The 72089-nt window shown below is 38.4% G+C and overlaps 2 protein-coding genes across 2 annotated transcripts; one reads left to right on the forward strand and one right to left on the reverse strand.

The window, feature by feature from the left end:
• The first annotated feature begins 43175 nt into the window (after positions 1–43175).
• LOC127100309 (uncharacterized) lies at positions 43176–46608 on the forward strand. The gene is made up of 8 exons (XM_051037447.1): positions 43176–43524; positions 43616–43711; positions 44048–44158; positions 44241–44550; positions 44744–44834; positions 45008–45341; positions 45509–45657; positions 45846–46608. Exons 1-8 carry the CDS (start codon positions 43282–43284, stop codon positions 46357–46359), a joined length of 1848 nt encoding a protein of 615 aa, XP_050893404.1. The 5' UTR covers positions 43176–43281; the 3' UTR covers positions 46360–46608.
• Positions 46609–47253: 645 nt separating this feature from the next.
• Positions 47254–50156, reverse strand: LOC127100310 (NADH dehydrogenase [ubiquinone] iron-sulfur protein 6, mitochondrial). The gene is made up of 3 exons (XM_051037448.1): positions 49887–50156; positions 47737–47821; positions 47254–47611 (listed from the first exon to the last, which is right to left on the reverse strand). Exons 1-3 carry the CDS (start codon positions 50007–50009, stop codon positions 47502–47504), a joined length of 318 nt encoding a protein of 105 aa, XP_050893405.1. The 5' UTR covers positions 50010–50156; the 3' UTR covers positions 47254–47501.
• Between the last annotated feature and the right edge of the window lie 21933 nt (positions 50157–72089).

A 72089-nucleotide genomic window follows, 5' to 3' on the forward strand; every position in this document is an offset into this window, starting at 1 on the left:
TATGCTAAGTGGCCTGAGGGCAGGCCAATTTTTTTTGGGGGGGTGCAGGAGGTGGTGTAACCCATGGCGATGAGTTGAAGGAAGATTGAGGAGTTTGTTGAACTTTAGAGTTTGTCTTGACAATTGCATGAATGCTAGTTGAGATTTAAGTGTGTTTTAATCAAATTTTGGTTTACCAACATTTTTGTTAATTGTTCTTATTCTTAAGTCAAGCTTTAAGCAACCGAGAAATGATCGCAAAGAAAGAAGAATAGGACACTTCGAGTGGTGATGATAAGAATTAGTGTCGGCATTTCAAGGTACACTTTATCGCTTTCTAGACTTAGCATGAGTAGTTTGATGGTATGTGCAGATTCCATTGCATAAATTCCTTGAAGTATATGTCAGTTTTGAATCAAAATAGGACTTAACCAATTGTGAGGAGACTTTCCATTGTACACTAAAAAGCGGGAAACCGAGCATTATTTTAACTCATTCTTATCATGCTAAATCATGCATCAAGCTATTTGTGTGTAAATTTTTTGAAAATGATAGAGGCATTGTTTGTGAGAAAAACCACTTGACCAAAAAGTTTGAATCAACTAACCTTGTGAGGAATAATCCTTAGTGTCGCATCCGCGAAAAAACAACTGGCGGGCTGAAACAAAAACAACACACAGAGCCGCCACTGCGCGTTATTTATCCCAAGATAGGGAAAGGAAACGCTCAGAGAAACCTGGAAAAAGCATGGTCTCGCGACCAAAGAGAAAGGGTAAGGGAGTCGGTTACGCAAGGGGAAGGTATTAGCACCCCTCACGTCCGTCGTACTCGACGGGATCCACGCTCTAAGAAAAGAAAAGGTTGCTAAAACACCACACACACACGCACCGAAGACAACACAGATGGGGTTAAGAGGAAGAGAGCTCGATAGGATGTCGCATCCTATGCCTACGTATCTCGTCTGGAACGAGAATCAGAGCTGCCGTAGTTCGACTCACGCACGCCAAACAAACAAACAAACACACAGGCAAACATGGAGCCTGAATGCCAATCACTGGGCTTATATCAGCATCCGAACCAAAACAGACACACACTGGAACCCAGATGCCACTTGATGGACTTATACCGGCTTCCCAGCACACAACAAGAACAAACAAACAACAAATGGCTAAGGAGTCAGGGACTCGAGCCTAACCATCGTCAAACAACACACACAAAAAGAAAAAAAAGTGCCCGGAGAGACCTCGCACGGTCTCCTGCCTACATACCTCGTCTGGAACGAGGATCAGGGCGATGTAGTTCCCCCTCAAGGGAAAGAAAAACTAGCCAGAAACCAAGGGAAGACACACTACCAGGGAGCTGGACTCGAGCCTAGTGTTGTCATGCATCATTACCCTATGTTCAGGTTTCTACCTACTTGCACAACTGCAAGCTAATCCTATCCAGGAAGAAAGCAAGCATACAAGCATACAGATCAAAACAAGCATTTCAAGCAAATATTCACATAGCACACACTATAACCAGTCAAGTGAGGCTTAAACAATGGGTTTGACTGCCGAAGCAAGTCATCTGTACATGGGTAGTATTCGCTCTTAACCTTGCCATTGCGGGGCTAAGGTGAAGCAGATGAGAGGCGAGTGAAGATTAGACTTCACAGCTCTTATCCCTGACCAGGGAGAGCTTCAGACAAAGGAGCGTGGGTCCAGAATGGAGGGACCCTTCTACGCTCAAAGACTCTGACTCGATTGTGCAACAACACAGGATCTTGGGTTTGTGTCCCAATGCATCAACACACAGCCGTGTGAGCAGAGGAACGACTCACAGAATAGCGGGGGATAGATTGCATATCCCTTGGCTTCCACCAATTGCCTCATAGAGGTCTTCACCTGCTTGGCACAAATGTAAACAACCACAAACATCGCCTCTTAAGGAGGACTTCAGACAGTTGCCTGGCCAAATAACAGGCCAGGTCTTCCAGACTACATGGAGAATAGAAGTCCTACCTCAAGCGGTTTAAAAACCAAGCAGCAGCAAGCAAGTTCTTAAAGAACTGTAAGCGACTAAATGTACCTGAAATCAATCAAGTATCATCAGTACTCAGACAGACAAACAGTAAACAGCAAATGTTAATCTATACAGACAACACAAGTTAATGCACACAAGTGCAAGCTATAAGCTCAAGCTCAAGCTTCACAACCTACAAAACAAAGTCAAATTAGTTCTCAACATCAAACAATCTCAATTTAATTGACTTGAAGCCATCTCCTTAAGCATTGTGCATTTCATCCTGAAAAGTCAAACCAAATGTGAGAAACAAGACCACTAGGCCAAGCCTAGGGTCCAAAAGGGATAAAAAATTCTAAACAGCAAGTAATATTCAACCAAAATCACATTAAAACAATTCAAAAGCAAATGCAATTGGTCCCATGCTCATATCATCCACCATTTTCATTTCATGCACAATTTGGTACAAACTAGGTCAAATACAACATCAAAAGTCCAAACAGAATGACTTCAATCAAAAGCATACCAAAACAATTCCAAAAATCCTCAAATAATTCACACCTAAACAGGACACAACCAACAAGTAGCATGTCAATTTTCAGCTCAATTGGACAAAAGGAACTAGGTCAATGAAAATCAAGAAATCCAGACACAATTATTCAAGCCAATTCATAGTATCAACACAAGCATTCACTTCAAAAATTCATAAAACAGTGAGAACAATTAAGAAATGAATGGGACCAAAACTATGATGTCCTACAATGTGTCTACAATCAGCACACCAAATATCACATTCATCCAAAACCATATGAGAATTTCACAAAAGATATACAAACATGTGTCACACAATGTTGCACAATGAATACACAGTGAAGAAAATTATCAATCAAATGGAAAATGCCATAGAAAAATCCATAAAAATTCATGTTATCTTGACATATCAATGATCATCCATGCAAAATTTCAACTCAATCAAACAATCATAGGTCATGCAAATAAATTCATGAAGTTGACCTAGCTAGGTGTGACACAAATTGTCACACCTAGATTCAAAAAATCATATCTCAATCACCAGGTATCCAAAAATCATAAACTTTACATGGAAATCACCATCAACATGTCCAGAATGAGCACAAAAAATTTCAATCATTTCTTTAAATGTATGAGCATTTCATGATGAAAATGGCAACATGTACAAAATTGTGACACATTCTACAAACCCTAAGCTCATTATTTTTCCATTCATGCCAAAAAATCCAAAAAATATCCATTAAATTCTACACAATTTCATGAGTATGGTACAAAAAGTTTCATCAAAATTGGATGAGTTATGAGTGAGTTACTAATTTTTGAAGTTGTGGTACAAAAAATGAAATTGGAATGATCAAAAGAAAATGAAATAAGAAAATAAATTACTGAAATGGCAAAATGGTAAATAGCGCCTCCCTGGTCCAAAACGCAGCGCATCACTTAATGTGATGGCGCGTTCTGATTGGACAATCCAGGCGGGAAACATCTTTTGAAATTGGCAAGGCGCTAGGACGAATCAAACAAGCTTGGAATCGTGTTCTTCAGCAAAACAAGTCCAGAAAATTCAAGAACACCAAGAACATCAAATCTTCACAGAAATTCACAAGCCTATAGTCATTGGAAAGGTCTAAGTGCCAGGATCATGGATACGTAACCTAAATTGCCTAATTCTCACTGTAGCTCACGGATCGAGCCAATTAGGTTTTGACATCAAATCTTTCAAACACGATTTCTCAACCTATAGTTCATCATTTCAAAAACTGGACCTAGCATGATCATCTATGTGGAAAACACTATAGGACGCATATCACAATTCACAAAATGATGAGATTCGAAATCACACCTTAAATTGGAGACAGTGTTGAATCTTGAGCTTTGGCGCGTGTTTCCTCAAAACAGATGCAGCATGAAGATAGGGAAGTTGAACGGAGTACTCAGGTTAGCTCGAAATTGCTTCTATTGGAAGAAATTGCCAATTGCCATTGTTGCACCAAGGATGAACAGTTGAGATTCGTGAGGTTTTTGGTGATGAATTGACGAAACAGTCCAAGAGGAAGATGATTGGAGGAGGAAGCAAAAAGAATTTCGTGAATTGGTGAAGAATTGGAAGAGTTTGGTTGATGAATGTTCTTGATGAATTTGGAGAATTGGAGGGAAAAACTGTTAGAGATTTTGTGAAATTGTGATCCTGATCCAAAGTTAGTTATGATTAGGCTCTTATACTTCCACTTAATCACACTCTTAATCATCCAATTAACCAAAATGAAATGTGATTAGCAAAAATGCATTTTACTAAACAAGGGCAAAATGGACTTTTCACCCTGGGGCCCATGACAACTGTATGACAGCTCACACACTCTCCAAATTCCATTTGTGATGTGTTGCAACTTGTCTCATGGCAATTGGTTTTGTATTTTTCATTTTCACCATGTCATGCCAAATTGTGTAATTTCAAGTGCAAGTTCAAAATGCCTTTGCCAAATATTGGACCTTGGAAGTTTATGACAATTGAAACCATCTCTAATTGGCAAATGTGAGGTGTTGCAAAAATCCCCATTCCAAAATTCTCATTATTTCTCAACTTGGACCATTTTGCCCTTGGATTTTTAACTGTACACTTGAAAATTGACTTTTTGCATTGACCATTTTTGATGAATTCCAATTATGCACCATGAAAGTACATGTCAGATGGAGTTTGCACATAAAAAGATCACTCAATTTGGACACTCCATGTGGAAGTTATGCCACTTTGATTATGGGTCATTTTTGAAATTGAATGGACCATAACTTGCCAACCATACATGGGATTTTCATGTTCTTGGGCTTTTTGGAAAGGTGAGACCAAGATCTACAACTTTCATGTTGAACAAATTTTCATTTGAAGCTTCCTTGGACATGTAATTTTGAGGTCAAAAACTTTCCATTTTTGGAAACTTCCATTACAAGTCACTTTCTATTTTTGGCAATTTTTGTTCTGACTTTATTTTCTTCATTCTTGAGCTTTGACATGTCAAATAACACTTGTTTCAACATGAATGAAGTGTATCCAACTCTCTCCTACCTCCAAATCCACAAAATCAAGCACAATTGACCACAGTTGACTTTTTCAGCTGATAGATGAATTTGGCAATGCACTGATCAATCTGAGCCCCAATCTTCTGATGAAATGGCTCAAGGATGAAACCCTAGCCTCAATAAGCTCCATATAACCATGAAATGATCCTCATATCCATTATAGACCCCATCTCCATGCTATGCCCTGATTGGCCCAATGCAACTGATTAGGGTTGACCAGTGGTCAAAACCCTAATCTCAAGGTATCCTGATCAAACACTTGATGATAACAAGACCATGATGATGATGATGAATCACTTCAATCAAAATGAAGACCAATCTCCTTGAGAATCACAAAACCCTAATTTGGACCTCCACATCCTCAGATGATTAATGACCAGTCCAATGAAACCCTAGCTTGCACATGACCTCTTCATCTTCTTGATCAAGACTTGTGAGGATGACTTGCACAATGTAACCACATGATATGCAATATGCAATGCCTAATGACCTAACAATGTAATGCAATATGTTAAACTAGTCCCAAGAGAGGAGGGCAAATTTTGAGGTGTTACAGCTGCCCCTATTCAATCCACTGTGAACCTGTCAATATGAACAGCCTCGGCTTTCAGATGATCAGGATGAAGAGTGATTGAATACCAAGAACAGACGAACAATTTGCACTCCGATGGGAAAATAATTAATAACGCCTGTCAGAATCAGCGAAGAAACAATCTCTGAAACACAAATCCGTCTGGAACGGAAAAAGTCGGCCTGAATACCGAAACAAAAACGTCGACCTGGATACCAAAATAAATGGTAACGCAGGGATAACCATGGTCCGAATACCACATCCGCTCGGGATTATTATTCTCTCTTCTTTATGCTTTTCTTGAACCCTGAAATTTCCTGATGATCGCTCTTTTTTCATTTTCTTGAACCCCGAAATCTTCTTTTTCGCGAATGATCCCCGATCACTGCATTTGAACCCCGTTCTCCTGTTTGCCAAAATAATGAACCCCATTCTCCAGTTTGCCAAAATAATGAACCCCATCTCCAGAAAACACCTCGTGTCTCCTTTTCTCCATTTGGACCCCGGAAAATCGCGCTGATCGCGTAACGCCCTCTGATTTTATTTCCATCTCTGTCCGACGGAAACATTTCCTCCAATATCGCACTACTGGGGAACATTGCTGATCTGACGTCATGATGCTAAACTCCTCAGAGTAACATCTTCACCATCTGGTGAAACCAAACCTTCAAGCGGTATCCACGGCTTGAATCGCGCTGATCGCGTCACGATGTTGAACTTATCCAAGTAACATCTTCACCATCCGGTGAAACCAAATATCAAGCGGTATCCACGGCTTGAATCGCGCTGAACGCGTCATGATGTTAAACTTATCCAAGTAACATCTTCACCATCCGGTGAAACCAAATATCAAGCGGTATCCACGGCTTGAATCGCGCTGAACGCGTCATGATGTTAAACTTATCCAAGTAACATCTTCACCATCCGGTGAAACCAAATATCAAGCGGTATCCACGGCTTGAATCGCGCTGAACGCGTCATGATGTTAAACTTATCCAAGTAACATCTTCACCATCCGGTGAAACCAAATATCAAGCGGTATCCACGGCTTGAATCGCGCTGATCGCGTCACGATGTTGAACTTATCCAAGTAACATCTTCACCATCCGGTGAAACCAAATATCAAGCGGTATCCACGGCTTGAGTCGCGCTGAACGCGTCACGATGTTGAACTTATCCAAGTAACATCTTCACCATCCGGTGAAACCAAATATCAAGCGGTATCCACGGCTTGAATCGCGCTGATCGCGTCACGATGTTGAACTTATCCAAGTAACATCTTCACCATCCGGTGAAACCAAATATCAAGCGGTATCCACGGCTTGAATCGCGCTGAACGCGTCACATCTCCATCTCTGTCCGACGGAAACATTTCCTCCAGTATCGCACTACTGGAGAACATCAAATCTCAAGCGGTAATCACGGCCCGAGTAACTGATGATTTTCCAACTAGTGAAACCACTCCTCAAACGGTAATCACGGCTCGAGTAGCATCTTCACCCACTGGCAGAACCATATCTCAAACGGTAACCACGGCTTGAGACTAGCCTATGCTTGCAATGATGCATGATTGATTTTTCTGCGTAATGCTCCATAATTATGGAAATGCTACGCGATTATTTATTTTTTCTATGCAATATGCTATGCTTATTTACATGATGAATGCATAAAAAATATCCCCCTCAAGGGACTCTTCTGGGAAGCACGAGACACTCTGCTGAGGAACTCGCCATTGCTCCAACTCCACCCTGCTGGGGAATAGCACTACTGCTGGGAAATAGGCAACCCTTGCTGGGGAAACCTCCTTTGCACCCAATCCGCTCGGGAATTTGCTGGGGATAAGAACCACCAATGCACTCTGTGGGGATACAACAATCTTTGACTTGCTGGGGATATCGATCCCAACTCTACTTCGAGAAACCCTCACAGATACCTGACGACTTCACTGGGAAAATGCTCACAGATACTCTGCCAGGAAACAGCCACCTTCAGGCCTGGCGACTGGGGAAGCATTGATCTGACACCTGCTGGGAAACAGCCACCTCCAGGCCTGGCAACTGGGGAAGCATCGATCTAACACCTGCTGGGGATAACCATCCTGACCCTGCTAGGGAAGCGAATGCCACTCCGCTGGGGATTACCCATGCAATCCATAGATAGAATCAACTCAGTTGGGGATGCAGATATCAGTCCGCTACGGAAACTCGTCCAATCCACTGGTAGGATGAATACTGCTGGAGATATATTTTATTGAAACCCGCTCCACTCGGGGATAACAACCTTCAGGCCTGGCTGCTGAGGGAACATCGTTTTAAACCTGCCGGGGATAACCATCCTGACTCGGCTAGGGAATCCACATACCTTTGATCTGCCAGGGAGTTGGTCCTCTAATTCTGCTTAGGAATATAGCTGGGGAAATGAGAAAAGTTGGTACAGAACACCCGTCGACTCGTCGAACCATGGTATCCACCTCCCAATCTCGTATCGGCTTTCCACTTTTGAGAACTCCCAGACTCGTCTGGACCTTTTCTGCTCCATCATCTTGTATTCCCAACCGCTCCGCGCTCGACGGAAATCGAACTCCTGGGATTATACAGACTTTCAATTTTCCGACTTTGAAGAGTCTTCTTGATTAATTTCCAGGATCGTCGGACGTCCTGCCGTCTCTTCACCGTTTCTCTACCCATTCATTCGTCCCAGATTGGACTCCATAGGGATTTGTTTTACAGACTTTCCAATCTTCCGATTTTGAAGAGTCTTCTTGATTATCATCAAGGATCGTCGTACGTCTCAACGTTTCTTCGTCATCCCTTCACATTCATTCGTCCCTGATTGGACTCCCTGGGGATTTCTTTCGCCAACAACTTCCTCATCACAACCTGCATGTGAGTGAAAAATATCTAACAGTTCCTGCAAAACAGATCGTCAGATAAAATCGTGCCCCAGGCGTGTCAAGATTTCAACACTTGGGTCACCCGACCTTCCGAATAAGATTTCAAGCTTTCAACCTTATAAACATGCATTGGAAGGGACCTGTATGTCTTAAAATGCAAGATTCTTTATCAAAAATATCTGGATGTTTTTGCAATCAAAGCGGTAATGAAAAACAAAAACCAAAATTATTTGACTGAATATGCATTTTATTGATTGGAAAAGTGTGGCTCAAATGAGCAATACAAAGGAAGCAATTCCTGAAAAGAGGTAATTGCGCACAAAAGGAAAAATCTATCCTAATGGCAATGTGAAACCCGTGATCTCATCGAGTTCCAACTCGGTTACACCCCATATGTCCTCAGACTCTCCGTGCTTCTGCCTTCTGAACAAGACGCTTCTGATTGATCCCTACCGGGTATTATCCATGATGCCTTAACCAAAGCAAAAACGATCATGCTGGACGCAGTTGTTCGTTTCAATCCCTCTTTTGCCTGGACCGCCCTTTCGGGTTTTCAGTCCACCGGGATACCCATTTTTGCCCAAGTCGCCTTTTCAGGTTTTCGACTTGCCGGGTGTACAGTTTTTCATTTTATCCCTAATTTTTGCCCGAACCTTTTCTTTCTGTTTTTGGTTCGCCGGGATGCCCCATTTTTGCCTGGACTATTTTATTCTTTTCGTCCAGCGGGTCTCTTTACACGAAGTATTTTTTAACTGCGTCCGCATTCACAGGGGATGGAAAATCCTCGCCATCCATGGTCGTTAACAACAAGGCTCCTCCAGAGAAAACCTTCTTGACCACGAATGGACCTTCATAATTGGGTGTCCATTTGCCCCTTCGATCGTTTTGAGGAGGAAGGATCCTTTTCAGCACCATATCACCTACGTGATACACCCGAGGTCGCACCTTTCTGTCGAAAGCACGCTTCATCCTTTGCTGGTATAACTGCCCATGACAGATGGCTGCTAGCCTCTTTTCCTCAACCAAGCTCAACTCTTCATACCGGGTCCTTACCCATTCAGCCTCTTGCAATTTCACGTCCATCAGGACTCTCAAAGAGGGAATCTGAATCTCAACCGGTAGCACGACTTCATTCCATACACCAACGAGAAAGGCGTTTCCCCAGTAGGCGCACCGAGGTTCGATACCCGGTACACAAGCTTCGTACTTGCCACATTGTCGGCGCATTCAAATGCTATCCGGGAAACGAAGGGAACATGGGATCCCTTTGGCGTGACCAAAGCACTAACTCGTCCACATTAACCCCATCAGACATCAAAACCCGTTCGGATTCAGGGTCAGGCCCCTCCTCTGGGATCGGTTACTCTCAATCTTTCGATTAGAGTACCTCGAGATGTCCTCATCAGGGAATTCAAACTTCCTCGGTTGATAATCCTCAATAGGTTGCGGAGCGATGTAATCAGACAATACACCCCTTGATTGCTTTATGAGAATATCACAAATCAGTCAACATTATTTTGCTCCTCTCGCAACTTGTCCGGTCAATGTTGGCTTATCAACCACATACTCGATCGGATCCATCTTGGACATCCACAAAGTGGCATGAACCAGCATATACTGTCTCAGTCGGCGAGCAGCCTATGCCAAAGTACATCAAGTTTTCTCGAACAGTGAATGTATTGTTTCACAGTCGATAAACTTTTTGCTAAGGTAAATTGCATGCTCTTTTCGACGAGACTCGCCATGCTGACCCAATACACCTCATAGACCCCTCGAAGGCCGTCAGGTACAGAATTGATAATTGCTCCTCCCATAGGAGGTATCAGAATCAGAGGTTCCTGCAACTTATTCTTTTATTTTTCAATGCCCCTGGACAATCATTATTTCACCTGACCGTTTGATTTTTTTCTGAATGGGTTCCAACGTGGCTGTTAGGTGAGATGTGAACCATGACATATAGTTCAATCTATCTAAGAAACCACAAACCTCTCTTTTTTTGTTCTCGGTTCAGGCATTTCTTATTTTGTTTTTTTTTCTTTTCTCTTTTTTTTTTTTTTTTTTTTTTTTGCAGGATCAACCTCGATTCCTCTCTTACAATGAACCCCTACATCTTACCGGACCGCACTCTGATAGTGCGCTTATCTGAATTCAACCTCAGTTTGAATTATCTCCACTGGTCCATTCAGCTTGGCCAGATTTACCAAATGCCCCTTTTCTGTTTGGGACTTTGCTATCATGTCATCAACATAGCATTTGATTCCATGATGAATCATATCATGAAACAAAGTCACCGTGGCTCTCTGATAAGTAGCACCGGCATTCTGCCTTTCTAGAGGACAGTCTTCTTTTTATGGTAGCTTGTGCACAACGACACCGGTATCCGACCCTGGCATATCCTGACATGACCAGGTGAAGGTATCCACATGCTCCTTCAACAGGGCTACCATTCTGTTCTCGGCTCGCCTCTGAAGCGGCCCCAATTCTCACTTCCTTGCTGACCTCGGCGGTGCACAGATTCACAAGCTCAATCACTCCTCATGTGGCTGAATCACCTTCTCCTTTTGTTTCAACAACCTGGCTAATTCCAGCAGATCACAATCTTCTTCGCCTTCTTCTTCGGCATGATAGATCGGTTTGTCGAAGTCATATGAGGTGTAACCAAATCGTTATCAACGAGATCCGGAGAATTATTTTTGAATTCGGAACGAGACAAATCAAAAAAGAGAAAAATGAAAATAAACATTGCCATTTTTATTTGTTTTTAAACTGCAAAAATAAACGAAAAACAGGGAACACCGCTTTTTGACTGAAAAATATCCATTTATTAATGATGCAGAAATGTTGCAAATTATGAACATGAGGTGGCCCTTACAATGAATCATTACGTGTCGGGCAACACGTATGGCTTTCATGCAAATAAACTGAAAACAAGAAATTATTACTCTTCAGGATGAGTGACCGTGCTGATCTTTTTAAGCCTTCCAGTTCCCTGGTACGCAGGCTTTTATCCACGACTCCAGTTTACAGTCACTGTTAGTCTCTTCCCCCACCACACAGACGTGATCTGAATTTCCAGCAATTACACCCCCCATCACCTGACCCTGTACTGGCATGGGATCGGCATTAACATTCCATGATGGCGCAAAACTGAGGGCCTTGGAATCCACCAGGTCTTGGACAACATTCTTGAATGCTCTACAGCCCTCAATGTTATGCCCCGGTGTTCCAGAATGGAATTCACACTGGGCGTTCTCATCATAGTTAGGAGGCCTCTGATCTGATCTCATCGGAACCATCGCCCTTGGCTGAACCAACCCAAAATCCATCAACTTTTTGAACAGAACAGCGTATGTCACGGGTGGCTTGTCAAAATGGCGATCAACCCCCTTTCCTCTCACTTGGTTCCCAGCTCTCTGTGCTCTCTGTTGAGGGAACTGATGCTGCTGTTGTACCGACTGATTACCAATAGGAATCATTACCGCAGCAGTATGCTGGTAGTAATGACCCCTACCGTGTCCTCTCTGGGCATGGACATTCACAGCACTCGCGCTATCCTCCTTCTTATGCTGACCATCACCCAAGGATTTCTTTGGTCCAGACGACGAAGCGTTTCCTTGCATTTTCCCCTTCTTCAACCAGTCTTCAATCCTCCCCACCTTCTCAGCAATGACCTTCTGCCCCAAGGCGAACTCTTGCATGACATTGATCAGCTCTCTCATCTTCTCTTTCAGCTCGAGAATGTCTGTATTTGGGAGATCCATCAGTCTTGGAGTATTGCGTCTGGTGAAGTATCTGTGAGGACGGGTTGAGTGCAAAGGTACAGCTCTGCGAGCACGAGCAATGATTCCTGCAAAACAGCAAACAGGTTAATATGCATGAATGCAACGTCTATCCATATGAGGAAGATTCTGTCCTTTGATTCTGGTTTCATCGAGACAGATAATACTTCGACAATAACATTCTGAATTTCAAGATGTCTCTCAACCAGATTCTCAATCAATAATACTCCCCATATGGCTAGACATAGTTTCGGTGCAGATGAATGCAAAATGATGCAGATGTATGAATGCAATGCATTGCCATCCTCCAAGTCCTCTGATCATCTGTTGCACTGAGCCCTGGTTTCTGAACTGATCACAACCATCTGAGGGAACACGTAACCATAAATCCAACTCAAAGGTTCCGAAATAAACGGAAGACAGATACATCATCATCATCATCATCAGATAACCTCTGAGCAGATACCCTGAAAACCTCTGAATCGGCCCGGGGAATCCTGAAATAAACGGATCCCCACTGATAAATAACTCGGACAGCACTCCGGCGTCTCGGAAATAAACGGCCATAAATCCGACTTATAAATATGACTCTGAGTCACGGAACCAAAAGTCACCATCTGAGTCACCAACAGAACATGCATCTGAAAGAATCACCCTCCCCTCACAGGTAAATTCTAATCAGGTCATCCTAAGGCGGATAATAGTCTCGACAATCGGGCGGAGATACTCAATGGGTTTGCCCTTTCGGGTGTGCCATTGTAGCTCTCCTGAGATCGTCTAAACCAAAGATCCGGGAAATGATCCGTCACCGAAGTCAATAGCCCAAAAGAGATAATCCAACCTAAGCGGAATAACTCCACCCGGCAAGACTCTCTCAAATGAACCTCGTCCGGCTGTGGTGACATGTCTCCGCATCATGTCGTACAACATGTGAAGAGACATGAGACCACGCTAATCCTAGGTGTGTACTCAGGCCTGGGTATTGGGCCTCACTCAGAACACCCACCCCAAAACAGAGGAACCACCTGCACAGAGGATGGCAACATGATAGTATGATGCATGCAAATATTTATGCAAATATATACACAGTCAGAATAATAAATGCAATAAATAAAGCGGCACAAGCAACCTAAACTATCCTAGAACGCTAGGAGAGACTCGCTTAGGGAAGATGGACCAGCACAGGTCAACATCTTACTAAGTCCCCAGCAGAGTCGCCAGCTGTCTCATCCGCGAAAAAACAACCGGCGGACTGAAACAAAAACAACACACAGAGCCGCCACTGCGCGTTATTTATCCCAAGATAGGGAAAGGAAACGCTCAGAGAAACCTGGAAAAAGCATGGTCTCGCGACCAAAGAGAAAGGGTAAGGGAGTCGGTTACGCAAGGGGAAGGTATTAGCACCCCTCACGTCCGTCGTACTCGACGGGATCCACGCTCTAAGAAAAGAAAAGGTTGCTAAAACACCACACACACACGCACCGAAGACAACACAGATGGGGTTAAGAGGAAGAGAGCTCGATAGGACGTCGCATCCTATGCCTACGTATCTCGTCTGGAACGAGAATCAGAGCTGCCGTAGTTCGGCTCACGCACGCCAAACAAACAAACAAACACACAGGCAAACATGGAGCCTGAATGCCAATCACTGGGCTTATATCAGCATCCGAACCAAAACAGACACACACTGGAACCCAGATGCCACTTGATGGACTTATACCGGCTTCCCAGCACACAACAAGAACAAACAAACAACAAATGGCTAAGGAGTCAGGGACTCGAGCCTAACCATCGTCAAACAACACACACAAAAAGAAAAAAAAGTGCCCGGAGAGACCTCGCACGGTCTCCTGCCTACATACCTCGTCTGGAACGAGGATCAGGGCGATGTAGTTCCCCCTCAAGGGAAAGAAAAACTAGCCAGAAACCAAGGGAAGACACACTACCAGGGAGCTGGACTCGAGCCTAGTGTTGTCATGCATCATTACCCTATGTTCAGGTTTCTACCTACTTGCACAACTGCAAGCTAATCCTATCCAGGAAGAAAGCAAGCATACAAGCATACAGATCAAAACAAGCATTTCAAGCAAATATTCACATAGCACACACTATAACCAGTCAAGTGAGGCTTAAACAATGGGTTTGACTGCCGAAGCAAGTCATCTGTACATGGGTAGTATTCGCTCTTAACCTTGCCATTGCGGGGCTAAGGTGAAGCAGATGAGAGGCGAGTGAAGATTAGACTTCACAGCTCTTATCCCTGACCAGGGAGAGCTTCAGACAAAGGAGCGTGGGTCCAGAATGGAGGGACCCTTCTACGCTCAAAGACTCTGACTCGATTGTGCAACAGCACAGGATCTTGGGTTTGTGTCCCAATGCATCAACACACAGCCGTGTGAGCAGAGGAACGACTCACAGAATAGCGGGGGATAGATTGCATATCCCTTGGCTTCCACCAATTGCCTCATAGAGGTCTTCACCTGCTTGGCACAAATGTAAACAACCACAAACATCGCCTCTTAAGGAGGACTTCAGACAGTTGCCTGGCCAAATAACAGGCCAGGTCTTCCAGACTACATGGAGAATAGAAGTCCTACCTCAAGCGGTTTAAAAACCAAGCAGCAGCAAGCAAGTTCTTAAAGAACTGTAAGCGACTAAATGTACCTGAAATCAATCAAGTATCATCAGTACTCAGACAGACAAACAGTAAACAGCAAATGTTAATCTATACAGACAACACAAGTTAATGCACACAAGTGCAAGCTATAAGCTCAAGCTCAAGCTTCACAACCTACAAAACAAAGTCAAATTAGTTCTCAACATCAAACAATCTCAATTTAATTGACTTGAGGCCATCTCCTTAAGCATTGTGCATTTCATCCTGAAAAGTCAAACCAAATGTGAGAAACAAGACCACTAGGCCAAGCCTAGGGTCCAAAAGGGATAAAAAATTCTAAACAGCAAGTAATATTCAACCAAAATCACATTAAAACAATTCAAAAGCAAATGCAATTGGTCCCATGCTCATATCATCCACCATTTTCATTTCATGCACAATTTGGTACAAACTAGGTCAAATACAACATCAAAAGTCCAAACAGAATGACTTCAATCAAAAGCATACCAAAACAATTCCAAAAATCCTCAAATAATTCACACCTAAACAGGACACAACCAACAAGTAGCATGTCAATTTTCAGCTCAATTGGACAAAAGGAACTAGGTCAATGAAAATCAAGAAATCCAGACACAATTATTCAAGCCAATTCATAGTATCAACACAAGCATTCACTTCAAAAATTCATAAAACAGTGAGAACAATTAAGAAATGAATGGGACCAAAACTATGATGTCCTACAATGTGTCTACAATCAGCACACCAAATATCACATTCATCCAAAACCATATGAGAATTTCACAAAAGATATACAAACATGTGTCACACAATGTTGCACAATGAATACACAGTGAAGAAAATTATCAATCAAATGGAAAATGCCATAGAAAAATCCATAAAAATTCACATGTTATCTTGACATATCAATGATCATCCATGCAAAATTTCAACTCAATCAAACAATCATAGGTCATGCAAATAAATTCATGAAGTTGACCTAGCTAGGTGTGACACAAATTGTCACACCTAGATTCAAAAAATCATATCTCAATCACCAGGTATCCAAAAATCATAAACTTTACATGGAAATCACCATCAACATGTCCAGAATGAGCACAAAAAATTTCAATCATTTCTTTAAATGTATGAGCATTTCATGATGAAAATGGCAACATGTACAAAATTGTGACACATTCTACAAACCCTAAGCTCATTATTTTTCCATTCATGCCAAAAAATCCAAAAAATATCCATTAAATTCCACACAATTTCATGAGTATGGTACAAAAAGTTTCATCAAAATTGGATGAGTTATAAGTGAGTTACTAATTTTTGAAGTTGTGGTACAAAAAATGAAATTGGAATGATCAAAAGAAAATGAAATAAGAAAATAAATTACTGAAATGGCAAAATGGTAAATAGCGCCTCCCTGGTCCAAAACGCAGCGCATCACTTAATGTGATGGCGCGTTCTGATTGGACAATTCAGGCGGGAAACATCTTTTGAAATTGGCAAGGCGCTAGGACGAATCAAACAAGCTTGGAATCGTGTTCTTCAGCAAAACAAGTCCAGAAAATTCAAGAACACCAAGAACATCAAATCTTCACAGAAATTCACAAGCCTATAGTCATTGGAAAGGTCTAAGTGCCAGGATCATGGATACGTAACCTAAATTGCCTAATTCTCACTGTAGCTCACGGATCGAGCCAATTAGGTTTTGACATCAAATCTTTCAAACACGATTTCTCAACCTATAGTTCATCATTTCAAAAACTGGACCTAGCATGATCATCTACGTGGAAAACACTATAGAACGCATATCACAATTCACAAAATGATGAGATTTGAAATCACACCTTAAATTGGAGACAGTGTTGAATCTTGAGCTTTGGCGCGTGTTTCCTCAAAACAGATGCAGCATGAAGATAGGGAAGTTGAACGGAGTGCTCAGGTTAGCTCGAAATTGCTTCTATTGGAAGAAATTGCCAATTGCCATTGTTGCACCAAGGATGAACAGTTGAGATTCGTGAGGTTTTTGGTGATGAATTGACGAAACAGTCCAAGAGGAAGATGATTGGAGGAGGAAGCAAAAAGAATTTCGTGAATTGGTGAAGAATTGGAAGAGTTTGGTTGATGAATGTTCTTGATGAATTTGGAGAATTGGAGGGAAAAACTGTTAGAGATTTTGTGAAATTGTGATCCTGATCCAAAGTTAGTTATGATTAGGCTCTTATACTTCCACTTAATCACACTCTTAATCATCCAATTAACCAAAATGAAATGTGATTAGCAAAAATGCATTTTACTAAACAAGGGCAAAATGGACTTTTCACCCTGGGGCCCATGACAGCTATATGACAGCTCACACACTCTCCAAATTCCATTTGTGATGTGTTGCAACTTGTCTCATGGCAATTGGTTTTGTATTTTTCATTTTCACCATGTCATGCCAAATTGTGTAATTTCAAGTGCAAGTTCAAAATGCCTTTGCCAAATATTGGACCTTGGAAGTTTATGACAATTGAAACCATCTCTAATTGGCAAATGTGAGGTGTTGCAAAAATCCCCATTCCAAAATTCTCATTATTTCTCAACTTGGACCATTTTGCCCTTGGATTTTTAACTGTACACTTGAAAATTGACTTTTTGCATTGACCATTTTTGATGAATTCCAATTATGCACCATGAAAGTACATGTCAGATGGAGTTTGCACATAAAAAGATCACTCAATTTGGACACTCCATGTGGAAGTTATGCCACTTTGATTATGGGTCATTTTTGAAATTGAATGGACCATAACTTGCCAACCATACATGGGATTTTCATGTTCTTGGGCTTTTTGGAAAGGTGAGACCAAGATCTACAACTTTCATGTTGAACAAATTTTCATTTGAAGCTTCCTTGGACATGTAATTTTGAGGTCAAAAACTTTCCATTTTTGGAAACTTCCATTACAAGTCACTTTCTATTTTTGGCAATTTTTGTTCTGACTTTATTTTCTTCATTCTTGAGCTTTGACATGTCAAATAACACTTGTTTCAACATGAATGAAGTGTATCCAACTCTCTCCTACCTCCAAATCCACAAAATCAAGCACAATTGACCACGGTTGACTTTTTCAACTGATAGATGAATTTGGCAATGCACTGATCAATCTGAGCCCCAATCTTCTGATGAAATGGCTCAAGGATGAAACCCTAGCCTCAATAAGCTCCATATAACCATGAAATGATCCTCATATCCATTATAGACCCCATCTCCATGCTATGCCCTGATTGGCCCAATGCAATTGATTAGGGTTGACCAGTGGTCAAAACCCTAATCTCAAGGTATCCTGATCAAACACTTGATGATAACAAGACCATGATGATGATGATGAATCACTTCAATCAAAATGAAGACCAATCTCCTTGAGAATCACAAAACCCTAATTTGGACCTCCACATCCTCAGATGATTAATGACCAGTCCAATGAAACCCTAGCTTGCACATGACCTCTTCATCTTCTTGATCAAGACTTGTGAGGATGACTTGCACAATGTAACCACATGATATGCAATATGCAATGCATAATGACCTAACAATGTAATGCAATATGTTAAACTAGTCCCAAGAGAGGAGGGCAAATTTTGAGGTGTTACACTTAGTTAAACCCCTTTGAGCTTAATTTAGGATTCATTTTATTGATCATTGAAAAATCAATTGAAAATTGTGGAATAAATGAATCCTAATTTCTTTCGTGTCAATTGAAACCTTAAATCGAGTTGTTGAAAATTTTGCCTTTTGCTTATGTCTAAGTAGGGAGCATTATTGAATAAATTTGGTTTTGGAATCTAAAGTTGGGGAGAGTAAAGTGAAAAGTTGATTAGAAACTTGGAAAAGTGAATTTTTATGAAAGGGTGAAAATTTGAAAAGAAACAAGAAAAAGAAAATACCCTTGAAACCATAGAGCATAGAAAAAAAGATTAGAAAAAGAAAAGCAAAGAAAATGCTCATGGTTGTGTGGAGTTGAAAAGAAAAAGAAAAAGAAAAAGATAGGGACCAAGGAAAAGGAAATTGTGTAGAGTTGAATGTTTGGGAATGCTCCCTTAGGATAGGCAACTTTGTAAATTCTCTTAATCATATCCTTTCTTGTAACCTAAGCCACATTACAACCTTTGAAAGACCTCTTGATTCTCATTTTTCACATGATTTGGTATTTGTTGTGATAACCGCTTGATTTGAGTTGTTGTTGATTTAATTGCTTGGATGAGTGAAAGTAACCCTTCATGTTATTCATCATTATTATGATGTGTGTGTAAGTTTGATTCAATTTTGACATATATGGTTTTGAATTCCATTGGAATGATTTTTGCACTCAACCATTTTCCTTATTCATGTTTTATCTAGAATTAAGGTAGGTGGATGTTGAAATGTATATTTCGTGTCGGGTTTTTGTTATCGTATCCACAGGGATTGTAAGATATCACCGCCGTTCGATGGTTGTATTAATCGTAGCTCAATGTAACAATAGGGTTTTGGTTTTAATCAAGTTATCTTGTATAAAAAGTAATAAATTGCGGTAAAAGTTATGGTTTGATTAAATGAGAAATATTGTCAAAGTTAGGTTTCAATGATCACTTTGCATGTATTTGCTCGGTCAACAATCTTATAAACTCCTTTAGATGATAAATCATTTCACAAAGTCCTCTCAACATGTTTCTCTCGAACACACATTGTGAGTTTTGCCATTTTGATCCATTGTTTCTCTCGAACACAATCTATCAAAATGACAACTTTTTGGTTCAACCTTATGGTGAACAAAATCATTCATTACTATCTCTAGCTAACAAACAAGTTTGGATGAAAACCTAGGTCAAGAGTCGGTAAACATCTCTCGATCATAAACCAACACAAAGAGTTTTAAATAGAAACAAAGTTTTCATCATATATTTACCATTAAAGAGTTTACATATGAGGATCCTTACATTTACACACAAAGCTAGTAATCACCTACATCTAACCTTGACAAATGGATGACTTAGCTACTCATTTTCATGGTAGCTTGGTCGGCAAGTAAGGAAAGAAGGTTGATCAACATCCAAGTCGGATAATCGAAGTTGGATGGGAATCCACCTTCTTTTTGTGGAAGATGGTTCTAAGATGAAGAGAAATGAAAACTAGGGCATAAAAGATCCCAAGAACAATGCTGCAAAAATATCTAGAAGAAAGTACAAAAGTGGAAAAAGTTGGTAAAAATGAGGTCTGGTGCTCAAAAGTGGCACTTGCTACTTATAGACCTCTGCTGGGCTGTCATGTTCGCTAGGCGAGCAGAATGGCTCGCCTAGCGAGGGTCTAATATGGGCACATAAGGCACCTGCGCCCAGAGAAACAGGGTCTGCTTGAACTGTCATGTTCGCCTAGCGAACATACCTTCGCCTAGCGAAGGACACGCTTCAACCTTCGCCCCAGCGAGGTTGAGAGGTTTTGCTACTGGAATGCTCGCTGGGGACTCGCTAGAGCTTCGCCTAGCGAGTGAGTGCTGGCTGCGCTTTTCACCAAAACAGAATGAACTCGCTACCACCTTCGCCTTCAGCTCGCCTGGCGAATTAATTTGACAATTTACTGGAGCTTTTCGCCTGGAGCTCGCCTAGCGAAGCAGTGCTTCGCCACAGCCTCGCCTAGCGAGCAGGCTGATGAAATGCTTGTATTCTTTGGTTCCTTTGCCAATTTTCTTGTGTCTTCATTTTCAATTAGTTCATGCATTTTTCCTGCACAATAACACACAAATCAAAGGCACCAAGCTTGTTTATCAATGTAATGCACTCCATGTAAAACAAATGTGGTTTTGACAATTTTAGCAAGGAAAAAGAGTGAAAGATGCCCACATATGATAGCTCAAATAAGCACTTTTGGGCATCTAACAACTCTCCCCAACTAGATTCTTGCTTGTCCTCAAGCAAAGTATGCCTCTTGCAGGACAAAAGGATTTGCTTTAAGAAACTGGTTTCTCCGAAGTTGGATAAACGGCTCAAACACAAGCGAAATCAGCAAATACAAGTTTCCAACGGTTCGAATAAAATAATACATAAGAACTAAAACTTAAATAGCAATGCAAAATATTTATCTATCTACAACAATACTATTCTGAATGAATCATCCTATCTCTCCTCTTCGAATAAGGAATGAAGATTTTACGCGTTTGCAACCGCGGGAATAATCTCACTCTCTAACAAACAATGAAGAAAACAAATAGATTCATACAATGTCTAACAATTATAAATGGTACTGTGGAAGCATAAAGATCACTAAGGGCTTTTAGGGTGAAGCTTGGTTAGGTTAACAAACAAGGGTCATTTCTAAGGCCATTGAAACGAAAGTGCCGATGCAAAAGAGACATTCACAGTATTATTCACACTACTCGACTTTGTTTCATTTGTTTCTTATTTGAAACCTTCACAACACATATTCCACAACTCAATTTTTATTTTTCACTATTTTTCTTCCAAGCAAGCATTCATTTTCATTCTTTCTATTTTTGTTCTTTTCTTTCACATCAAATATACAAAACAGATGTTTCTTTTCTATATTTTCTATACATACATTTTTTAATGCTTGCTCGGTTTTTCTTTTCTTTTACAAGAGTTGTGGTACTTACCAATTCTTTTTCGTTCTCCCCAACTTATTTCTTCCACAACCTAAGTGAATGCTCTTAACTTTTTACGGCAAAAGAACAATAATCAAGATTTTCCAGGTTGTAAAAAAAAGATTTTTGAGATCTCGCTTTATTTCAAGCCGAGATTCAACTGTTTAAGCTCAAAGGGGTTAACAAATACTCTCTCTGCTCACAGGTAAGTTGATTTTGGATGTAGTTATGCTCAAAAGAAAACAAGTGCCTTGATTTCTAATTGCTTCCACAATTTCACAATAATAAAAGACAAAGCATGAATCAACAAAACTTATTAGAATCCAGCATTTAAGTGTACAATGGAGGTTTCCTCACAATTTGTGGTTTTAAGTTCTAGATGAAACATTCATTCAATTATGTTGCAAAAAGACAATATTCAATTTACCAAAAAGAGTAAAGTTCCTAATGCATTCTAAAATTCTAGCCGAAGGTAACCATGTACCTTAGCCTCATTCACTTGTTTATTCTTATCATTGCCATCCAAGCTCGGATGCACCTTCATTGGGTACTTCTTGAGGAGCAACCAATCTAGAAGGGTTTGCCACTCAATCAACCAAAAATTTATTAAACACACAAAATTAAAAACATAAATAAATAACATTAACTTGAAAATATAAATTTGTTCATGGGGGACAAAACACCCCAATAGTACAACACCAAAATCAAGATACAAAATTCGAAAAAAAACAAATAGAAATGACATAAAAACTGAAAAAATACAAAAACTTAACCCACTAAGGGCTCAGGACTCCTCCTCGCTACTGCCTCGCCTAGCGAGATGCTAGCGAGCATGACAGCAAGTGCTTTTTTCAAATGCAGCACTTGCAAGTTCATCCAGAACAGTTTTATCACAAGGTAACTCAACACAACACAACACAAAAACAGTAAATACTTACAATGTTGGGGTGCCTCCCAACAAGCGCTTGTTTAACGTCGGCTAAGCTCGACGGTGCGATGCTCACAGAGGAGCATCAAGCGGAATTGTGCAGCTTCCGCGATCCACTTTGTTGTTTGAGCTACCGGGATCCATTTTGTTGTTTGAGCTACCGGGATCCATTTTGTTGTTTGAGCTACCGGGATCCATTTTGTTGAGCAACTTTCTCAAGGGCTTTGTTGTCTTCAAGAGGTTCTTGATGAACCTTCGATAAAATCTAATACCACCCTTTTTCGGAACTATTTACACAACGTTCACCCATTCACCGTCGACGATAGAATAATTCATCCCGGCCTCTACCAGTTTGACAACCTCTTTCTTCTTCAGCACCCGCATCAATTGATTCTCTTCGTTTGTGGACAAATTATTGCTAATGATAACGGGTTTAGCACATTTATCATCAAGGTACACATATTTCAAATGTGGCTCTAGTTTCGGCTCCTCCACTATATTGGTCATATCCACGCCTTCCCTTGTCTCTTTATGATAGACAAGTTCTCCACAAGCTTCTAATTCATTCAACCATGCTTCCATTTTGTTTTCTTTAGTTTTGGTCGAAAGTTGGTAGACTCCGATAAGAGGTCTTTCAGAAGGATTAGAAATATGGACCTGGTTTGCGACCTCCACTAGCTTCTCCTCTGTGGCATCGATTCGGAAAGAATCATGTTTATCATTGAGATGCTTTTTGGCTTCAAACAGATGGAAAACTACCTCTTCATTTTGGACCCTTACCTTCATCAAACCGTTATCTACGTCTATCATCATGCGCGCGGTTTTCATGAATGGTCGGCCCAAGATGAGCGGAGCATCATCATCCTCTTCCATATCAATAATAATAAAATCAACCGGGAAGAAGAATTTATCAACTTTGACTAACATGTCTTGAGCCACTCCATATGGTGCAGTGGTAGATTTATCAGCAAGTTGCAAAGTCATCTTCGCAGGTTTGATATCAACATTTCCCAATCTTTTGATAATGGACAGTGGAATTAAATTGATGCTAGATCCCAAGTCAATCAAGCCATTACCCATGTAGGTGTCTCCGATGGTTATTGGTAAAACAACTCGTCCCGGATCGAATTCCTTTCTTGGGAGAGTTTTCTGAATGATGGCACTACATCGTGCATCAAGCAAGATTGTCTCTGGTTCCGTGTACCTCCGTTTTTTTGTAAGTATGTCCTTCATGAATTTGGAATACTTTGGCATTTGCTCCAAGGCTTCGGCAAACGGAATGTTCACTTTCAATTGTTTAAAAATATCCATGAACCGGGCGTAATGCCGTTCATTCTCCCTTTTGGACGGAGCATGAGGATAAGGAAGGTTTTGGATTGGAGTAGCGCTCACTACCTCCTTTCCTTTAGCAATTCTCGAACTCCTCCATCTAGGTTTTTTCACTGGCTCCAGCACTACTTCATCACTTGTATTTTTCTCAATCTCCACACTTTTTTTTTCAACTTCACCATTCTTTTCGTTATTTTCAACTTCTTCTTCCTTACTCCACTCCCCCACTTCACCATCAATATTTTCCTCAACTATTTCCTCCTCATTTTCTCTCTCAACTCTTTTTTTATTCTCACTCATCAACTCCCTCCCACTTCTCGTTGTGATCGCCTTACAATACTCCTTAGGATTTGTTTGCGTGTTTGCCGAAAAGGAAGGACCGGTTTGTTGTTCCGCGAGTTGCTTGGCAAGTTGCCCAACTTGAGTCTCGAGATTTTTTATGGCCGCGTCATTGCTCTTTTGGTTAGCCATTGACATTTGCATGAATTGCGTCAATGTCTCTTCCAATTTAGAAGTTACGACCGGCGGTTGTTGAGGTTGAGGTTGATAAGGATTTTGGGGAGGGTTTTGACGGCTAGAAGAACCACCTCCATAACCTTGGTTATGATAATAGTTGCTTCTAGGTTGGAACCCTTGGTTCCCTTGGAATTGTTGTTGTTGATTTTGAGGGTGCGGTTGATAAGGTTGTTGTTGTTGTTGTTGTTGTCTCGGTTGATAGTCCCGTTGATTGGCCATGTAGTTTACTTCGTCAAAACCGGGAGGTGGACAAAATCCGGTGTCATGTTCACCTTTACAAAGTTCACAACAAGCTATTTGTTTAGCTTTTGACGGTTCTCTTAACTCTTTGATTTGTTGCGTTAAGAGTTCCACTTGTTGTGAGATGAGCTTGTTTTGGGCAAGGATGGCATCATTCGTCCCTAGCTCAAGCACTCCCGCCTTCTTCAAAGAATTTCCTCGACTTTGACTCTGAAGATCATTCAAAGCCATTCGATTTATAATGTTCGTGGCTTCTTCGGCACTTTTTGACAATAAAGAGCCACCCGAGGTAGCATCCAACAACGTTTTGCAGTTTGGTTGAAGTCCATTTCTGAAGATATGGATTTGAGTCATTTCATCAAATCCATGCCCTTTACATTTCCGAAGCATGGACTTGAATCTTTCCCACGCTTCATTCAAAGATTCACTGGTTCCTTGAGAAAACACCGAGATGGCCGTCTTTGATTCCATGAATCGGTTATGGGAGAAAAATCTTTCGATGAATTTCTCTTCTAACACGTTCCAGTCTATCATTACGGCTGGTGTTTGATCTAGGTACCAATCCTTTGCTTTTCCGAGCAAAGCGTGTGGAAATAATCGTCTGAACAACGGAAGCTCCTGAGCCTGATCCACTCCGGCAGCCAATGCTATCTCATAAAATTTTGTGAGAAAAGCAAATGGGTCTTCATGGTCCATTCCGGTGAATGGACTCCCATATAATAAATTCAGAGTTCCCGTTTTCATCTCAGCTTGCCTTCCTGTGTGGTTGGCAAACTGAGCGGTGTTCCTTGGACTATTGATACATGGAGTAGAAATAGGTGGTGGTGGTTGTGGCTCCATGTTTGGTATGAATGGTGGTGGATTTGTGGTTGAAGAACTTTCTCCTTGCTCTTGGCGTTGTCTAGCCTGTTGCCTCCTACGTCTCGTTTTGCTATTGAGCCTCCTTGCGGTTCTCTCGATCTCAGGATCAAAAAGAAGTTCGTCCACAGGGATTTGCCCTCGCATAAAACGTAAGCTGCACACTAAACCAAACAAATTACAAGCACAAGTCAAAAATTCACAAGCTAAAACTTAAACAACCATTGCGATGCTCGCAATATCAATTTACAATCCCTGGCAACGGCGCCATTTTGTTGAAATGTATATTTCGTGTCGGGTTTTTGTTATCGTATCCACAGGGATTGTAAGATATCACCGCCGTTCGATGGTTGTATTAATCGTAGCTCAATGTAACAATAGGGTTTTGGTTTTAATCAAGTTATCTTGCATAAAAAGTAATAAATTGCGGTAAAAGTTATGGTTTGATTAAATGAGAAATATTGTCAAAGTTAGGTTTCAATGATCACTTTGCTTGTATTTGCTCGGTCAACAATCTTATAAACTCCTTTAGATGATAAATCATTTCACAAAGTCCTCTCAACATGTTTCTCTCGAACACACATTGTGAGTTTTGCCATTTTGATCCATTGTTTCTCTCGAACACAATCTATCAAAATGACAACTTTTTGGTTCAACCTTATGGTGAACAAAATCATTCATTACTATCTCTAGCTAACAAACAAGTTTGGATGAAAACCTAGGTCAAGAGTCGGTAAACATCTCTCGATCATAAACCAACACAAAGAGTTTTAAATAGAAACAAAGTTTTCATCATATATTTACCATTAAAGAGTTTACATATGAGGATCCTTACATTTACACACAAAGCTAGTAATCACCTACATCTAACCTTGACAAATGGATGACTTAGCTACTCATTTTCATGGTAGCTTGGTCGGCAAGTAAGGAAAGAAGGTTGATCAACATCCAAGTCGGATAATCGAAGTTGGATGGGAATCCACCTTCTTTTTGTGGAAGATGGTTCTAAGATGAAGAGAAATGAAAACTAGGGCATAAAAGATCCCAAGAACAATGCTGCAAAAATATCTAGAAGAAAGTACAAAAGTGGAAAAAGTTGGTAAAAATGAGGTCTGGTGCTCAAAAGTGGCACTTGCTACTTATAGACCTCTGCTGGGCTGTCATGTTCGCTAGGCGAGCAGAATGGCTCGCCTAGCGAGGGTCTAATATGGGCACATAAGGCACCTGCGCCCAGAGAAACAGGGTCTGCTTGAACTGTCATGTTCGCCTAGCGAACATACCTTCGCCTAGCGAAGGACACGCTTCAACCTTCGCCCCAGCGAGGTTGAGAGGTTTTGCTACTGGAATGCTCGTTGGGGACTCGCTAGAGCTTCGCCTAGCGAGTGAGTGCTAGCTGCGCTTTTCACCAAAACAGAATGAACTCGCTACCACCTTCGCCTTCAGCTCGCCTGGCGAATTAATTTGACAATTTACTGGAGCTTTTCGCCTGGAGCTCGCCTAGCGAAGCAGTACTTCGCCACAGCCTCGCCTAGCGAGCAGGCTGATGAAATGCTTGTATTCTTTGGTTCCTTTGCCAATTTTCTTGTGTCTTCATTTTCAATTAGTTCATGCCTTTTTCCTGCACAATAACACACAAATCAAAGGCACCAAGCTTGTTTATCAATGTAATGCATTCCATGTAAAACAAATGTGGTTTTGACAATTTTAGCAAGGAAAAAGAGTGAAAGATGCCCACATATGATAGCTCAAATAAGCACTTTTGGGCATCTAACAGTGGACTGAGAAAAATTGCCAAACACTTTTGAACCATTTGAATGTCCTTGTTCCAATCTTTTGTGTTATTGTCTTGGTTGTGAGGGTGGAAACTTTTGTTTAGGGACAAACAAAATGCTAAGTTGGGGAGAGTTGTTAGGGACCAATTAGTACTACTTTTTATATCATTTTATTGGTCCCTTTTACCAAGTTTTGATGTAATTACACACTTTTATTCTCACTATTTTGTATAAATGCAATTAGGTTTAATTTATTTTGTTTTGAATAGTTATTTCACCTTTTTGTTAGTTTTGTAGAATTTTGGGATAAGAAAGGCCTTGGTTTGCAACACCACATCTTGGAGGAAGCTTGCCAAACAAGGAAGCTGGAGAAGCAACAGTTCGCGCCGCGAACTGCCTTCGCGCCGCAAAGGCTGCGAATCCAGCAAGCTGACTGAGGGTCAAAAGTGCTGTTTTGCAGGAAAAGTTTATTGCCATTTTGATGTCTGCCTGGGAATTGCTTTTCTGCTTTAGATGACAAATACCAATTAGGGAAATGTCAACCTTTTTTGTTAGAAACAAATACATTATGCTAGGGCATTAAAAATATTCATTATCATTCACACATTGAGATTTTTGTAAGAGAGAAAAACATAGTTTTTCTTCTTTAACTTTCTGCTTTGAACAATGATGATGAGGAGCTAAACTCCCCTTTGTCAAGATTGGAGGTAGTAGCTATTCTCATATGTTTATGTATTCTAGTTGATTTATATATATGATAAAGATTGTTGATGTATTGAATACTGTTTTTGCCCTAAGTTGAAAACCAGATTTGAGTAGTTGTCGAGAGAGATTATTTGAGTCTTGACATAAAACAGATTTTCAAGTAGTGAATAAGTTGTAGAGAATAAGTTGTAGAGATAGATTTATTCATTACTCTTCTTTGGTATTAAGCATTAAAGATTGCTATATTGATAGTTAGGTGGAGAGATCGTCTAAGGATCAATATAGTGATTATCACAATATCATTTAGACATAAATGACTTTGAGAGGATACTTGAACATCATCAATAATCTTGAATCTATTTATTTATCATAAGGAATCATAAGCATTTGAAATAGTGAACTCCAATCTTGCCAAGCTTTTACATTAGATTAAAACCATTTTACTGTTTTTAGTGACATTTACTCACAAGATAACTTTCCAACCAAAACAACCTTGTTACTTTCTAAACTTACAACATTTGGATTATAGAACGGCGGTAATATCAACCAATCTCTGTGGATACGATATAAAAATATTTGCCGAAGATATACTTCTCAACACTTATTTGTGGGGTATCCTAAAGAAACAAAAGGGTATTACTTCTACAATCCTTCTGAGGGCAAAGTGTTTGTCGCTCGAACTGGAGTTTTCCTAGAAAAGGATTTTATTTCCAAAGGAACCAGTGGGAGGAAAGTAGAGCTTGAAGAAATTCAAGAATCACAAAGCATCGACACACCTATGGAGGAATTGGAGCAGGAAACACAAGTAGTTGTGTAAGAGCAACCTGCTCAAGTAGAACAAGACAAGCGTAGGTCAGGCAGGATACGTCACCTACCTGAGATATATGGATCAAGGTAATGTATTACTCATGGATCAAGATGAGCCTGTGACCTACTCATGGAATCTTCGTTTTGATGAAACAGTATGGATTCATCAAGAACGAAGATGAGCCTTGTGTCTACAAGAAGGTTAGTGGGAGCATGATCGTATTCCTGGTATTATATGTAGATGACATATTACTTATTGGAAACGATATCTCTACCCTGGAACAAGTAAAGTCTTGGGTGGGGAAATGCTTTTCTATGAAGGACCTAGGTGAAGAAGCCTATATATATTAGGAATCAGAATCTATAGAGATAGATCATAAAATGCTTGGCCTAAGTCAGAGTACATAGACAAGGTGCTGAGACGCTTTAATATGAATGATTCCAATGGTTATGTGTTTTGCTGAAATGGTGGCACTGTGAGCTTGAAAAGTTCAAAGCAAGATACAGTTGCTGATTCTACAACCGAGGCCGAGTATATTGCTGCCTCAAATGCAGAAAAGGGATTTGTTTGGATCAAAAAGTTCATTAGTGAACTTGTCATAGTCCCTAGCATTGTGGATCCCATTGGTCTCTATTATGATAACAATGGTGCTATCGCACAAGCTAAGGAGCCTAGATCTCACCGACGATCCAAACACATACTCAGGCGTTATCATCTCATTCGAGAGATAATAGATATAGGAGATGTGAAAATATGTAAAGTACCTACACTTGACAATATAGCTGACTCACTGACAAAGCCTCTTGCGCAGCAGAAGCATGATGGCCAGACTAGATCAATGGGCATACGGGGTATGCCTGATTGGCTCTAGTGCTAGTGGGAGATTGTTGGTGTAAGCCCTAGAGGCCAATACTTTTTGGTACTTGTATCGAATTATTTATTAATAATAAAAGGCATTTTCTTTATTATGGTTGATTAATAAAGTCCCTGGAATAGATAGTCCGTTTAATGTATTAAGTGTGACTTAATCATGAGAACACATTAAACATAAGGACACTATTCTTAAAGTATCCGTAGTCGAGCTTTAATGTGAAGTGGGATAACATTAAAGCATTAAGACTATTATGTTTGTAGACTGATGATCACATCTCATGGATCATGGATAAAGAGTTATCAAGTCTTAAACATAGGTGTGAATATTAGGAGTAATGTTTATACCGGATTGACCCGCTATGAGAATACTATATAGAAAGTTATGCAAAGTGTCATAAGTTATTCTCATGGTGATAATAGTGTATTCCACTCTTCGACCTGAAACCACTATGGATCCTAGATGTAGAGTCGAGTGCTTTATTGCTGATCCAACGTTGTCCGTAACTGGATAACCATAAAGACAGTTGATGGGTACTCCACGAAGCATGCTGAGGGACATGAGTGACCTAGATGGAATTTGTCCATCCTGCATAACAGGATAAATGTCTACGGGCCCAATATTGAACTGGACAAGGATGACACGGTCTATGCCTTGTGTTCAATATAGACATAAGGGCAAAAGGATAATTATACACATAAGTATTATCACAGAAGGAATTGTCAGATCACATGACATTTTCGTGTCTTGGGTAGCAGTGATGTGTTGCTAGATACCTCTCACTGTTTATTATGTTAAATGCGTGATTTAATATAATTGTCAACGTCACGAAAACCTACAGGGTCACACACAAAGGACGGATTGATGAGAGATAGAGTAACTAAGGAATACCGTAAGGTACGGTGCCCTTAAGTGAATTATAGAACATCGTAAGGTACGATGTATTTGAGTAGAATACGAAATACGGTAAGGTACCATGGGCTTAAGTGATTTTGGGCATATCATAAGATATGGGCCAAAATACACTTAAGTGGGCCTTTTAGCTTGAAGCCCACACAAGTGGTTCTATAAATAGAACCCTTGTGCAGAAGCATTCATTGCGGTTGCATTACTTTCGTTTTCTCTCTCTCTCTCTCTCTCTCTCTCTCTCTCTCTCTCTCTCTCTCTCTCTCTCTCTCTCTCTCTCTCTCTCTCTCTCTCTCTCTCACTCAAAGCCTTCATTCATACCAGCTAGCACTGAGATTGAAGGAATCCGTTCGTGTGGACTGAGTAGAGACGTTGTCATCGTTCAACGTTCGTGATCGCTCTGTGGATCTGCATCAAAGGTTTTGATCGTCACAAGAGATCTGCACCAAAGGTTTCAATCGTCACAAGAGGTAAATATTCTATCACTGATCATGACCATTCGTAAGGATCTCTAAAGGAGAAAATTTTAATTTCCGCTGCGTTTTGGACCGCAATTCTCCTTCAGCTACAACAATTCGACTGGTCGAATTTAGTAAGAAGGAGGATGGTCGAATCAGAGAAGACCTTCATACCAAAGTAACCAAAGAGGTGGTGATGTAGGTATAGGAAGAGGTAGTGGTCGAAAACCTGAAAAAACTCACATTCAATGTTTCAATTGTCAGAAGTATGGTCACTACTCAAGTGATTGTCCTGGAAAAAAGAAGAATCAGAAAAGTGATGCAAAGTTTGCAAAGCATGAAGAACAATAGATGTTGTTGACGGTCACCACAGGAGATGAAGAAATTTTTCAGGACCAATGGTACTTGGACTCAAGAAGAAAAGTGAAGTGATCGAGTTACTTGCCAAGTTTAAATCTATGGTCGAAAGACAAAGTGGTCGAAAGCTCAAGATTCTGAAGACTGATTATGGTGGAGAGTATGTGTCGAAAGACTTCGATAAGCTATGTGAGAAAGAAGGGATTGCGCATGAGGTGGTGTCACCCTACACTCCATAAAAGAATGGAACAGTAAAAAAATAAGAATAGAACCATCATGAATATGGTGAGAAGTATGTTGAAAGGAAAACATCTACCCAAAGAATTATGGGGAGAAGTTGTGTCGACAACAACATATATTTTGAATAGATGTCCAAAGACGAAGCTAGAAGGAATTATGCTAGAAGAATGTTGGTCTGGTGTCAAGCCTATCTTGAGTCATCTGAAATTATTTTTACCTATATCACATAGATATATGCCTTATTAGTTGAGAAGAAAACTTGATGACAAGTCAAGTTAGATGATCCTAATAGGATATCATTTGAATGGAGGTTACAAGTTGTTCGACCTAGTGAACAAGCAAGTAGTGATCAACAGGGACGTGATCATATATGAGCTTAAGGAATGGGATTGGACTGAAGATGTCAAAAAGGATTCAGTGAGAATCTTATGTGAATAACCAGTAAGTGAAGTCTAAAGAGAATTTCGACAAGAAGATGTCAGAGGTTAAGCAAGAACAAGCAGACCTCAAAGGACAAGACACATGCCTGCAAGGTTACAAGAATGTGTGATTAAATCAGATGATGTGGTCGATGGTGAAGGTGAGCTGGTGCACTATGCTTTCTATGCAGATGTCGAACCAGTTAATGCAATTGAGGCATTGATGGATTCAAAGTGGGTGAAAGTAATGGAACTGGAGTCCATCAAAGTCAACAATACTTGGTCACTTACCAAATTGCCTCAAGACAAGAAGGAAATAGATGTGAAGTGGGTATACAAGGTGAAATTGAATCCCAAAGGAGAAGTAACTCGGCACAAGGCAAGGCTTGTGGCAAAAGGATTTCTTCAGAAGGAAGGAATCGACTTCAATGAAGTTTTTGCACTTGTTGCTAGAATCAAAATAATCAGGTTGATTGTTGGTCTATCAAACATGAACAACTGGCACACATTTCAGATGGATGTGAAATGTGAATTCCTGAATTGCCCCTTGGATGGAGAGGTTTATGTTGCACAACCAATTAGGTTTGTGAAGCAATGTAAAGAAGACAATGTATACATGATGCATAAAGCTCTGTATGGACTCAAGCAAGCTCCAAGAGCTTAGAGTAAGAAGATAGATAGTTTTCTAAGGAAGAAGGAATTTGTGAAGTGCACAAATGATCATGAAGTATATTTAAGAATAAGAAATAGTGAATTGCTTATACTATATCTCTATGTCGATGACTTGTTGATAACAAGAAGTTGCAAGAAAGAGATTGGAGATTTCAAACATGACCTAAGTGAGGAGTTTGAAGTGTCATACTTGGAAAATCTCTCATATTTCCTTGGTGTCATACCCCCAAATTTGTCATACCTTTTGTAGTTTCTGTCTGGCTTATTTCCCATTGCATTTGCATATTTATCCATCATAGCACATTCATTTACAATTATATTTTTAAATAAACATCATTAATTCAAAGGTTTTACTAAAGTGGAATTGGCACAACAATATTGGTTGGTTCGTTCCTTATGGATCAAGTCACGTGGAACTCCAATCCGTGGTATACGTTGGTAGTTGTATTTATTTCATCATGACATTGGATATTGGGGTTACTAAGGGCTATCTCGGTCTCTGATTTATTCAATTCATGGTACAAATGTTCATTCAAGTTAAAGAAACCGGATTCAAGATTTGTTCAAATTTGCTCAAGTACAAAACGTAATTCAAACAGTTGTTTCAGTAGCAAATGTTCAATAAGCCAAAATCAACAAGTACACCAAGTATATCTCCATTCCATCTCTTGAGTTTCTCCAAAACATAAAAGTGTCAAAGTCATGAATGTCGTGCTTCTTACCATTAACCAACACCAAGCTTTGATCATACCAATCTTGCAAAGTCACACACAATAAGAAAAAGCCAAGTCATTATGCTTCACACAAGAGCTCATGCATCAAAATAAAGTAAAAAACCATTTTTGTGATGGTAACCGGTTACCATGTTTCAGGTAACCGGTTACACCTCCCTCCAGTAGCCCAAAATACTATTTTTCTACAGGTAACCGGTTACACCGATTCAGGTAACCGGTTACATCAGCATATTTTCACCAATTTTTCTGCATGTAACCGATTACATAGATTTAGGTAACCGATTACATCAACATATTTTCACCATTTTTTTGTGTGTGTACTTCATATCTAAATCCCTAGCTAGAGAAGAAATGTGATACCATAAGATTGAGAAATCAACTCTAGATTTAGTGATGGCATCACACAAGATCAGAAGGTACTTCATAGTGTATTACATAACTGTTAGGATGAACTTGCCCCTGAAACAAGTGTTATAGCGACTAGATCTGGACGAGCATTTTACGAAATGGGACATTTAGTTGTCGGAGTTTGAATTTTGTTTAAAGCAAGGAAATACTCACACATGGGTGATATTCATGGGCATATGTCGTCTAATAGTAGGGGAAGTGCATGTGTGATTCTATAAAATAACTATAGGCTCATGGTAGAAGTTTCTTTGAGATTTGAGTTCTTAATAACCAACAACTAGGCCGAGTATGAAGCGTGGTTGCAAGAATGTCCCTAGCTAAAAAGATGATGACATATCACATTAACGTGAGAAAATCTTCCCAGTTATTCGTATGTCAAATAAACAGGGAGGCTCAAGCTATAAAGATGCTATTGCAACATTACCTCAAGCTAGCTACCAAAAAGTTAGCAAGGTTCAAAGAATTCAAAATCACTCATGTTTCACAGGAAGAAAACACTCTCGTTGGTGTACTATTATGATTATTCAGTATCAAGGAACTCTGTGATTAATCACTCTTTCATCCAAGAGACTAGGAAAACCCCAATCATTAAAGTCTTAAGGAAAACAATGTCATCTATAGACTGCACCACCTCACCATCCTGGATATCTCAAATACAAGAGTATATTTAGTTAGGGAGTCTTCTGTCGGACCCATATAGGCTTCCCTTCAAAAGAGAATGGTTAGTCAGTATACTATGTTCGAAAGAACTTTGTATAAAAGAGGCTTATATACACCATTTCTGAACTAGCCTAGGAAATGAGGAAGTCACTTCAGACCTTTTAGAGGTACACAAAAGGATAATCGGGCAGCATCTCGGGGCCAACGCATTGGCCAAAAAATTCTACGAGCATGGTATTTCTGGCCGACCATGCTTAAAGACACCTAAGAATATGTGAAAAAGTGCGACCAATGTCAGCGGAATGGGGATGTCTTCAACATTCTATCTATCTATCTATCTATATATATATATATATATATATATATATATATATATATATCTATATATATATATATATATATATGTTATGACATAACCATGGTCATTAATGCAATGGGGATTGGAAATCCTCGGTCCATTCTCCCTTGCATATAGAAAAATCAAGTACTTGATTGTAGTCGTAGACTATTTTACCAAGTGGATCGAGGCAAAAGCACTGTCAAACATCACGACAATGAATGTCCTAAAATTCTTTAAAACAAGCATATTGGCTAGGTTTGGGATCCCCCATTCTATTTTGACGGATAATGGAATGCAACTAATTGATAAAAGGTTAAAAAGCATATTGGAGGAGTTAAGGATCAAACAACATTTTGCTTCGGTAGAACACCTTCGTCAAACGGCCAAGCCGAAATAGCCAATTGAGTGCTAGTTAGAGGCCTTAAGTGGAGACTAGATGAGGCCAAGGGTAACTAGGCTGATGAATTGTCACACATTTGTGGGCTTATCGTTCGACTCCCTGTTCTACTACAAGAGAAACTCATTTCTAGCTTACGTATGGTATATAAGCAGTCATTCAAGTGAAAATTGAAGAGTTGAGTCAGAGGACAACTAACCTTATAATAACAAAGGAATCAGGGAAGAAGCTATCCTTTTAGAAGAAAAAAAAGATGCTAGTTGCCTTTACCAGCGTAATCGTCAAGCAATTTACAACTTTCATATACAACTAATGTGTCCGACTAAGATAATTCTAGATAGGAGACTTAGTGCTACAGAGAACCAACATAGGAAATTGGGAACGACCCTACCGGGTGTGGACAAACACCGGGAAAATAACCTTTATTTTGGAGCCCCTTGCAAGAGAACAAATATCGAGGACTTGGAACATTGCCAAACTTAAACGTATTGCAGTTAAAAAGACTATGTATCTGTTTGTTCCACTCCTTTCCATGTAACAAATTGACATATTTATAAATGCAAGTACTTTTCTGTCATCGTTTATGTCTCTTTCTTTTTTTCCCTTCTCGCTTTTTAAGATACATGAGGAGAGAAAGATTAAGCGCATATTTGTGCAACTACGTGCACCCCTTCACCCATCTTCACAACTAGCCACTTTAAGGGCGTACACGATGGAGTTGAAGTCGTCCACCTCGATTTGAGTCATAACTTAGAGGTCGGAATAGGGATCCTATCATTGGTTAAGGATGGTTGTATATGAGTCGGAGCATCCATACAACCATAATTGCAAAGTTATGACCACGTCTCACTGATCCCCACCGAGGGGAAAAGCGCCATGAAGCAAGAGACATACATAACAGTGAAAGCTAAACATAACACACATGCACTGCAAAAAATGTCATTTAATTCACATAAGAACAACAGAAATGATGGTTTTGGCGACAAACTTAAAAGAACCATGAAAGTCTAGAGATCAGGAATGAGCCATTCCAGTTGGCCCACAAGATTATTGAAGATGGATCCCACTAGATTGTCATCGGAAAGGTCCAACAGTTGTTTGTCTATACGAGGCCTCTAGTATAAGCTCCAGTTCAAGATAACCTTTCTTTTCCTACTCAAGAAGACCTTTGATTTTAGTCACTCGGTCGACCAAGATTGCTGGAGAGCTAGGCATACTCACCTTCTCCATGAGAGAAGACATTTTATTCTGACAATGGCGCAACTCAGAAGACAATCTTATGAAGTTGGCAACTTTCACCTCAAATAGTACATAACAAGCCTTCGAAGACTCAACCTCTTGAGAAGAAGCACCGAGGACTAGAAGTTCCTTATGAGAGGTCGTAAACTGGGTCATAAGGGAGGCCGTTCGCAACAGCTGGAAGGCCGACTCTGCCAACAAGCCAAATTTTCCTGTTTTTGAGAGTTTACGTGTGTTGGCAGAGTCTTTGGTAGACACATAATCCTTCATCTTTGCCATGATTTGAGGCAACTGACTAGCCAACACATAAGGTAACGGGAGAGGAGTACTCCTACTGCTTTTTTTAAGTGGACAGCAGGAGAAAACCGAAGATTCTTTGACTTTTTAGCAAGGCTCCCTAGACAATTGCCTTCCATCATTCCTTTCTTTCCCAACCAGTGCAACTCTATAATGATTCTTTTTACTTTGGAACTCTGAGGCGTCTGAGCAGCCACGTGATTCCTCCTGCAGCGGAAGGAGCTACCAAGGCTTTTGTCATCTTGAGTGCATCTTAAATGGGGAAAATGAACAAATAAGAGGAATTACATGCTCACATATCACAAATAAAGCAAGAATATAGTAAGTATGAAAAAAGTTCCTTCCTTTCCTCAACAGATTTTGCATCAACAATATCCCGACAATGTTTATCCTCAATAGAAAAGGAAAGCAAAATCACCTTCATGGTTTTCTCGTATCAATAAGGGCATCATACAAAACAGACTAAGAACTAGTCATATTTGGAAAGTGGTATAGGGACCAAAATCGTCTCATCGGATCAACACACATGGTCGGCCCTAAAGACGAGGTCTGAATGACACAAAATTCTGCATGAGGAAAAGGGAAATGGGAGTGGCTAAGAAGTAGCAAGATAGAGAAAAAGGACCTTAGTGGCAAACTCTACCTTTTATAAGGAAGTCAACCGTTAATCAACGATCCAGATCGAAAGCAAGAAAAAGATCTCAAGGTAGTAAGTCAATCGTCTCATCAGAAGTAGCAAATGGCATAGTACTTAAACACCCTAGGTACAAACATCATGCCCTAACGTGTACCCCTAGGGTCGCACGCCTAGAGAAAGAAGCGAAATGTTTCGATAATGAAAAAGAATTTAATGCACTTGTCCCCCACTACTTTTCAACTAACTCCAAGCATTTATAATTTTGGTTCAAAGAGAACGACATTCTCTACATTCGACCACGACCGATAAAGGCTTCCTCGGCTCAGTAACACCCTATAAGCCTTGGGGAAACTATTTTGAGTCGGACAAAGGCCCATGGAGCTAAAGCCCAAACTGATCTTAAACCACTCCAAATGAGCAAAGGTATAAATACCATGTCTCAAGATATTCAAGTACACTTTCTGATCTCTAATTTTCATTACATTTATTTTGAATTTTGAACTGACTTAAATGTTGGAGTACTAACATTACAGGTCCACTCTCGCGCTGCCGTATAGAAGATCAACACCATCGATTTAGAATTTCTCATCACCAACTTACACCTAATTATGATTCTAGAACATAACATATATCTATATTTGATTTTTTTTTACCTTACATATGTAACTATTTAGAGTTTTATATATAATTTAACTATTGGATCTTAATCTCTAGAACATTTATTTCTAATTAAGAGTCGAAAAACAGTTTCGATGTGTTAGGATGTCTGTTTTGTCTGCATTTTTTACAACGCATGTTAAGGTTTTAGATTTGCATCCTCGAAGATGTGTGTTCCATTCCGCCCTCATTTTTTTCTGGAACTAGTAAAGATTTTAGGTTTACACCCTTAAATATGTCTATCATGTCCCACTCCATTTTTTGCAGTATTTTATAGAGTGGACCTAAACGAGACAGACATGTCTGTTTGATATCTCTACTTCTGAGCAAATGAATAAATTTAGGGAATCATAAGATTTTAATTTAAAGTATTTCAAGATTTTAATTAGAAATTACTTTTTGTTATGTGAGCTATGTTTGTATGAATCTTAGTCAAACTATTTTTGAGTTTTGTATTCTTATGATTTACAAGCATGTATTTTCTGAAACTTATGATAGAGAAAAAGGGTACAAATTTGTTTCAAAAAAATGTGCATATTGCTTGTTATTTTGAATAAAAAATGTTTCTTGCCTCTAAATTAAAACTCTTATTATATTGATTTGCTCTAAAACACTTACATATGTTTTTATTGATGACTGAAGTATACATTCTTTTAACAACAAATGAAACTTGAGAATAAATCACTTAACATACAATGACAGGCACATAGCATGACAACTTTATAGAAAAGTTTGATATAGAAATCCATAACTTTATGAAAATAGGTACGGGAGGAAATCAAATTTTGATACTTCATTATTTAAATTTACACGACGATAAGCTATTTGTCATGCTTTTGAGTCCCATGGAGATCACGACGGCAGATGCATAATATTTTATGTTAAACACTTGGCAAAAGGAGCAGTAATGCACATTGTAGGTTGGACTAAAAGCAATATACAGGCTCAATGTAAATATAGGAGAGAAATCAAAGGGTAGCACTCGCTCATAAACTGGAATGGATATCAAGCATTTCAAATTTGGTAACTAAGTTAGTAATGGGTCCAATGTGAAGCTATTTTTTGAAAAGGTCCACCGTTTCATTTTTTGAGTATATTGGCATTAGGTGAATGATATTGGCCTGAATTTTGTCTCTAACTAGGTGACGATCCAACTTGATATGTTTAATACGTTCGTGAAAAACTGGTTGGTTGTTGTGAGGACAACACCGGGATTGTCACAAAAATAGTGATTGGTGTATGGTGGGAAATATTGAAGTCCTTCAATAGTTATATTAACCATTGAGCCTTGGTCAATGCTTTATACTCAGTTTTTGAAGATGATCCGGCGATAACTTGCTTCTTTTTGCATTTCCAGCTAATGAAGCTTGATCTTAAGAAGAAGTTGAAGCCTGAAGTGGATCTTCTTGTAATTGGCAAGCATCCTAAATTGAAAATCTTGTGATGGTGAGGTTTGAGTCTTTTTTGAAGAGCAATCATAAGGTCAATGCATTCTTTATGTATTTCAGAATCCTCATAGTTGCCTGCATGTGTGTTGTTGTTGGTATTGATAAGTATTGGCTTAACCTACAAACAAAATAGGAAATATCAAGCATATGATGTGTCAAATACATAAACTTACCAATAATACTTTAAAACTGTGTAGGATCGAGAAAAAGTTCATCATTCTCAATGTCTAATTCTTGGTAAGGGTCCATTGGATTGAAGGTTGGCTTGGCTGCAAAAAACCTGATATGCTGAAGTAAATCTAGACTATACTTATGTTGATAAAGTGCAATTCCCATGGAATATCTGGAAATCTCAAATGCCAGTGAAGTATTTGAGATTTCTCAAGTCTTTGATGTTGAATTTTGGATATAGAGTGAATTTAATGTGGTTTATCTCTGAAATGCGGTTACTTGTAAGAATTAAATCATCAACATATACAAGAATTATAGTATAATAAATATCGAATAATTTTGTAAATAATGAATAATGTGAGTTGGATTGATTAAAACCTAAGTCGAAAAGCGTGGGGATTAACTTTTGATTCCATTGTTTGGTTACTTGTTTGAGTCCATAAATGAACTTTTTAAGCTTGAGGTTAAGTTTTTGTTAGAAACATCCATACCAATTGGGCATTTTATATATATACTTCTTCATCTAATTCCCCATGGAGAAAAACAGTATTAATGTCTAGTTGGTGTAAATACCAATTTTATGTTGATGATATAGATAAAAGAAGTCTTATAATAAACACCTTTATAATTGCATTGAATGTTTCTAAGTAATCTATCCTTTGGCTATAAGGCATGCCCTGTATCTTTAAATTTTACCATTAGCCAGAAAATTCAATTTGAATATCAATTTGCGGGTAATGACTTTGTTAGGGGGGAAAAGGGTTAAATCCCATATGTTAGTATTAATCATGGATTTAAGCTCAGTTTGGATAACTTGTAGCCAATTTAGATATTTAATAACATAAGAATAAGTAGATGGTTCGATTATGGTAGAAATTTTGAAGTTAAAAAATTTGTGGTTATGGGATAACTTATCATAAGATACAAATTGAGATAAAAGATAGAAATTTATACATGTGGTATGATGATGTTGAGGGGTGGAATTACCTTGAATGACGGCACACTGGTAGTCTTGAAGATAAGGAGGGGGTTTATAAATTATGTCATATTTTTTTTAAGTTGGAGCATTTGTGGACAAAATGGGTGGGATGGAAATATTGGTGGTATTGGTTGTAATTGGAGGATTAGGATCATGAACAATAGGTTAGGGATGTGTGGAAGTGTTTATAGGTCTATGCGGGTTTTCGATATTGGTGTGGATTGGTGAAGCAACATTATCATTTATGTAGTCTAGGGTGAAGTCTTGATGGTGGTCTATGGGGTGATGATTAATGTTAGACGTAGTTTGAAGTTTGGTGTAAGGAAAGATGGACTAAAAAATGGTATCCCTATATAATAACAAATGTTTGATTTGGATGTTATAGAGAATGGGGCCCTTAACACCATTTTTAATCCTTAAGTAAACACACTTCCTATATCTAGAGTCTAGTTTAGTTATATTCTTTTTAGAGTTATAAGTAAAGATAAGGAAGGAAAAATCTTTCATACTAAATTAATTTGGTTGAGTGTGGAAAAGTAAGTATAAGGAGATTGGTGTTTAAGTAGGGGTGGAAAAACGGGTCCGCCCCGTTGGGCATGCCCGTTTTGCTCGCACTTTAGTGCGAGGACATGCCAAAAGTTTATGCCCTCACCCTCTAATGTGTCCGCCCCTCTCCGCCCATTTTCTTCGTGGGCTTTTACGGACACAAACATTTATATAAATTTTTGTATTTTTAGGCTTAAAAGGTGCAATATCCGCGAGCTTTTCCTACTTCGTCCTTACTTTTTTGCGGGCGCGGGCCAGGGTTTTAGGGCCGCATCCTAAACTATGCTTGGCTCGCCCCACCCCATTTTTTTCCGGGCTTTTGCAGGGTGGGGCTAAATAGAGCGACCATGCTCGTTTGCACCCTATGTTTAAGTAATTTATAGGGTAATCTATCGATAATGTGGACAACATGAGAGATGGAATGAGCTCAAAATACTTTGGGAATGTTGGATTGGAAAAGCAGGAGCACGAGTGACACCTAGAAAGTGTTGGTGCATTTTTTCCACCAACCCATTTTGTTAGGGAGTGTAAGTGCAAGTAGTTTGATGAAGTAACTCATGAGTCATGTAAAGGTATTTGAGCATGAACTCGGGGTCATTATTAGATCTAATGCATTTGACAATGGTTAAGTATTAGGTTTGAACATAATTTATAAAAGATTTTACAAGAGAGAAGGTTTCATATTTGAGCTTCATTAAGAAGATATAATGATATTTGTTGTGATCAACAACATGGAAGTATTTAAAACACGATGAGGGTGGATCATATATCCATGTGAATTAAATCAAATCATTTGGTATTATTGTCTTGAAAGGGCAATATCCTATGTCTAACATATAAACAAACATAACAAGGGAGTAAATTTTGAGTTAAATTATGCATAGGGAAAATCTAATTTATTTGGACAATGATATCATGAGAAGGGTGGCCAAATCAAGTGTGCCACAAAGTTCAGTTATTACCAGCATGATTACTAGAATAATAATTAGAGTTATTAATATGGGAAATTGACTAGGATGACCAAATCTAGTGTGCCACAAAGTATAATTTCTCACTGTTAATACCGCAAGTTCAATATATTTTCTCTTATTTTATAGTCCAATATTCACAAATTATCAATCATCTGATAAACAAATCTTAAAGTAATGAAAACTACTAAAGAGTCTTTAAAACAAAACAATTCCTTATGGAGACGATAAAAATACACTTACTTTTGTTTGACAACAACTTAGCAGGTAATATGTAGGGATGTCAAGTACATTTTGTCCATAAAGGTTGAATGTGATTCGTCTTGTCCAAATGAGTTTATCAACAATAATATTTTCAAAAGACAAGTTAATCTTCAAAATGTCTTCATTAATTTGATGAGGCAAAATGGATAAGTCATGAGGAATATTTTAATTGATATCTTAGATAATTGAATTGACATTTGGAGTTTGCATAAATTGAATATCCAATAACAATATTACGTGTAAATCTTTAATTTTGTATCATAATCAATTGTGGGTCTATAAATCGATGTTCTTCCCATTACCAACCTACCATCTACTATGTTTCTCCAAAAAAGAAATATGCTTAATGTTCTTCCCATTACCAACCTACCATCTACTATGTTTCTCCAAAAAAGAAATATGCTTAATGTCAAGACATAAAATCACTGAATATTGATAGTTAACAACTTTCAACAAAGAGATAAACACCCAACTTTATTTATGCTCATAATATCTCCAGATAAAGATGATCGAATAACCTTCCAGGATATAATAATTAATTTTCTATTGTCTATCCTATATATCTCGATAAAATTTCTAATGCAAGAATCTAAACTGTCAAAAAAAATTATTCATCATTCATAAATCTTAAAACTATACAAAAATAATTTATTTGATAGCTTGGCCAATAATTTATGTACTAATTGAATTAACATTTAGTGCAAATAAAATAATACAATAAGTTTTTAGTATGATAGCATAAATAATATTTTAAAAAAATAGCACAAACATGTACCTGTTGTAGCCGGTCATTTAGCATCATCCCAAAATCCACCCTAGAACCCAGTAAAACCCTTGCCTGAGCACTAAACCTCAAACCAACAAAAAACCTCATCAAACTGCAATGACAAAACCATATGCCGCTGTTTTACTGTCGGCCATAGCTGCCGCATCAGGTTTATCTCACAATCACGCTTTTTCCGACGCCACTTCTTCTTCGCCTTCCGATGATCCTCAATCCCCTCCGCCGCCTCCCAAATTTCGAAACAACAATCCAAGAACAACATCTGCTGGGTTTGATCCAGAGCCTCTCGAGGAAGGAGCCAGAATTGTCACCAATGTCTCCACGAAACCTCACGGCAAAAATGTTTCATCTTTGTTCCCTCCTCGTTTTCTCATTCATGCCCTTTTGCTTCATTTTGTTTATTGTTTTAATTTATCTCGTTTTCTCTTTTTAGGTTTTTGAGAATATTAAAAAGAAAGAGGATGCAAAGCAAGCTGAGTTTGCTGCAAAGACTGTTGAGTCTAAGCATATCAAAGCACAGCATGAGGCTGTGAGTTGATTATAGTAAATCCATTTGTTATCAATTTTTTATTTTATTGGGTTATTAGGTATGTAGCACTGACACTTCTGAAAAAAAGTGTATGCCCGTGTCACCTGCAAGACACTTGTGATTTGGTTACGTTTAATTTATTCATATTTTCAAATTACTACCGGTGTTGCAGTGTCAGGGTCTTTTTTGGGGTGTCTGTACTTCATAGGTTATTAGTTTTAGTATGTGTTAGGTTTTGCGGTGGCTAAAATTGATTTTGATTGAATTGGTTTGTTCGATTCTGCGGTGAAGAAAATTGATTTTGAGTGAAATGATTCTGTCAAATTGATTATGCAGGAAAGACAAAGGATTACATATGATGAAAAGAAAAAGCTTGCCCAGCTTCAGGATCAAATAAAATCCCAGTTGGCTAAGTATAAGGATGAGTTAGCAAGGAAGAGGATGCAGGTATTGAATCTTTTGAAAGTTAGGATTTTTATTTTTTTTGCCGTTTAAAGAATCTTTCTCATTCTTGGATTATTATTGTAAGGCAGAAAATGAACAAAAGAGAGCAAGGAACCAAGAGCTAGTGAAAATGCAAGAAGAATCTTCTATCAGATTGGAGCAAGCTCGGCGTTCAATAGAAGAACAGATTCAGGCTCATCGGAGGCAGAGTGAAAGAGAGATGGCTGAGATTGAACGTGAAACAATTCGAGTAAGGGCTATGGCAGAAGCAGAAGCGAGAGCGCATGAATCTAAGTTAGCGGAAGATGTTAATAGGAGAATGCTAATTGATCGTGCTAATAAGGAGCGAGAAAAATGGGTTGCTGCCATAAATGCTACGTTTGACCATATTGGAGGTACATTTCTATTTGTTGCATAGTATGCAATGTGCAAAACGTTACGATGACAATCTAAGAAGACAATAATCATCTATACATTTATGCATTTGTGAAGTTGAGTACATGGACCAAATCATTGATTATTTGCTAGGTTAGTTAGACAAACTCCACACCAATCCCGGTGTTTGAAAACTCGATTTATCTTTTGTAGGGGGCGTTAGAGCCATTCTAACAGATCAAAATAAGTTGGTTGTAGCAGTTGGTGGAGTGACTGCTCTGGCAGCTGGAATCTACACTACAAGGTATAAATTGTTCATAGTTTAGAATGAGCTATTTGAAATGAGGAACATTGTTCATTTTTCGAGTTATTCAACTTCAAATCCCCACTTCTCTATCTGTCTATTTTGTACGAATATCTACTTTGTTGTCATTTGCATGGTATGCTTAGTTTATATTCACATTGGACTTAATGTAGGGAAGGTGCGCGGGTTATTTGGGGATATGTTGATAGAATATTGGGACAACCATCATTGATCCGAGAGTCCTCCCGAGGGAAATACCCCTGGTCTGGCACGTTGTCCCGTACCATGAGCTCCCTGTCCCGACGTACCGATCCAGAATCTGCTTCAAAAGTTGGAAATGGTTTTGGTGATGTAATTTTGCATCCTTCTCTTAATAAAAGAATTGAGCAGCTGGCATCTGCAACTGCGCATACAAAAGCACATAATGCACCATTCAGAAACATGCTTTTTTATGGTCCTCCAGGAACTGGAAAGACAATGGCTGCCAGAGAGTTGGCTCGTAAATCTGTATGACTCCGTACTTATCTATTGACCTTGTTCTAGCTTTTCATGTTTTTCATACTATCTGACTTGCTTATATTCAGTGACAAATTTTCTCTCTTCAAATGGGATTTATGTTTAGGGACAAAGTTAGTATTTGTTATTTTGTCTTATTTTGTTTCTTCTCGATGCAGGGATTAGATTATGCATTGATGACTGGGGGAGATGTTGCTCCACTCGGGTCGCAGGCTGTCACAAAGATACACCAGTTGTTTGATTGGTCCAAGAAGTCTAAAAGGGGTTTGTTGCTTTTCATTGACGAAGCTGATGCATTTCTGTGCGAGTAAGCAACACTGTTTTCATGTTTTTTCATTTATTTAACTTGCACGTGGCAACAACACATGATGATTAAGATCTGCTAATTGCAGCTCAGGACTCCTTATAATCATATTTGTTTATTTTCTATGAAAACCAACATTCTCTGCACAAATATTGTCCAAGTGAATTGATAGAATTGAATAAATTTTACAGGCGGAACAAGACTTACATGAGTGAAGCACAAAGAAGTGCACTCAACGCTCTCCTCTTTCGTACCGGTGACCAGTCAAAAGACATAGTCCTCGCGCTTGCCACAAACCGTCCCGGTGATCTCGATTCAGCCGTATCAGACCGTATTGACGAGGTCCTGGAATTTCCCTTACCCGGAGAAGACGAGCGCTATAAACTTCTTAAGCTCTATCTGGACAAGTACATTGCCCAAGCTGGAGCAAGAAAACCTGGTTTAGTTCAAAAATTGTTGAAAGGAACCCCACCAAAGATCGAGATTAAGGGATTGACTGATAATATCATTAAGGAAGCCGCGGCTAAAACCGTGGGATTTTCCGGAAGAGAAATAGCGAAACTGATGGCTAGTGTCCAAGCTGCTGTATACGGGAGCAAGAACTGTGTTCTTGACGAAAGCTTGTTCCGTGAAGTGATAGATTATAAAGTGAGGGAGCATCAACAGAGAAGAAAATTGGCAGGTGCTGATAAGGTCAATGCATGAGGATTTTTATCCAGATTTTTTCAGCAATCTTTCTAATAGGGATTTTGTCAAGCTTATTCATTGATTGTCACCAATTGAAGGAAGATTTTGGAATTAAAGAATAGTGAAATTTTATTTAGTATTTTCTGCTTATAGTCAGTACTGAATATTTATGACTATTTGCAACAGCTGACTGACTATTTGTGATTAAGGAGGGTGTAAGTTATTTACATCGTGCTTAAATAATAATATTACTCTGTGTTTCATAAATTTTATTGCTAGTGGTGATGTTGGGTGTGCAAAATCTCATCTAACCTCTGATCCACCCTACCCTATCATAGACTTTGCTTATATCAATTTTAAGGGTCACTTCTCCTACCTTACCATTTGCTTTTTCATTGGCTCATTTACCTATTTACTGTATTTATGCAGTATAAAATAACTGATAAAAAATTTGTCTAATTTTTTTTAGTTAATGTAATTTGAAAATCAGAAATAAATAGAATTAACCAACATTTGAGACTGGTTTCTGAAAGTTAAATTACCCATCCGGTTATTTAAACAATAAACCTTGCCCCATTTAAGACTCCTTACAATTATTAATTTGATTTCAGAATAGCAATGTCATTGCTTTGATTTCAGAACAGTAATATTATGAATACATCATCGATTAATAGGCCTTAAACTATTTTAAATCCATCAACTTAGTCCTTGAATCATTATTCTCTCTTATTTTGGAAGCATTTGAGGGATTAATGATAGTTTCAAAACTAATAGTGATTGAATCACTATTCTCTCTTATTTTGGAAGCATTTGAGGGATTAATGATAGTTTCAAAACTAATAGTGATAGTTTAGAGACCAAATTGCCGAATTATCAGTAATATTATACTTTCAAAAATTGCAAATTATGAAATACTGAAACAAAATATGTCTCAATGATTAGCCAGATCACAGGCTCTCTCCACACACAACAATATGAGACCCCCATCAATAGTATCAGATGGTAACATGAACAATTGTCATATTCTTATTTAGCAAATTGTAACAGACAGGTACATTTGGCATCATAGGATTTAGTCAGAAGATTGTAACCAAAAAAACATTAATGATGTTCAGCAGCAATTCTTTAAGTACACAACAATGAATTGTAGACAGCATGCCCTAATGGTGGTGATCCTGAACATATCGCAGGCCGCAATATTTGCAGACAGCTGGCTTGGCCAAGTCAAGGCATATATATTCAATTGGGTGTCCAAGGGCGGGATCAGTATCTGAAAACAGGCAGCAATATCCAAATTAATTACAATCCTACATAATCAACAAAACCTGAACTGTAACGTCTTTATCTCCTTCACTTATACAAGGAAGAATATAATAGAAATTGCAAAAATTGTACCTCCTTCACAAGCAACTATCCTGCCTTCGACCTTAATTGGTGGTACTTCATTGATCAGCTCCATTGGAGATTTCTTGCTTGTATCCTATTACAGAAGAAACAAAATATTAGTATCACAATTGCTTGAGTCACAATTCAGTAAGAAGGAATGACTTTAAATTCCATTAGAGGAGTCAACTCTTAAGAGATAACTGCGTGTCCGATGCTCGGCCAACAGCTGATGTGAAAAATGATATTTTTTCCGCGTAAGGGTGCTGGCATTTTGGGTTACTTCAAACAAGCACTATTTTTGTCTCTAAATCTCAGTTGGATCAGAAGTGATAAAAGTACTACAGCTGAGCGAAAAAAGTAGTTTCTGTAATAGGTTGAAAAATGTGCAAAGGGTTTTAGTTAAATCAATTGCATTCAAAATCACTTTGGCAAACACACACCTAAACATTCATTAAGCTTGCTAAAAAATCAAGCAACACAGGAAGTTGGAGCCAGGAAGAAGAAAATACAGGCATTAACTGACAAAAGTATGTCAATCTGTCTTTAGTATAAATGAGGAAGAAAGCTCAAATCATTAAAACATTACGAAATGATTTCAGAAACACTGCAGGGAAGAGCAGCCCTTGAGTCATCAGCTGACACTGAGGGACAGACCTATTCACTAACAGAAATCCTGTGCCAACGGCCAGTTGATAATCCAGTTAGAACTGTCGTGGATTCCATCCTATAGAGCAAGTTCAAATTTTATTCCTCAAAATGTTTCTTTAAAGTTTCTGATACTTAGGTAACCTAGAAAACCTCAAGCAAAAAATTGTCAACATATTTTTGTCACATTCACGCCTCTGGTGCATACACTTGTGCTCGATCAATGTTGTGTGACTGAGCTGTCCCCGATATTTCTTTTATAACCTTTTTCCCCTCAATTTACTACAAGAGGTAAGATATAATTATAATTGAATAACATTCAAAAGGGGCTGAATTATGTATTAGAAGATGAATTCATGAGGCACAACCTGATGGCTATTTCAAGTAAAACAAACTATATATGTATATATCAACAAGATTATCATACTCTTGCAAAGGCGGCTTTACCAAATTCTAAAAATGAATGATCCAGAAAAATAAGCAACAACTAAGATTATAACTAAAACATCCACATCAAATACAAAGATGCAGTAGAACACCTTCCCAAACAAGCTTAACCTTCCACTTTATTAAATCACTATACCAACAAGGATCAAACCCTTTTTCTTATCATTTCAGGATCCTTTAATGTGCATCAAACCAAATGTGTTCAATAACAGAAATCATACGACAATGCCCAATTGATAATCCCATTAGAACTGTTGTTGATTCCGTACTATAGAGCATGCTTAAACTTTATTCCTCCCTTTGTATTCTGAAGTATCCATCTGCAGAATGCAGATTTCTCCCAAATAAAGTAGCTTAGAAAATCTCACAGGCGAATTTCCTCTCTCCTGGTGCATACACTAATGCTCAACTCGTTCAATGTTGAGAGATTGAGCGGTCTCCAGTCCCGGTGCATATAAAAAGGACTGATTTTGGAATTAGAAGAATAATTTCACGAGGCATAACTTATATTTACTTCAAGAAAATATAGATAGATAGATATCTACAATATTTCATACTGTTGCAAAGGCGGTTTTAACAGATTCTAAGCAACAACTAGGTTATACTTATAACTAAAACACATCAAATACAAGGTGCGGTAGAACAGCTTCCTAAACAAGCGTAACTTTCCACTTCATTAAACCACAATGCTAAGTTTCCAACAAGGATTAAACCCTTTCTCTTATCATTTCGTGATCATTTAACTATAAAATCAATTTATAGACTCTTGTTTTATATTAATAAGTTCAGTAATACATTGTTACAGCATCTCAATTTTGCATCCCTTTTCTCCTCTCAACGCATCAGAAATCAAATAAATAAAAATTCCAATTGAGAATACTAGAAACATATTCAAATTTCCCCCTCATTTAAAAAAAAAAATCAATCAAATCATGAAATGAATAATGCGACTAATTTCCAAAGCGTGATGACAAATTATGAGCCTAATTTGAATCTGAATCATGTTAAATCAAACGCTATCTATTTTGTTTTGCTTGTGATAAAAAAAAGGTGATTCGCAAGGGTACCTGCATCCACTTGGCCGTATGGTTGCTGATTTGAGTGGTTACGAGGCTGAAGCTTCTGGTGGCGGTGGTGGTTGCCGTCGATGATGAAAATTTGACGAGGTTCTTCAAAATACTCGACGCCATTTCACAAACCCTAAATTCACTCAGAAATCACCAAACAATTTTGATTAAGATCGATAAATGAATCAAACGGGAACTTGGTTGAAACTCACCCTTGGAATACAAAACGACGATAGATTGGGAGGTTTCGGTCTTGTTGCCACTATTTCAGTAATGGGTCGACCCATGCTTTGGTCCATTATCTAAATTTCTATTCGTACCTCTATATTTTCTAGTACACCCATCACTATGGGAAGACAAAATTCTGGAATTTGCCCGAGACCCAATTTATCCGATCCGATTTATGATGAAAGGGTCGGTTCTTATCGGATGTAGGGTTAGAAAAGTAAAAAATTCGAGTACATTAGGAGTAATACTAGGATAATTAATAAATATTAGAATAATGCTAATTTATAGATACAAAGTAAAAGCTAAGTATAATAAAAAAATTCTTTAAAATTGTGTTGAATTTAATAAAATTTATTATTTTTTTTAATATAATTTTATTTTATTTGTAAATTTTTTAACATGTGTTCTAAATACAAAAGTTAGCATTATCTAATATTATATACCGTCATTCTTTTTAATAAATGTGATAGTTATTTTTTAATTTTTGAGATAGAATCTTAAATTTAGTTTAATTGTTTTTCACATCCAATATTTTTAACTCATTTTTCATGTGATCTTCTCATTTGTTAATATTGAAAAAGATTTCTTGGATTTTATTTTTGGATTTATTTTAATCTTTTAATTATAAAAAAATATTATATTAATCTTTTAATTTTTTAAAATATATCATTTTTATTTAATTAACGATAGAAAAATTCAAAAATCTACTATTATTCTATTGGTACTTCTTATTTCTAAAATTATTTGTGGTGTTTTGTTCAGTGAGTTTCCTTGTTTTTTTTATTACTTCTCTATATGTTAAATATTTTTTGGTATTTTTTATTTCTCGATCCTTTTTTATACATTATTTTTTTTCGATGATGATGATGATTTCTTTTTATTTCCTTTATTGCAGGATTATCACGAGAACTAAAATCTACATGTTATTTTTTTTGGAAACACTAGAAACGGTAATTTTTAGGGGTTTTTTTTTTGGGGAACTTTGGAAACTTGAATTTGTAGATTTTTTATGGGGGAACTTTACTCGAATACATCATTTTTCTTGAACAAGTGATCATGGATGACTCTATATGGCTCCATCCCAATGGGTTTATTATTCCAAAATAAATGGAGCACTTTGGAGCTTAGTCACTCAAAGTTTATCTAGGTTGTCAGTGAGGGTATGCAACATTTTGATGCTCAAACTTCTTTCAAAAAACCTAAGGAATGGGTCATGATTATTTTTGGTCCAAATGAATGAATTTGTGGGTGGTTTCCCTTATATCAGTTTTCCTTATGTCGGTTTCCCTTATGTCAGTTTCGTAAGTATGACATTATCTTTCAGCGTTGTGAATTATGATTGCCATTAAACTTCCTTTAAACATCACCTATTATCGAGTTTGATGTTGGCTCCATCTATGAACTTTCCTCTTTCTTATAATCATATGGTTTTATGATGATTGCAACAACTTTTCATGCTTGTACACCATTGCATATGCCCATCGAAGATTTTCATTGTCGTTTTGTGGTTTTTTTACCTTCTATCTATATCACGAGTCAATATGCTTTGCAGCTCGGGGATTTGTCAATTATTAATGAAGTCGTTCAATAAAATAATATACTTATAAAGTATATAATATTTATGAAGTATCTGATTCAAGGATAAACGATAACAAATATCAACCATTATGATCAAAGTAATTTTTTTGAGAATATCTCAAAGTTTATGATCCTTAGTGATCAGATGAATGAACTTTGTTAATTTTGTTGTTTATACCAACTTTCGCATTCAACGATGTGTAGAGAAGGATACACCATAGTATATTTGGTGTTTTCCCTTTTTAGGGAAGTATTTATCAAAACTCCTTGATAGAAGAGCTATACATTATTTTAAGGTGGAAATAATTTGATAACTTTGATTAAACCCTTAAAATAATAAGTTTAATTTTTTCTTATCTCAATAAATTACTTTTCTAACCCAAAAGATAAGTATTATAGTGTTTTACAGCAAAGGATGCAAACAATGATAAGTGGGGGTGCAAAAAAGAAACAAATTCAGCGCAAGGCCCAACATGCACCAAGGAGGCTGGACTACGTAAGCCCAATTGGTCAGCATGTTATGACAACTAACTATAAGAGATTGGCATGCATAGTTTTAGATCAAATCCAAGCCAAACTTATGCATCAAGCAAATCAAATCCTAGCATTAATAAAGATCGCATAAAATCCTAAAAGAATATGTGTATCCAATCGATTAGATCCCTTAGCTAATTGAGTAGCTCACTTAATCTAGAAAATTTCAATTTTATTTTCAATTAGCACAATCTACATTAAATGCTTGCCTGGAATACACAATCAAATCCTCATATGGCACGCTATAAATAAGTATGCTTCTATTCACTATTTCACGCATCTCATTCATACCTTCTTTCATCTTGTGTTGTGTGAGTTCCTCTTCCATAAGTGTCATCATGGCCTCATCAATCCAAAAATCCAGAGAAACACGAAGAGGATATATTATCACAACCATGATAATGAGTAACAAACAAGAAGAAAATAAGACGATTCTAGAAAATAAAGTGATAAAATCATGTTATTTTGAAGAAACCTTCATGAGAGGCTACAAGCTATATTCACACAACTGTTAGGCCTCCTTGAGAACTTTCTTTACTAAGGTACCTGATAAAATCTATCCAAATCTGGTGAAAGAATTTTACTCAAACCTGCATGTGATTGGAAAAACTAGGACATCATCAGTGAAAACGTTAGAATCATGATCCATAGAGAACGATTTGGTAGAATGTTTGGGACAACCTTACTAGGAACATCCTACAAGTCAGAAAGTCCCAGAGGCCTCAAAAACTTCAAACAAATTGTATCCTCAAACGCTCTTGTCACCAGCCCCGTGGAAAAAAGGAAATTACCGTTTATGACAACCTTTTTTAAGCCAAAGGTTCGAATCATCCACTACCTTATAACAAGAATCCTCCTCCCATGAAACATTAACAATAACTATGTCATCAAAGGTGATATTATCCCTCTCTGGGTTCTCATCCAAAATATTCCAACAAACTGGTGGACGGAATATTTCATCACATGTCTTACTCAAAAGAAAAACCCTCAGCAGAACTTCCTTATGGAGAAATGATCACAAAAATACGAGTAACCTTCAGCATTGACACTCAAGGGTAAAAGGCAATCTCCTCCAACAATATAATTGACTACACCATCCTCAAAGAGTTGAAGGTCAGTATTAAGTATGAGGAATTAATGGATGACTAGATCGCCGAGGAAAAAGACCCAGGAGAAAAAGAAGAGATAGATATCAACCAAATTTGGGAAATCTGTCAAAACATAGCAAGAAATGTAAAAGAAATAAAGAAAACAAATTTAAAGTTGTGATAATACTTATGGCATTGAATAATCTCACCTATGTGTTTAATTTCTTGTTATTTCCCGCTTTTCGCAATTTCAATTAAGCAATTTCAATCCATGTACTTTCAATTCCACAATTTTACCTTCTATAATTTGAATTCATAACAATAATATGAGCGATGTTTTTTCCATCTTTATATGTCTTAATTACTCATGTTTGCATATTTAATTTTCTGCAATATATTTATACCCGCCTTTTTTATTTTGATATACTCTCAGGGGGAGCAAAGTATACCCTCTGCTTAACTCATAGGAAGTTTAATTACTCTAAACATATATGTGTTATTTTATTTTTCCACCTCCCTTGAAAGATGTGTTGTCATCATCGAAAAATGGGAGAATGTGGAACCTTATTTTGCATGTGATATGCTTTTAACAAGGACAACAAGTTTTGATGATGACAACTAATAATGATAACTAATTGATGATGTTAACTAATTTCTTCTAACAAGTCAAGCATAAGTGATTAAACGGATAAAGATGCAAACCTAAGTATTAGGGTTTGATGGATTTGACTATCTGATGATGGCAACCAAATGGAATATAAGCGCATACCTCATCTCAAGTGAACTCAAGTAAGTGTCTACAAAATAAAGCATCTGACAAAATCTTGAAGTACAAGAAAGTCCTACCCTGATAATTCTGAGTTAATACTTTGTAAAGAAAAATATCATTCTCGTAAAAGTGCATGGCTAAATCACATACACGCACACACACAAAACCAAAATTTGTCTCATTACTGTTATTTAAGCCCATTCTACCGCGTCGAGATGAAGATTTCTAAACTTCACTTCTCCGGCTAGAATGACCTTAAATAGGGGCATCTGTAAGACCCCAATTTTGGCCCTAAGATACCTCATGGCATCATATCATATTATTGCCTCAAGGATCTTTGTGCACCTTTGCTTGCCTCCTAGTGGGTGGGATATCTTGTGAGTGTGGTTCTTGATCACCAAGCATGTCTTGCATTTGTATATCATTTCTTTTCATTTGTTTACTAACCAAAAGTACAAAAATATTGTCATCTAACCATGTTACTTGCAGCTGAAGCAGACTAGGTCAAACAGTCAAATCATTCATTGAGCAATGAATGGTGGCCATTCTTGAAGAATTTGGGCACCATGATCATTCATCAAGAGTTCATATGGGTTGTGATATCATTTGGAATCAAGATCTCAATTGGTAGAGGCTTGAAATTCATCAAAGCATGGCTCAGTCAACCAAAACCCTAGCAAAGTCAACTGTGGTCAACTGTGCATTTAATCAGTGATTTGAAGGTGTGAGATGGTTGGAAAGGTCTCATTCATGTCCATGCAAGGCTCATATGACATTTCAAAGATCATCATGGAAGAATTTGAGGTCAGACAAAAAGTTTCCAAAAATAGTAAGTGACCTGTAATTTCAAACTGCCAAAAATGGAAAGGTCTTCTCCTCAAATTTACATCATCAAGGAGGCTTCAAATCAAATTTTGTCCAACATGAAAGTTGAATATCTTGCTCTCACCTTTCCAAAAAGTCCAAGAACACTCATTTCTCATGTGTGGTTGGCAAGTTATGATCAAATCATTTTCAAGAAAAGTTGAACTTCAAGGGGGCATAACTCTTGAACCATTTGGCCAAATTGTGTGATTCTTTTTTGAGCAAACTCCATTTGACATGCTTTATCATAATCCATCATTGCATTTCATCAAAAATCATCACATCAAAAGTCGATTTTTCAAGTGACTTCATTTAAATTTTGGTGGGAAAGTGATTTTGAAAAATACACATGATTTTCACTCCAAACCACTTCCAATAGCTTCAAAACAGAAATTTGGATTTGCTTCAACTGGTTTTCTACTGTTCCATTGGCTGCATGATCAAAAGGGCATTTTGGCCAAAGTGCATGAAACATTCATTTTCATTAATCTCATTGGTTTTGGCTAAGCATGATTAGCAAGTTGGATTAACAGGAGTAAATATTCCTAATCATAACAGAAAATTTGGATCAACAATTCATTCTCTCAGATCCAAACTCAAATTCACCAAAATTCTCTCAATTTCTCTCAAGCTTTTTTCACTTTTTCCATCGAAATTCATCATTCTTCTTGCTTGTTCTTGCTTGATTCACTATCTGCAGGTATAATTGAACAACTGTTGAAGGCAAAAAGTGGAAGAATCTTGAAGAATCGTGGCTGTAGAACTTGGAGCTTGCACATGGCAGTTGGAGATTTATGCTAATTCGAGCTGTGTTGAGCTGAGATCTTGATCCTATACCTTCATCCAGGCATTATTGAAGATCTGTTTTGATAATTCAAGCCTTGAATCCAACTGAATCAGGATCTGCATCTTCATAAGGTAAGAACTCGAATCCTTCAATTCTTGAAATCTTCATGTGGCTTTTGTAGATCCTATCATGTAGATCAATATGCAACTCGAATCGTGCAATTTCACTAAGTTTTGAAGAAGATATGCTGATTTGAATCTTTGATTGTGAAACTTCTTTGGATCGGTTTTTTTGCTATGAGTAAAATTAATTGAAATCAATGTTAGATTATTGCTCTGTGATGAATGCTGGTTCGATCCATATAATTTTTGTTAATTTCTGTGATGAAAAGTTCATAAGCATGATGAACAGCAAGAACACATGATGAACTTCATATTTTTCGTTTCCAGAATTTCATAGATCCATTTTGCCTTGCCTTTGCATGTGATTTTGTGTTTGTTTCCCATGTGACCTATCACAGCACGCCACGCACTTAAGTGAAATGCAGCGTTTCACTTAAGTGGCGCTCAATTTGAAAATGGCGTAGGTTCGATTCCGGTTTCCAGCTTTTCCTCATTTTGCCTTGTATATTTTTCCATTTGTGCTCACCACATGTTAACATGCTTCTATTTCACTTTTTTTTTTATTTTTCTTCCATAATCAAAAAATCATAACTCATTCATTAATAATCCAAATCATGTGCAATTTTTTGTGGAATGTTCATTATCATGTCCTTTATTTTTTGATGATTTTTAATAAATTTGTGCACGGTTGGATTTTAGAAATGCCTAGGGTTTACTTTCATGTACCATTCCTTGCACCTTGCCTACTATTTTGACCATGAAATCTTGTGCTTAATTAGAAATGCTTGAAATTTTACATGCATGATCTAGACTCATTCCTGGTCATTTTGGTATATGGTTTGCTATTTTTGAGTTCCTAGATTGTGAGATATGATGTGATCTTAGGGGGTGTGACAATGTGTGTCACACCATTTCTTGTCCATGTTCTTGATTTTTATTTACCATGCTTATGCTATGCCAATTGCTCTGAATTTTTGCATGTTGACACTTCTGGATGTCTAGTTTGAACATGATTTTTTGTAGGATTTTTGGATCCATTTCCTATTTGATTGGGATTTTCTTTGCTGTTTAGTCATTTGTGAACTTTTCTTGAGTGTTCAACTTCCATGATTTGTGAAATCCTTGGTGTTTATTGGATAGACCTAAAATTTGTCATGTGTATTGTAGACATCTTGAAGTTTGCCATAGCTTTGGTCTCATTCATTTATCATGTTTGGTTGCTGTTTTATGCTTGCTTGAAGTTGATGCATGATTTGTGACCTTGTTTGAGCTTGCTTGTGTACACCTTGACTTAGGGATTTTAATTGACTTTCTTCCCTTTATCCAAATGCCATGATTTTTGGTATATTGCTCATTGAATGTGTTCTGTTTAGGCATGATTTTTCTTGGAATTTATTGAGTCATTTTGGTATTGATATGCTTGTGTTCATTCTGTTTGCTCCAATGTGATTCCAAATTGCATAGTTTGACATGTTTTGTTTATGAAATGATTTTGGTACATAGTTTTGACATGAGACCAATTAGACTTTGTTCTTATTTGATTAATCTTGATTTTGATCAAGTTTCATGTTCTGTTTTGGTCTATTTCTCCTCTTTTGACCCTAGGCTTTGTCCTAGTGGTCTACTTCTCATGTTTGAGTTGTTTTTCAGGATAAGGAGCAATTGCTTTAAGGAGATTAATTCAAGTTGATTGATGTTGGTTTATTTGATTGTTATGAGCTAACTTGGTTTGTTTTGTAGGATGCCTCTAGCTCATTTGCTTTGAGCTTGTGCTTTGCACATGTGATTGATTGTGTTGACTGTTGGTTCATATCTTGTCTGTTTTGACTTTGTGATTGGTATACTGATTGTATTTGATTGATTTCAGGTACATTAGTTGTTAAGTTCATTTTGAACTTGTTGTTGCTTGGTTGCTTAACCAATTAGGTATACTTTCTTTTCTTCATGTAGTCTGGAAGACCTGGCTTGTTACCTAGCCAGGCACCTGTCTGAAGTCCTCCTTAAGAGGCAATGTTTGTGCTTGTTTATCTTTGTCCCCAAGCAGGAAAAGTCCTTTTGATAAGGCAATTGGTAGATAGAAGAGATGTATAGTCCATCTCCTACTATTCTGTGTGTCTTCCCCTTGCTCACATTACATGTTTGTAGCATTGTGGATCCTAACCCAAGATCTATAGAGTCAATAACTTGTGGAGAGAGTTCCAACTTTCTGAACTCCCACATCTTCTATCATTTGAAGCTCTCCCTGACCAGGGATAAGAGCATGAGGCACACCCCTCATATCCTTTCATCTGCTTCACCTTAACTCTCAATGTTAAGGTTAAGAGCACCATTTACCCCATTCCAGTTGACTTTAAAGTCTAACCCTTGCTTGAGCCTAATTGCTTGGTTATAGTGTGTGCTAAATGACTTTGTTTGACTGATTGATTGATTCATCTGTACATGTTTGCTTGCATGCCTTTGTGCATTTATCATCATTGATTGTTCATTATTGCATAATCACCATTGCATATCTTTTTGACACATTTGTGTTTGCCCATTGAGGACAATTGTAAGCCCATGTTCTTTGGCCATTGTTCCTATGATTTGGAAGGGATAGAGTGTAAGACCATTTCATTGGTCACTCATATCCTCTTAGCCTTGTGCTTCTTTTTGTTTGTTGTATGTGAGGATGCAATTGTAAGTCCATGTTGTTGGCATTTGTATTCCTATGATCATCTTGTGGAGGTTGGAATAAGTCCAGATAGATTGGCATCTGACATCCATGTTTTGTTTTGTCTGTGAGATTGGAGTAAGACCATTTATTGGCATCCGGTATCATTGTTCTGTTTCAGGAGATTGGTGTAAATCCATTTATTGGTATCCGGTATCCGCTTTTGTTTGTGAGATTGGAGTAAGTCCATTTATTGGAATCCGGTATCATTGTTTTGTTTTAGGAGATTGGTGTAAATCCATTTATTGGTATCCGGTATCCGCTGTTGTTTGTGAGATTGGTATAAGTCCATTGATGGCATCCGGTATCACCTCGCCTTTTATTTGCTTACTTGTTTTGTTGCCTATTCCAAAGGACACACTTGAATCATCTCCTATATGATTTCAAGAGGTGAACTTCTTGGAAGTTTTACACTCCATTATCCATTCACCCTCTTTGTCCTAAACCTTTTCACACTTTGCTTTCAAAAACTTTGACTTGTTGTGCAAACATTCTGACATGTCTTTTCAAATTAGAAACCTGGACCCTACGTCCTTGACTTTTCAAACTCCATTTCATAACACTTCTTTGAATCAATCCTAATCATACTTTGACCATACTTTGTAAATACTCATAATCAATTAATTTTACACATTCAATTGTTTTGTGGCTTTGTCCATTGTTAACATGTTTTCATACATTAGCCATAGGTTTCAATTACCATAGTGGTTGATGTAAATCTTACCTTGTCCTTAGTGAGTTGATTGTAAGACTTCCGTACTGAAAACAGGGTTAACCCCTCTAGTACGTCGAAGCCGTCCTCGCATGGTGGATTGTGAATTCAGGTTGAGTTTTCTCCCATTGGTAATGAAAAGCCTTAATGCTTGTGTTTTAAAATGAACTCACTAACTTTTGGAAATCTTTTAGCCGAACTACGGCGTTTTGATCCTTACCTTTGATGGAAGGTACGTAGGCAACGGGTTCATCCGTTCAAACACAAAAATAATAAAATTGTACATTCTTTTCAACTCATCCCATTCATGTTTGCACAATATGTCATAAACAAATAAACATTTTCATTCAACAAGTGTGAAAAGGGCTCCCTAGGAGTACCTAGGACGTTTTGGGTGCCTAACACCTTCCCATTGCGTAATTTACCCCTTACCCAGATTCTCTGATCTTTTCATTAGTTTTCTATGTGTAAAACTTCTTAGGCTTTTTTTCGCTTTTTAGCCAATCCTTTGGATAAATAAAAGTGCGGTGGCGACTCAATTCTTTGTATACTTTGCTTATGGTTTAATTAATAAATCATATAGCGACGAATACACCGCTACAGAAAAGTGGCGACTCTGCTGGGGATGCATTGGTACAAAAATCAATGATCCGGGGATGAATTGCATAAACAACAATTATACACATATATTGGGATGGATGTTCCTATTGAGTTATATCCTCAATAGGACGAGTTTTGATTCAGTCTGTTTTTTCGGATTGATTCCGAATTGGCGTTTTGTCAACTGTTCTTGTGCTTCCCTGTGAAATAAATGAATGAACTGCCCAGTAACCGACAATAATTCTTTTATACCCAGCGGAGTTTTTTGGGCCTCTACCCTTATACCGGTAGTTGTAAGTCCTATGTTCCCTCTTCTTGGTGGAATTTGTGGTTATATACCTTTTATTCCTCGGCAAGAGTTGTGGTTGTCTACCCAGTAGTCGGTAGTCGTAAATCCTGTTTGCCTACTCTTCAGCAGAGTTTGTTGGTTTGTTATAAACCCTATTATTGTTTCCCGTGCGGATTTGTGATTTTTTCCCATCCCCACGTGGAGTTGTTGGTTTTCTATCCAATATTCGGTAGATGTAAACCCTAATTCGTGTATATCCCCACCAGAGTATGGCTACTACCCCGTATTCGATAGTTTGTAAGTCCTATCTCTTTTCCCCTAGCAGAGGTAACCTTTGTGGTTCGTTCTGGTTGATGGTGGACGTTGTGCTGTTGTGGTTTTATTCCCAACAGAGTTGGTGTCTCCCTGTGGTATAAGTTGAATAAGTGCTCAATATTTTGCCTTCATTCACCCCCTCCCCAGCAGAGTCGCCACTTTTCTGTAGCGGTGTATTCGTCGCTATATGATTTATTGATTAAACCATAAGCAAAGCATACAAAGAAATCGAGTCGCCACCGCACTTTTATTTATCCAAAGGATTGGCTAAAAAGCGAACAAAAGCCTAAGAAGTTTTAGACCTTCCCTGGTGGTATTGCCTACTTTTCACCCTTGTTGTATGATATTTGTTTATGTGTTATTTGACATATTTTTGTACAATTTGGGATAATTGTATTGATTGTAATGTTTGCATTGCTTGATATACAATTGCTGTTTGCTTTGGTGATCTTTGTGAGATGAGTTCTATACCCGAACTCGAGTGCACTCTAGGATAGGAGAATGGCGTAGTCTTGTTGACTGGTGTGGAGTATTCCTTAGCCAGTTGACTTGCGAGTCCATTCACTTGGTGGAGGTCATGTTGGATTAATAATGTCACACAAGTTATTTGTGGTTAGGCATTATTCTTTCAGTCATGTGCCTTAGAAGCCAAGGACCTTAGTTTACCAAGCCCATCTTGGCCTATTTTTAGGACGTAGTGCGGAGGTCGTTCAGATGTCAGATCTGATACGATTGTTACGCGATGCTACACTCATAAGAGTCTCTCTTGAGAATATTTTTGGAATACGAGTATTCGTTCCTCCGATAATATCCGAAAGATGGGACGACGATTATGGGAACCTCTGATAGAACATGTCTGGCAAGTTTAAACCCTAGTAAATTCCCTTTGGGTGGTTCTTAACCGAGACTCCATGCTCGTGACTCTCAGCAAACCCGTGATTCGTGGTTGAGTCGTTCAGACACCCTTAATATCAATGGAACTTGGGCGTTGATAAGGTGTAAACCATAATCCGCCAAAATGGATGGTTGATATTAAGGATGTTAGAACCGGTTCACGTACCGTTAATATCAATGGAACTTGGGTGTTGATAAGGTGAAGACCTAAATCCACCAAAATGGATGATTGATATTAGGGATACAATGAGCTTTCCCATGACCTTTGTCTGGTGTGCTTTGCTTGATCCTTGAGTGTGATTGTTGCATTCATGCATTCATACATTCATATGCATCCATATCATCAGATAAAAAGAAGATTTTCAAGGAACTCAAAGGAGTTTATTTGCAAAAAATTTCAAACATGGAAAAACCGGAAAAAAATTTTACCTGATATATCTGATGAGATATTCTCATATATGATCAAAATGTTAAATATTTCAAAGTTTGCAAATAAAACCCTCGAGTTCCTTTGAAATAAAAATAAATCATCTGCACGAGCATTGCATGCATCATTTGCATAAGCAGGTGTCGTTCTCAGCTTCTGGTCCTGTGGTCTGATCCCTGTTGCCCTTCATTTATTTTGGAGGCGCACTTCGCCGGTACTATACCAGAGCCGATTCTCTGCTAGATTTATGGATCATTTTGAGCAAGAGAATATGTGAACTCAAGGAGGATTTTGCCAGACTAAGTGCTGTGGATGGATTTACTCCTGGTTAGCCACTTGTCTTCTTTCTCCTATATTGACGCTGAGGATGAAGTTGGAACTCCGTTCCAAGCTTTATCTATTGATGAACCAATCGAGAAGAAGTCTCCTTCATTTGCTTCCTACCGTGATGCGAAACTGGCCATTGAGTGTGGTGCAGTTGCTGGTTTGGGGAAGGTGATTGAGCTTGAAGATAATAGATCCCGAGCTGGCATTGGCTACTGTTCTGGGGCATATAATGAGCAAGGTTTGTTCACGAGTGGAGGATTCATCCATGCTGATCAACCTGAGGAAGAAGCTGCTGCTATCTTGGAAGAGGATGCAGAAGATCTGAACAATTTCGTCATACCTGGTGGTGTCTGCCACAATTGGGTCGCTGTAGATGTTCCTACAGTCATCCATAGATCAGAGTAATTGTTCACTTTGTTTAAAACCCTTCTCCCATGCCAAAAGGAGAAGTGATGACATTGTTGGCAAATCATATATACAATGATATTTTCATTCAATTAATGCATTGTTAAACATTTGTTTTTCCATTTGTTTTCACTTTTTGCTTTTGCATGAAATCGGTGATCACAAAAAACCCTGAAAAACAAGAAAGCAATCTTTTCATCTGCATAAATGATTTGCTTGTTTAAATTCAAAAGCTTTTCATTATCCAAAATCATTATGCAAGGATTTCTAAACCCATTGAACATAATGATCCAACGTCATCTCCCAATCTTGAATTCTTTGTATTCGAAGCAGAGGAAGATGATGTTGAAGGGGATTCCTGATGAGATTACCCGACTTCTTGAGCACAAAAGCAAATCATTCAGCTGCGTCTCAAAAACCCAGCAACAGTCAAACTGGGGCATCACAAATGCAATAAAAAAAAAGAGGGTGAAAAAGATGAAAAAATCAAAAATCAGGAAAAAAATTTCAAAATTTTTTCAAAAGAAAAAAGAATAATAGCATACCCTCAAGTCCCAAGTTGACTGATGCTGAATGGATTCAGAGTCGTTATGACCAGTTGAATTTGATTGAAGAGAAGCGATTGATTGCCATGTGTCATGGTCAGTTATATCAGCAGAGAATGAAGAAAGCATTCGATAAGAAGTTCAAGCCTCGTGCGTTCCGAGAAGGTGACCTCGTGCTCAAGAAAGTCTTGTCTTTCGCGCCCGATTCCAGGGGCAAGTGGACTCCAAACTATGAGGGTCCATATGTTGTCAAGAGAGCCTTTTCAGGCGGTGCTTTGATGCTTACAACAATGGATGGGGAGGATTTCACTCGTCCTGTGAATTCAGATGCAGTCAAGAAATACTTTGCCTAAAAAAAAAGAGTATATGCAAATGAAAAACAGAATAGCTCGCTAAGTTGAAAACCCGAAAGGGCGGCTTAGGCAAAAATGAGCGTCTCGGTGGAGAACCCGCAAGGGTAATCCAGGCAAAAATTAGAGACTTGAAAAAAAAATATTTGCATCCCGCTAGATTGAGTACCTCACCCTGGGGCAATCTAGGCAAAAATTAGGGATTTGGCAAGTAACTGCATCCTGACAAGACTTTCTGTTCCGCAGCTGTCTGTTCGTCAGAGATTCTCGATTCGTCGTCGACTGAAGCTTCGAATACATCGAGATTCAAATTGGTAGAGAAAGGATCGTTATGTTCAATGTAGCCCTCTTCCAATATATATCACTGATTTCAAATTTGTACAGAGCTATGGAGTCTTGCCATTTGCAGGCTACCATTCCATCAAATCAATTTGAGCTTTTATCCAATTATTTGCACTCTTATTTGTTTCAATTCAACAAATGTTTTGCATGTTTTAACTGATAAAATGTCATTGTTTTAAACAAATAAATTTTCAAAATTTTTGTTTTAAACAAAGTGAACATTCACAATGACAAAAGGATACCTAAGAATTTCTCAGTGCTCTCCCGAGGGTGGCATGATGTCCAACAGGTAAGACATTTGTTCATATTCCTGGCATTGGTTGTATCCTCTTTATCCTGCTTTATTGTTGGGGCTGCTCCCCAAGCAGAGATTGTTGTTAGGGTTGTTCCCTAAGCAGAGTGTTGTTGAAGACCTCGTTCTTTTTTCCAGCAGTATTCTCCCCCCAGCATGGGTGATCCCCATTTGGAAGTTTCGGTCGTGGGTGGTTTGAGACCCCCGTACCCTATCACTCTCCCCAGTGCAATCGCCAGTGGAGTTGTGGTCTTTCTCCTCAGTATGGATGCTTTTCCTTTGAAGATTCAATAGTTGGCGGATTGATATCCTGGTACTTTACCACTTTCCCCAGTATTGTCGTAAGCAGAGTTGTTGCCTCTTTCCTCAGCACAGTCGCTAGTGGAATCTGTGATATATCCCTAGAGCAGAGTGCTTGTGGAAAACATCGTTTTCTCCAACGGTACCCTCTTCCCCGGCCACGTCGCCAGCGGAGTTGCTATATCTCTCCATCAGCGTTTCCCTTCAGCAGGGCAGTGATTGTGTTCCTCCTCAGCAGTTGTGGATGTTCTCCTCAGAAGAGTGTAGCATTTGGTGGTTGATCCCCAGCTCTCTTCCATATCCCTCAGTGGATTCTTCAACGGATCTCCCCAGTGGAGACGTCAGTAAATTTGTGGTTTGGTGGATTGTGTATATGCAAAATCCCCCAATGGAATGGGTATTCCTCAACAGAGTCGGGGTTGCATCTGAGTATTCCCCTCAGAATCTCCGCCAGAGTTGGAAACCTCTATTTTCCCCAGTAGGGTTGGTTGGTAATCTATCATCCATAGATTTGGTTGATCTTCTGTTGCTTTTGATCCCCAGTAGAGTGGCTTGTTGCAAAATCTACTTATGTGATCTTTTCTTCCTCCTCAGTGGGTTGTTCCCCAATGGAATGGATATTTGTGTTCTCCCCAAGTAGAGTTGCTTGTGCAGCCAGATTCTATGTGGATGATCTGTTCTCCCTCAGTGGGTTGTTCCCCAGTGGAGTTATGTAGAGTTGCTTTCATAGCAGTGAGCTCTTTTTCCCCTGCAGATGTTTTGGGATTTATCCCATTCCCCAACAGATTTGTCTTTGTGGCCGTTGTTGCCTGTTGTGACTTTCTGTACTCCAGTTGGGATGTTTGTTGATCCATCGCTCAGAGATTTTGTGATATCTCCGATCTTTTGCCTCCCCGCAGATCTTTGCTTTTCAGCTTGAAGATCTCCTGTAGATTGGCTTTCCAGTTGGACCTCCTTGGTTCTCCCTGGAAGTATAGTACCGGATGTTTGATTCCTGGTCTTGCTTGTGTTAGAATTGTCTGTTTTGTCAGCATTCATCAAACATAAATCACGCATATTCATGCATACTCATAAACATTCAGATATTCATGTTGCATTTTTTGCCATATATCTTTTGTTTGTGGTTTCCTGCTATGGCGATATAGATCTCCTTTATAGATCTCCCAAAGCAGATGTCGGGTGTTTAATCTCTCAAAATAGAGTCAGCCCTTAAGCAGAAATTGTCTATCCTTTCCTGCCTTTCCCCACTGAGATACATCCTCGTGGATGACGGTTGTTTCCGTTCCCTCCCAAACACACAATGGGATGGGTTTTCCTTTTGAGTTATATCCTCATCAGGACGAGTCTTGATTCAGTCCGCCTTTTTGGTTCGATCCTAAATTGGCCCTTTTTTCAACTGTCTCTCGCGCTTCACTGTGGCATAAATGAATAGTTGCTTACAAACCGGCGCTCATTCATCTTATCCTCAGTGGAATGTTTGGCCTTCTGCCTACAAACCAGCAGTTGTAAGTCCTATCTTTGCGGTTTTCTACCTACTACCCGGTAGTATAAACCCATTTTCTCCACTAGCAGAGTTTAACTTTGTGTTTATCCCAACCGATGACAGTTACTCTTCTGTGGTTTTCTATCCAACTCTTTTGGTAGATGTAATCCCCTCTTTGTGGTTATCTTCATCTAGTTCTCGATGTTGATTTTCCCTTTGTTTGGATAAGTCGCTTGAATAAGCACTTATATCCCCAGCAAGTCTTGTGTGGATAATTGCCGTATGCTAGCAATTTTATCCCCGACGGGTCCCTTCACCGTTTGTCAGTGATTGTGTTCCCCGGATCATTGATTCTCATCAATGTATCTCCGACGAGTTTTCTTTCATTTACCCTCTTGTTGGTAATGTCTGTTGCTCCCTTTGATTGGTCGTCTTTTTATACCTAGTTTGGTATCCCGATGCCTTTCTTTTCGGATTTTATCCTATAAGCAACCTACAACCCGGTTAAGGATAATCTTCCTCTCGAGGTTATTATTCACGTTGTGACGGCAATGAATAATATATCTCATGCACTCTTCAGTTGAAACCTTTTGTGTTTCCCTTGTCGAGTAAGATTCGTTATTTCCCTTTTGCGGATGTCGAATATTTGTTGTTGGATAATTGCCGGATGCTTGCAATTTATCCCTTTGAGTTGTCTTTCGTTTACCCGGATGCTTGGTATCGATTGTCTCTCTTTTTGGTTAGTCACCTATTATATACCTCGGTATCTCTGGTGTCTTTTCCTTTCGAGTATATTATTCACGGTCTGTCGGTAATGAATAATATGTCTCTTGCGCTCTTTGGTTGGAATCCTTTGTTGATCTTCCCCAGTCGAGTAAGATTCGTATTCTTTATAGAATCGAATATCCATCCTATAAACAAGTCTGCTTTTCTAGCTTTCATCAGGGTGGTGAGTGTTTTGGAACACAAACCAATTCACATTTCCGGATTTTTATCCTATAAACAACCTACAACCCCGTTCAGGATAATCTTCCTTTTGAGTATACTATCCACGTTCTGACGGTAATGGATATTATGTCTCTTTCACTCTTGGATCAATCTTTTGATTGTTTTCTCTGCAGAGTAAGATTCGTATTCTTTGTAGAATCGAATATCCATCCTTTAACCAGTTTGTGTTTTGGATGATGAGTGTTTTGGCATATATACCAATCCACGTTTTTGGTAGATCACCTATTATATACCTCGGTATCTCTGGTGTTTCTTACCATGCGAGTATATTATCTATGTTCTGACGGTAATAGATAACATATCTCATGCGAGTATTCTATCCACGGTCTGCCGGTAATGGATATTATATCTCATGCACTCTTCGGGTTTGTGTCCCCAGTTGAGTAAGATTCGTTTTCCTGTTATGGATTCGAATGTCCATCCTGTAAGTCGATTTGCTTTTTCAAGCCCTCCTTTCGGATGATGAGTGTTTTGGCATATATACCAATTCACGCTTCGGTCGGTCACCTATTATATACCTTGGTATCCCTGGTGTTCCTTCCTTTCTGCTCCCTATTATGACCTTGGTCCCCTGCGAAGTCAGATTTCCCTGAGTTGATGTACCTTTTTCAGGTCTTTCTCAGATGTTTGGTTGATTGATATCTCTCACCCTTATACCGGTCTTAGATATTCATTCTTCCTGAGTTTGTTACCCTTATACCGGTAACACCTCATCTTGTTGCTTTTCCCCGTGAGAGTCTCTTTGTTAGACATTTCTCCAGTGGATTTTCCTGTGGTGATTTTTACCCTTTTGCTATATTGGCGTTTTCCCCAGTATATGCATTTTCCCGGCAGGGAGGTTCTTTGTGAATCTTTCCTTGGTCCGAGTCCAGATTTTTATCCGAAGTATCCCTTGTGGATAGTTTGAGTCAACTTGTGTCTTTCCAATGGATGTGTCTTCCTTTGGAATCTTCTGTTCCCCAGTGTGAGTTCTTTCACTTCCCCAGTGAGGTCTCCGGTCCGATTTCTGTTATCCCTTAGTCAGAGTCGTGTCTTGCACACTTTGTGTCAGTTTTGTTATCCCCAAATCAGAGTCGTGTCCTGCTCACGCATTCTTTTTCTTTTATTATCCCCAATAAGAGTCCAATAAGAGTCTTGTTAGAGTCTCTGTTTCTGGTGAGTGTATTACTCCGACGGATCGTCTTTTCTTTGTGGAACCATTATCCCCACAAAGCTTTGTCTTTTGCATGCATACATCTGCATCATGAGGTCTCTTAGGGACCAAAATTTGTCTCATTACTGTTATTTAAGCCCATTCTACCGCGTCGAGATGAAGATTTCTAAACTTCACTTCTCCGGCTAGAATGACCTTAAATAGGGGCATCTGTAAGACCCCAATTTTGGCCCTAAGATACCTCATGGCATCATATCATATCATTGCCTCAAGGATCTTTGTGCACCTTTGCTTGCCTCCTAGTGGGTGGGATATCTTGTGAGTGTGGTTCTTGATCACCAAGCATGTCTTGCATTTGTATATCATTGCTTTTCATTTGTTTACTAACCAAAAGTACAAAAATATTGTCATCTAACCATGTTACTTGCAGCTGAAGCAGACTAGGTCAAACAGTCAAATCATTCATTGAGCAATGAATGGTGGCCATTCTTGAAGAATTTGGGCACCATGATCATTCATCAAGAGTTCATATGGGTTGTGATATCATTTGGAATCAAGATCTCAATTGGTAGAGGCTTGAAATTCATCAAAGCATGGCTCAGTCAACCAAAACCCTAGCAAAGTCAACTGTGGTCAACTGTGCATTTAATCAGTGATTTGAAGGTGTGAGATGGTTGGAAAGGTCTCATTCATGTCCATGCAAGGCTCATATGACATTTCAAAGATCATCATGGAAGAATTTGAGGTCAGACAAAAAGTTTCCAAAAATAGTAAGTGACCTGTAATTTCAAACTGCCAAAAATGGAAAGGTCTTCTCCTCAAATTTACATCATCAAGGAGGCTTCAAATCAAATTTTGTCCAACATGAAAGTTGAATATCTTGCTCTCACCTTTCCAAAAAGTCCAAGAACACTCATTTCTCATGTGTGGTTGGCAAGTTATGATCAAATCATTTTCAAGAAAAGTTGAACTTCAAGGGGGCATAACTCTTGAACCATTTGGCCAAATTGTGTGATTCTTTTTTGAGCAAACTCCATTTGACATGCTTTATCATAATCCATCATTGCATTTCATCAAAAATCATCACATCAAAAGTCCATTTTTCAAGTGACTTCATTTAAATTTTGGTGGAAAAAAAGTGATTTTGAAAAATACACATGATTTTCACTCCAAACCACTTCCAATAGCTTCAAAACAGAAATTTGGATTTGCTTCAACTGGTTTTCTACTGTTCCATTGGCTGCATGATCAAAAGGGCATTTTGGCCAAAGTGCATGAAACATTCATTTTCATTAATCTCATTGGTTTTGGCTAAGCATGATTAGCAAGTTGGATTAACAGGAGTATATATTCCTAATCATAACAGAAAATTGGGATCAACAATTCATTCTCTCAGATCCAAACTCAAATTCACCAAAATTCTCTCAATTTCTCTCAAGCTTTTTTCACTTTTTCCATCGAAATTCATCATTCTTCTTGCTTGTTCTTGCTTGATTCACTATCTGCAGGTATAATTGAACAACTGTTGAAGGCAAAAAGTGGAAGAATCTTGAAGAATCGTGGCTGTAGAACTTGGAGCTTGCACATGGCAGTTGGAGATTTATGCTAATTCGAGCTGTGTTGAGCTGAGATCTTGATCCTATACCTTCATCCAGGCATTATTGAAGATCTGTTTTGATAATTCAAGCCTTGAATCCAACTGAATCAGGATCTGCATCTTCATAAGGTAAGAATTCGAATCCTTCAATTCTTGAAATCTTCATGTGGCTTTTGTAGATCCTATCATGTAGATCAATATGCAACTCGAATCGTGCAATTTCACTAAGTTTTGAAGAAGATATGCTGATTTGAATCTTTGATTGTGAAACTTCTTTGGATCGGTTTTTTTGCTATGAGTAAAATTAATTGAAATCAATGTTAGATTATTGCTCTGTGATGAATGCTGGTTCGATCCATATAATTTTTGTTAATTTCTGTGATGAAAAGTTCATAAGCATGATGAACAGCAAGAACACATGATGAACTTCATATTTTTCGTTTCCAGAATTTCATAGATCCATTTTGCCTTGCCTTTGCATGTGATTTTGTGTTTGTTTCCCATGTGACCTATCACAGCACGCCACGCACTTAAGTGAAACGCAGCGTTTCACTTAAGTGGCGCTCAATTTGAAAATGGCGTAGGTTCGATTCCGGTTTCCAGCTTTTCCTCATTTTGCCTTGTATATTTTTCCATTTGTGCTCACCACATGTTAACATGCTTCTATTTCACTTTTTTTTTATTTTTCTTCCATAATCAAAAAATCATAACTCATTCATTAATAATCCAAATCATGTGCAATTTTTTGTGGAATGTTCATTATCATGTCCTTTATTTTTTGATGATTTTTAATAAATTTGTGCACGGTTGGATTTTAGAAATGCCTAGGGTTTACTTTCATGTACCATTCCTTGCACCTTGCCTACTATTTTGACCATGAAATCTTGTGCTTAATTAGAAATGCTTGAAATTTTACATGCATGATCTAGACTCATTCCTGGTCATTTTGGTATATGGTTTGCTATTTTTGAGTTCCTAGATTGTGAGATATGATGTGATCTTAGGGGGTGTGACAATGTGTGTCACACCATTTCTTGTCCATGTTCTTGATTTTTATTTACCATGCTTATGCTATGCCAATTGCTCTGAATTTTTGCATGTTGACACTTCTGGATGTCTAGTTTGAACATGATTTTTTGTAGGATTTTTGGATCCATTTCCTATTTGATTGGGATTTTCTTTGCTGTTTAGTCATTTGTGAACGTTTCTTGAGTGTTCAACTTCCATGATTTGTGAAATCCTTGGTGTTTATTGGATGGACCTAAAATTTGTCATGTGTATTGTAGACATCTTGAAGTTTACCATAGCTTTGGTCTCATTCATTTATCATGTTTGGTTGCTGTTTTATGCTTGCTTGAAGTTGATGCATGATTTGTGACCTTGTTTGAGCTTGCTTGTGTACACCTTGACTTAGGGATTTTAATTGACTTTCTTCCCTTTATCCAAATGCCATGATTTTTGGTATATTGCTCATTGAATGTGTTCTATTTAGGCATGATTTTTCTTGGAATTTATTGAGCAATTTTGGTATTGATATGCTTGTGTTCATTCTGTTTGCTCCAATGTGATTCCAAATTGCATAGTTTGACATGTTTTGTTTATGAAATGATTTTGGTACATAGTTTTGACATGAGACCAATTAGACTTTGTTCTTATTTGATTAATCTTGATTTTGATCAAGTTTCATGTTCTGTTTTGGTCTATTTCTCCTCTTTTGACCCTAGGCTTTGTCCTAGTGGTCTACTTCTCATGTTTGAGTTGTTTTTCAGGATAAGGAGCAATTGCTTTAAGGAGATTAATTCAAGTTGATTGATGTTGGTTTATTTGATTGTTATGAACTAACTTGGTTTGTTTTGTAGGATGCCTCTAGCTCATTTGCTTTGAGCTTGTGCTTTGCACATGTGATTGATTGTGTTGACTGTTGGTTCATATCTTGTCTGTTTTGACTTTGTGATTGGTATACTGATTGTATTTGATTGATTTCAGGTACATTAGTTGCTAAGTTCATTTTGAACTTGTTGTTGCTTGGTTGCTTAACCAATTAGGTATACTTTCTTTTCTTCATGTAGTCTGGAAGACCTGGCTTGTTACCTAGCCAGGCACCTGTCTGAAGTCCTCCTTAAGAGGCAATGTTTGTGCTTGTTTATCTTTGTCCCCAAGCAGGAAAAGTCCTTTTGATAAGGCAATTGGTAGATAGAAGAGATGTATAGTCCATCTCCTACTATTCTGTGTGTCTTCCCCTTGCTCACATTACATGTTTGTAGCATTGTGGATCCTAACCCAAGATCTATAGAGTCAATAACTTGTGGAGAGAGTTCCAACTTTCTGAACTCCCACATCTTCTATCATTTGAAGCTCTCCCTGACCAGGGATAAGAGCATGAGGCACACCCCTCATATCCTTTCATCTGCTTCACCTTAACTCTCAATGTTAAGGTTAAGAGCACCATTTACCCCATTCCAGTTGACTTTAAAGTCTAACCCT

This window comes from Lathyrus oleraceus, chromosome 7 (assembly GCF_024323335.1).
Source record: "Lathyrus oleraceus cultivar Zhongwan6 chromosome 7, CAAS_Psat_ZW6_1.0, whole genome shotgun sequence".
Lineage (NCBI taxonomy): Eukaryota > Viridiplantae > Streptophyta > Magnoliopsida > Fabales > Fabaceae > Lathyrus > Lathyrus oleraceus.

Excerpts from the sequence above, each read along its gene's own strand:
- LOC127100309 (XM_051037447.1), top strand. The coding sequence starts at position 43,282 with ATGACAAAACCATATGCCGCTGTTTTACTGTCGGCCATAGCTGCCGCA. Across the intron at positions 43,525-43,615 it reads CGAAACCTCACGGCAAAAAT|GTTTTTGAGAATATTAAAAA; the intron begins GTTTCATCTTTG and ends TTCTCTTTTTAG. Across the intron at positions 45,342-45,508 it reads GAGAGTTGGCTCGTAAATCT|GGATTAGATTATGCATTGAT; the intron begins GTATGACTCCGT and ends TTCTCGATGCAG.
- LOC127100310 (XM_051037448.1), bottom strand. The coding sequence starts at position 50,009 with ATGGCGTCGAGTATTTTGAAGAACCTCGTCAAATTTTCATCATCGACG. Across the intron at positions 47,822-49,886 it reads ATACGGCCAAGTGGATGCAG|GATACAAGCAAGAAATCTCC; the intron begins GTACCCTTGCGA and ends CTTCTGTAATAG. Across the intron at positions 47,612-47,736 it reads GATAGTTGCTTGTGAAGGAG|ATACTGATCCCGCCCTTGGA; the intron begins GTACAATTTTTG and ends GCCTGTTTTCAG.